The sequence below is a fragment of the Trachurus japonicus genome, unplaced genomic scaffold (genome assembly GCF_045865225.1).
Source record: "Trachurus japonicus isolate A0001 unplaced genomic scaffold, Traja_1.0 AP030797.1".
Lineage (NCBI taxonomy): Eukaryota > Metazoa > Chordata > Actinopteri > Carangiformes > Carangidae > Trachurus > Trachurus japonicus.
This window is the reverse complement of record NW_028220930.1, coordinates 1-66,395: the sequence shown is the minus strand read 5'-3', so window position 1 is coordinate 66,395 and position 66,395 is coordinate 1. Positions and strand designations below refer to the sequence as shown.

The 66,395-nt window shown below is 41.3% G+C and overlaps 2 protein-coding genes across 2 annotated transcripts; both read right to left on the bottom strand.

The window, feature by feature from the left end:
* Positions 1-27,719: 27,719 nt before the first annotated feature.
* On the bottom strand, positions 27,720-37,917 carry LOC146960000 (uncharacterized). The gene is made up of 2 exons (XM_085772715.1): positions 36,200-37,917; positions 27,720-29,790 (listed from the first exon to the last, which is right to left on the bottom strand). The coding sequence occupies exons 1-2, from the start codon at positions 37,915-37,917 to the stop codon at positions 27,720-27,722; spliced, it is 3,789 nt and encodes a 1,262-aa protein (XP_085628841.1).
* A 10,749-nt stretch (positions 37,918-48,666) lies between these two features.
* Positions 48,667-63,480, bottom strand: LOC146959999 (uncharacterized). Its single transcript, XM_085772714.1, is given in 4 exon segments — positions 48,667-50,713; positions 55,006-56,520; positions 61,578-61,623; positions 61,626-63,480. Coding segments are annotated over 4 exon segments (5,325 nt in total). The 5' UTR covers positions 63,343-63,480.
* Positions 63,481-66,395: the final 2,915 nt, after the last annotated feature.

Sequence of the window (66,395 nt, the reverse complement as noted above, 5' to 3'; positions counted from 1 at the left end):
TAGTGATGTGCAGATCGATACTGAAATATCAATACTTCCGATACCAGGTCTGTGTGCTCTAGAATCGATACTCAAATGAAAATATCGATACTTTTGATACTTCAGTCATTAGTAGTTATGCATATCATTAACAGAACACAGTGGAAAGTGACTAAACTATTCAGATCTTGTCTAAATGACACGCGGTTGGTAGGAACTACTTTTTCTTCCGCCTGCTCACAAAGTCAGTCTGTGTAGAGTCGATGGCGGAGCGGAAAGGAGTCAGGTGTGGAGCTATTTCAGTCAAGACGAAGTCTGTAATATCTGTGGGAAAATTATAAATAATATTATAAATGAATGAATTAAAAAAATATATATGTTTGTTTATCATATTCTTATTAGTGTGACTGCTGAAGCAGTCACACTATTGTTCTTCTGTTTGGCCATTTTCTTCCGCCTTTTTACGGTCTTCTTCTAGTCCTTCATACTTTGTGCTATTTCAACAATTCATATATCAAAACGTGCAGCTTTTTTTGAACTTTATCGGCATTACTTTTCTCTTTTTAACTATTTATACTTTTTAAAATATTTAACTTTTTCACAAAAAATCTCACATTCATCAAAGTCTCAACCTCTCTTCTTCACAACTCCACTGTAGTGTAGGGGTTAGGGTGGATGCTTGCCAACCCTAAGGTCACTGGTTCGAATCCAAGGGAAGAACTCTTGTTATGTTATGTTGAATTCTGCTCTCCTCCCCGCCTTCAATTGGTTACAGGTGTTTGTTATCTCCTTGATTACTCATACCAGTTTGCAGCACATCATCACATTACAATGAATGACAACAGTTTTGAAAGCAGTGTGCTCTCTGTAGCCGAGTGGCAGAGTAAAGGTTTAGTGATCATATGGTCATGGGTTCGATTCCTGCCTCAGTCTTTTCACTTCATTGCTTGACTTTTGATTCCAATTATTCAGCTGTCATTGGACAGTCTTTGATTCCTCATAGTATAAAGCTCATTGTAACTCAGGTTCTCTGTGGCCATATGGTTAGTGCTCAGCCTGAAATTCACAGACATTTTCATTCTAAGTCATTCAAGCTTGACTCTCAAGCTTTCTTGATGTTGACAGTGTGCAGATCATTAACAGACAACAGTCTCTGCAACTGTGTGTGCACTGTGGCCTAGAGGCAGAGTGGAAGTCTAATGACCATGAGGATGTGGGTTCAATTCCGACCTTGGTCAAACATTTGTATGGTGATCACTGCTTGCACTATTTGCTAATTCTGCAACAGCGTTCAGTTGCTGTCAGCAGTCACACCATTTCCATTCTTGGAAATGCTTTTTCTAGTTTAATTTATGGTTTTATTATTAGGGCCACGGGCAATCGCACCGGGCACTGGTCCCAACAGCTATGAAATAGCTGCAGGGACCAGTGCCCGGGCGAAGCCCGGGCACTACTGTTATTGTGTGGATTTTTTCTTATTAGTGTGACTGCTGAAGCAGTCACACTATTGTTCTTCTGTTTGGCCATTTTCTTCCGCCTTTTTACGGTCTTCTTCTAGTCCTTCATACTTTGTGCTATTTCAACAATTCATATATCAAAGCGTGCAGCTTCTTTTGAACTTTATCGGCATTACTTTTCTCTTTTTAACTATTTATACTTTTTCAAATATTTAACTTTTTCTGATTTTTTTCAGCTTTATAATATGTGTGTATTGCGTCTAACGAGCAGAGCCAGAGTGGTGTCAGAGTGTAGAGAGGCAAAAAAACATTCTAGAGTTTTTCTGGCTAAACTGTCAGCATGGCCACAAATTATACTCTAGACAAATTATTTTCTCCAGTTTTGTAGCCACACTTGTCTTCTGGCTAAAATTCTGGTCAAAAATGCAAAGAGACTTAGATAATAATTTAAAATATTTTTTAAATGCAGCCAGGGAGCTCTCTGCACATCATCACATTACAATGGCAACATGCTTATGTCTGTGCTCTCTGTGGCGAAATGGCAGAGTAAAGGTTTATTGATCATGAGGTCATGGGTTCGATTTCTTACTTTTTTTTTTAAGCAGAAGCCAGTGATCCTCTTATCAAAGGTTTTCTTTACCCCTCACATACTGTCTCTGTCTGTAGCCTAGTGGTTAGCTTGCTGGTCTGGAGACCTGAAGGTTGCTGGTTCAAATCTTGCCTCAACAACAATTATAGTGAATTATTTTCCCAGTCGTCCTCTGTTGACTTCTGATAACTTGCTTCATGTTGAAACTGCTGCTCTCAGCCTGAAATTCACAGAAATTTTCATTCTAAGTCATTCAAGCTTGACTCTCAAGCTTTCTTGATGTTGACAGTGTGCAGATCATTAACAGACAACAGTCTCTCCGACTGTGTGTGCACCGTGGCCTAGAGGCAGAGTGGAAGTCTAATGACCATGAGGTTATGGGTTCGATTCCGACCTTGGTCAAACATTTGTATGGTGATCACTGCTTGCACTATTTGCTAATTCTGCAACAGCGTTCAGTTGCTATCAGCAGTCACACCATTTCCATTCTTGGAAATGCTTTTTCTAGTTAGTGTGACTGCTGAAGCAGTCACACTATTGTTCTTCTGTTTGGCCATTTTCTTCCGCCTTTTTACGGTCTTCTTCTAGTCCTTCATACTTTGTGCTATTTCAACAATTCATATATCAAAACGTGCAGCTTTTTTTGAACTTTATCGGCATTACTTTTCTCTTTTTAACTATTTATACTTTTTCAAATATTTAACTTTTTCACAAAAAATCTCACATTCATCAAAGTCTCAACCTCTCTTCTTCACAACTCCACTGTAGTGTAGGGGTTAGGGTGGATGCTTGCCAACCCTAAGGTCACTGGTTCGAATCCAAGGGAAGACCTCTTGTTATGTTATGTTGAATTCTGCTCTCCTCCCCCGCCTTCAATTGGTTACAGGTGTTTGTTATCTCCTTGATTACTCATACCAGTTTGCAGAACATCATCACATTACAATGAATGACAACAGTTTTGAAAGCAGTGTGCTCTCTGTAGCCGAGTGGCAGAGTAAAGGTTTAGTGATCATATGGTCATGGGTTCGATTCCTGCCTCAGTCTTTTCACTTCATTGCTTGACTTTTGATTCCAACTAGAAAAAGCATTTCCAAGAATGGAAATGGTGTGACTGCTGATAGCAACTGAACGCTGTTGCAGAATTAGCAAATAGTGCAAGCAGTGATCACCATACAAATGTTCGACCAAGGTCGGAATTGAACCCACAACCTCATGGTCATTAGACTTCCACTCTGCCTCTAGGCCACGGTGCACACACAGTTGCAGAGACTGTTGTCTGTTAATGATCTGCACACTGTCAACATCAAGAAAGCTTGAGAGTCAAGCTTGAATGACTTAGAATGAAAATTTCTGTGAATTTCAGGCTGAGAGCAGCAGTTTCAACATGAAGCAAGTTATCAGAAGTCAACAGAGGACAACTGGGAAAATAATTCACTATAATTGTTGTTGAGGCAAGAATTGAACCAGCAACCTTCAGGTCTCCAGACCAGTAAGCTAACCACTAGGCTACAGACAGAGACAGTATGTGAGGGGTAAAGAAAACCTTTGATAAGAGGATCACTGGCTTCTGCTTAAAAAAAAAAGTAAGGAATCGAACCCATGACCTCATGATCAATAAACCTTTACTCTGCCACTTCGCCACAGAGAGCACAGACATAAGCATGTTTCAGACAGAGTTGTGGAGAATTCTCAGCATTGGGCTGAATGAGAGCAGAGAGCTCCCTGGCTGCATTTAAAGAATATTTAAAATTATTATCTAAGTCTCTTTGCATTTTTGACCAGAATTTTAGCCAGAAGACAAGTGTGGCTACAAAACTGGAGAAAATAATTTGTCTAGAGAAAAAAAAGAGAAAAGTAATGCCGATAAAGTTCAAAAAAAGCTGCACGTTTTGATATATGAATTGTTGAAATAGCACAACACCTAACACACTAACCATATGGCCACAGAGAACCTGAGTTACAATGAGCTTTATACTATGAGGAATCAAAGACTGTCCAATGACAGCTGAATAATTGGAATCAAAAGTCAAGCAATGAAGTGAAAAGACTGAGGCAGGAATCGAACCCATGACCATATGATCACTAAACCTTTACTCTGCCACTCGGCTACAGAGAGCACACTGCTTTTAAGACTGTTGTCATTCATTGTAATGTGATGATGTGCTGCAAACTGGTATGAGTAATCAAGGAGATAACAAACACCTGTAACCAATTGAAGGCGGGGGAGGAGAGCAGAATTCAACATAACATAACAAGAGTTCTTCCCTTGGATCCGAACCAGTGACCTTAGGGTTGGCAAGCATCCACCATAACCCCTACACTACAGTGGAGATGTGAAGAAGAGAGGTTGAGACTTTGATGAATGTGAGATTTTTCAATGATGCTTAAAATAAAAATAAATGAGTATACATTAGCCACACCAAGTAAGGAGAGGACTTTTTTGTGACCTGTGACTATTTTTTGGTGAATTAAAATGAATTAAAAAGCACTTAACAGCAAGTTACAAAGTTGAGCTCCTTCTCCTGCTGATGTGAAAAAAATGCATTGAGCTGAATGGGAGCAGAGAGCTCCCTGGCTGCATTTAAAAAATATTTAAAATTATTATCTAAGTCTCTTTGCATTTTTGACCAGAATTTTAGCCAGAAGACAAGTGTGGCTACAAAACTGGAGAAAATAATTTGTCTAGAGTTTAATTTGTGGCCGTGCTGACAGTTTAGCCAGAAAAACTCTAGAATGTTTTTTTGCCTCTCTCCACTCTGACACCACTCTGGCTCTGCTCGTTAGACGCAAGACGCAACACACACACATTATAAAGCTGAAAAAAATCAGAAAAAGTTAAATATTTGAAAAAGTATAAATAGTTAAAAAGAGAAAAGTAATGCCGATAAAGTTCAAAAAAAGCTGCACGTTTTGATATATGAATTGTTGAAATAGCACAAAGTATGAAGGACTAGAAGAAGACCGTAAAAAGGCGGAAGAAAATGGCCAAACAGAAGAACAATAGTGTGACTGCTTCAGCAGTCACACTAATTATTCAGCTGTCATTGGACAGTCTTTGATTCCTCATAGTATAAAGCTCATTGTAACTCAGGTTCTCTGTGGCCATATGGTTAGTGCTCAGCCTGAAATTCACAGACATTTTCATTCTAAGTCATTCAAGCTTGACTCTCAAGCTTTCTTGATGTTGACAGTGTGCAGATCATTAACAGACAACAGTCTCTGCAACTGTGTGTGCACTGTGGCCTAGAGGCAGAGTGGAAGTCTAGTGACCATGAGGATGTGGGTTCGATTCTGACCTTGGTCAAACATTTGTATGGTGATCACAGCTTGCACTATTTGCTAATTCTGCAACAGCGTTCAGTTGCTGTCAGCAGTCACACCATTTCCATTCTTGGAAATGCTTTTTCTAGTTAGTGTGACTGCTGAAGCAGTCACACTATTGTTCTTCTGTTTGGCCATTTTCTTCCGCCTTTTTACGGTCTTCTTCTAGTCCTTCATACTTTGTGCTATTTCAACAATTCATATATCAAAACGTGCAGCTTTTTTTGAACTTTATCGGCATTACTTTTCTCTTTTTAACTCTTTATACTTTTTAAAATATTTAACTTTTTCTGATTTTTTTCAGCTTTATAATGTGTGTGTGTTGCGTCTAACGAGCAGAGCTAGAGTGGTGTCAGAGTGGAGAGAGGCAAAAAAACATTCTAGAGTTTTTCTGGCTAAACTGTCAGCATGGCCACAAATTAAACTCTAGACAAATTATTTTCTCCAGTTTTGTAGCCACACTTGTCTTCTGGCTAAAATTCTGGTCAAAAATGCAAAGAGACTTAGATAATAATTTAAAATATTTTTTAAATGCAGCCAGGGAGCTCTCTGCTCTCATACAGCTCAATGCATTTTTTTCACAGCAGCAGGAGAAGGAGCTCAACTTTGTAACTTGCTGTTAAGTGCTTTTTAAATCATTTTAATTCACCAAAAAATAGTCACAGGTCACAAAAAAGTCCTCTCCTTACTTGGTGTGGCTAATTTATACTCATTTATTTTTATTTTAAGCATCATTGAAAAATCTCACATTCATGAAAGTCTCAACCTCTCTTACTCATAACTCTGTTTGTAGTCCAGTTGGTAAGGTGTCCGCTTGCCAACCCCAAGGTCACTAGTTCGAATCCAGGCTGAGCAATCTTGTTATGTTATGTTGAATTCTGCTCCCCTCCATCACCCTCAATTGGTTACAGGTGGTCGTTAAGAGACGCATTAATTGCTAGTGCCACCATTTGCAGCACATCATCAAATTACAATGGCAACATGCTTAAGTCTGTGCTCTCTGTGGCGAAGTGGCAGAGTTAAGGTTTCCTGATCATGAGGTCATGGGTTCGATTCCTGCCTCATTCATGTTGTACTTTCTGCTAGGAACTTCATTCAAATTCTGATTTGTAGACAAACTTCTAATGGCTCTTTTATGATGCTTTTATAAAGACCCACTCCCGTGAAAATCGTGTTTTTTTAGCTTTTCACATGTTCCTGTGGCATTTTTCTTGTGTTAGAGCACATATCAGCAGAAAAGGAAGTGCAAAATTGCATTTCTGAGTTTTTCTGCCTTCAAACTGCTGTGAACCAATGGCAGACTCAAACTGGCAGTTTCAGGGAGACTGGAGCTGATGTGTCACAGCTCCAGGGGAGGGCACTAGTGCTACAAGCTGCCGCCCCGTTCTTCATCTGGCTCAGAGGTGAAAGGCTTGGCAGCTCAGTGTAGCACTGTGGCCTAGAGGCAGAGTGGAAGTCTAATGACCATGAGGTTGTGGGTTCGATTCCGACTTTGGTCAAACATTTGTATGGTGATCACTGCTTGCACTATTTGCTAATTCTGCAACAGCGTTCAGTTGCTATCAGCAGTCACACCATTTCCATTCTTGGAAATGCTTTTTCTAGTTAGTGTGACTGCTGAAGCAGTCACACTATTGTTCTTCTGTTTGGCCATTTTCTTCCGCCTTTTTACGGTCTTCTTCTAGTCCTTCATACTTTGTGCTATTTCAACAATTCATATATCAAAACGTGCAGCTTTCTTTGAACTTTATCGGCATTACTTTTCTCTTTTTAACTATTTATACTTTTTCAAATATTTAACTTTTTCACAAAAAATCTCACATTCATCAAAGTCTCAACCTCTCTTCTTCACAACTCCACTGTAGTGTAGGGGGTAGGGTAACTGCCTGCCAACCCTAAGGTCACTGGTTCGAATCCAAGGGAAGAATTCTTGTTATGTTATGTTGAATTCTGCTCTCCTCCCCCGCCTTCAATTGGTTACAGGTGTTTGTTATCTCCTTGATTACTCATACCAGTTTGCAGCACATCATCACATTACAATGAATGACAACAGTCTTGAAAGCAGTGTGCTCTCTGTAGCCGAGTGGCAGAGTAAAGGTTTAGTGATCATATGGTCATGGGTTCGATACCTGCCTCAGTCATTTCACATCATTGCTTGACTTTTGATTCCAATTATTCAGCTGTCATTGGACAGTCTTTGATTCCTCATAGTATAAAGCTCATTGTAACTCAGGTTCTCTGTGGCCATATGGTTAGTGTGTTAGGTGTTGTGCTATTTCAACAATTCATATATCAAAACGTGCAGCTTCTTTTGAACTTTATCGGCATTACTTTTCTCTTTTTAACTATTTATACTTTTTAAAATATTTAACTTTTTCTGCAAATTAAACTCTAGACAAATTATTTTCTCCAGTTTTGTAGCCACACTTGTCTTCTGGCTAAAATTCTGGTCAAAAATGCAAAGAGACTTAGATAATAATTTAAAATATTTTTTAAATGCAGCCAGGGAGCTCTCTGCTCTCATTCAGCCCAATGCTGAGAGTTCTCCACAACTCTGTCTGTAGTCCAGTTGGTTACAGGTGTTTGTTAAGAGACGCATTAATTGCTTCTGCCACCGTTTGCAGCACATCATCACATTACAATGGCAACATGCTTGTGTCTGTGCTCTCTGTGGCGAAGTGGCAGAGTAAAGGTTTCTTGATCATGAGGTCATGGGTTTGATTCCTTACTTTTTTTTTTAAGCAGAAGCCAGTGATCCTCTTATCAAAGGTTTTCTTTACCCCTCACATACTGTCTCTGTCTGTAGCCTAGTGGTTAGCTTGCTGGTCTGGAGACCTGAAGGTTGCTGGTTCAAATCTTGCCTCAACAACAATTATAGTGAATTATTTTCCCAGTCGTCCTCTGTTGACTTCTGATAACTTGCTTCATGTTGAAACTGCTGCTCTCAGCCTGAAATTCACAGAAATTTTCATTCTAAGTCATTCAAGCTTGACTCTCAAGCTGTCTTGATGTTGACAGTGTGCAGATCATTAACAGACAACAGTCTCTGCAACTGTGTGTGCACCGTGGCCTAGAGGCAGAGTGGAAGTCTAATGACCATGAGGTTGTGGGTTCGATTCCAACCTTGGTCAAACATTTGTATGGTGATCACTGCTTGCACTATTTGCTAATTCTGCAACAGCGTTCAGTTGCTGTCAGCAGTCACACGCATTTCCATTCTTGGAAATGCTTTTTCTAGTTAGTGTGACTGCTGAAGCAGTCACACTATTGTTCTTCTGTTTGGCCATTTTCTTCCGCCTTTTTACGGTCTTCTTCTAGTCCTTCATACTTTGTGCTATTTCAACAATTTATATATCAAAACGTGCAGCTTTTTTTTAACTTTATCGGCATTACTTTTCTCTTTTTAACTATTTATACTTTTTCAAATATTTAACTTTTTCACAAAAAATCTCACATTCATCAAAGTCTCAACCTCTCTTCTTCACGACTCCACTGTAGTGTAGGGGGTAGGGTAACTGCCTGCCAACCATAAGGTCACTGGTTCGAATCCAAGGGAAGAACTCTTGTTATGTTATGTTGAATTCTGCTCTCCTCCCCCGCCTTCAATTGGTTACAGGTGTTTGTTATCTCCTTGATTACTCATACCAGTTTGCAGCACATCATCACATTACAATGAATGACAACAGTCTTGAAAGCAGTATGCTCTCTGTAGCCGAGTGGCAGAGTAAAGGTTTAGTGATCATATGGTCATGGGTTCGATTCCTGCCTCAGTCTTTTCACTTCATTGCTTGACTTTTGATTCCAATTATTCAGCTGTCATTGGACAGTCTTTGATTCCTCATAGTATAAAGCTCATTGTAACTCAGGTTCTCTGCACATTTACAAGCCTAATGTAACTTGAGTTCAGTGAGCTGGAGCCCAGCCCGAACTCACAAGACGGGCAGGCTTGCAGGCCTAGATGTGGTGTTGCACAGATGTGACAGTGACAGTTTCCTCATCATTAATCCTCATTATTATAGTAAATGAGGTTGCTCTTCAATATATTTCCAAATTTAAATAAAGGTTATAATAATAATTAAACCTGGGCTATCATCCTATCCTTCCTCGTTCATGTTGTGAGGACAGGACAAAGTCTCTTGGACATGAGAGGTGGGCAGGTGCTTCTCTTGCACTCCTTCACTCACCCACTCTTGATTGGCATATAAATGAATGTTAAATGAAAATAAAAACTAGTTTGGAAATAATACATACCGTACATGCAAAAATGCGAAATTTAAATAATATAGGTTAATATAAAGTATTTTCTATTCTATAGTGACTACAGCTGGCCAAAATTGGCCCCCAGCTTATCATGCCACACCTGTCATGTCTTAGATGTTATGAGTATTTCATGATACAATGTAGCCTAATAGTCTATATTGTTGTGTCTAGGGGTGTCCTCAACTCAGAATTGTGTTTATGCTGAATAGAAACTTCAAGTATTCATTGTGTGACCATGATATGATTACTTGTTTTGCAAAACATCAACAAGACATTATAACATCTGAACTGTTTATGATAGAGACGAGCTGTAAACATCATCTGAATTGTGAGATTATCTACTTTCCCAGGCTCCTTGAGTGGTGCCTCTATGACAAGGGACCGGGTGCGTGTAATCATGTGGTGCAGGAACAGATGCAGAAATTTTTCTGGTCTTCCATTTTTTTTAACAGATTGGCTATTTTACAATATACAGTCTGTCACAAAAGTTCTTCATATGGCTCAGAGTTGAAAGGCTTGGCAGCTCGGTGTAGCTGTCAAGGTATAATAGGTATAGCTCACCTGGTAGAGCAGCTTGCACTGTGAGCAAGGACTATGCTCCAGTCTGGGATCAAATCCCAGTGGAGAGTTTTACACTAAATGCGCTGAATCTGTAATTATACAATGTCCAGCTGTCAGCAACCGGGGGTTGGGGTGCGAGGAGGTGGCTGGGCGGGTGCAAAACAGTGCAGTCTCCGCCCACCCCCCAGAGGTGAATTGCTAATGTGCATGGCTAATGAGCTGGTTTTAAAATGGCCGAAAAGGGTCGGGGGAGTGAGACTTTAAGCATCATTGAAAAATCTCACATTCATCAAAGTCTCAACCTCTACTTCATTGGAAGTGTTGGAATGGCCTAGTGGATAAGGTTCCAGCCAACCAATCACAAGGTCACAGGTTCAAATCCCACCTGCACTGCAAAAACTCAAAATCTTGCCAAGTATATTTTTCTAATTTCTAGTCAAAATATCTAATCACACTTAATATAAGACAAAATCACCTAAAGAGTAAGATTTAACTGAGATAAAGTAGCTTGTTTTTAGACAGTGCATCTTGAAAATCTTGATAAGTGAAATAGTCTTGAAGACATCTTGTTTTGAGTCATATCTCAGATGAAACAAGCTTTTTTGACATTTCATAAGATTTTTAAGCTGCTGTGTTATTTGTAAAAGATGAATCGTCTTGTTTCAAGAAATAGACTTAACTTAAATTGAGACAACAGATCTGCTTTATTGGAACATGCAGGTCAACATGGGGCGGCAGTGACTAAGGCAGTAGAGCGGGTCGTCCAATAACTAGAGGGTTGGCGGTTCGAATCCCACTCTGTCCCAGTCTCTGTCATAGTGTCCTTGGGCAATACACCTTACCCAACTTGCCTCGTGTGAATGTGTATGAATGATCATGGTGGTGGTCGGAGGGGCCGTTTGGCGCACATTGGCAGCCACACTTCTGTCAGTCTGCCCCAGGGTGGCTGTGGCTACACGTAGCTTACCACTGGTGTGAATGTGTATGAATGAATAATGGTTACTGTAAAGTGCTTTGGGTGTTGGGAAAAAGCGCTATATAAATGTAATCTATTATTATTATTATTATTATTGACATGCCCAACTCATTTCCTTCACACTGTAAACCTGAATGTTTAAAGTAGTTAAATAGATTGAGTACAGTATACTAAAAGTTTTTTTTAAAAAAAGGTTCTACTAACTTAATTATGTCACGTTCATGTAACATGTTATTTCATTTTGAGTAATTTAAACTAATTATTTTTGATTAAATTAAACTATTGGTAGCCTATAATAACAACTTAATAGAATTAAGTAATTAATGATAAAGTCCTCTATGTTTCAAATAAATACAATAACAACAATAACATCTTAAATGCATTAGACATTAGTGGAAGGTGTTTTTATTTTAATCTTTGTCTTATCGGTTTAATGTAGCCTTTATTTTATTTTTACTTTTTTTTATTCTGAGTTAATCTGTGATTCAGCCTCCGAAGCAGCAGGTGGCGCTAATGCACATTTACACTGATTGCTACCGCTCTGGAAAACAACAGAAGAGGACGGTTTGAACGGAACAGCAGTTAGCAGCAACAACAAACAGCACGGAGGAGCAGTGGACTGCAGCCAGCATCACCGGACTTACTGTAAGTTTTGAATGTTAATGTTAACATACTAACATTTATTTTGAGTGCTGTCCGGCGGGTCTGTGTTATTTATGTGCTTTTTTGCCGCTCTCCCGGAAGGAAACGTTGTGCTAGCAGGGCTAAGGGGCTAACGGCTGCAGCAGAGCTAACTGTCTGCAGTCAGAGCTTTCCAACCGTTTTCTTGTCAGAAGTTTTTTTGGTTGCATCAACCCTCTGGGGTCGACGCACACGCCGACGTGTTTGCGCAAAGGTCTCACATGTTTTTGTTTATTTCGGTCATTTTACGCCGTAGAAAGCAGTTCAACTATCCGTGTGATCGGGAGACTTTCCCCTTTCAAATGCCACGTTGTTAACAGAGTTAGAGAGCCACTAAGTTAGTAGAGCACAGGGCAGGCACACTGCCTGTGTGTCTTGACTGAGTGTCTCATGTATCTTCTATAGACGCTCGTTTTAAATTCTGTATGAACACTGAGACACAGAGATTGCTGTTAACAGACCACAAATTAACTGCCTGCGTCCGTTTTAAAACAAACAACTCTGCTTCAGCATGCCAGCTGGTTTTCATGACAAAGATGAATAAATCAGAGTTCAGAGGATGATATGACATTAACTGTGTGTGCAATAATTTCAGACAACAGATATGTTTGAGGCAGAAGAAGTCCAGACTGAGAAGAACCTGCCCTGGCCTCACTAGAAAGATGATGGAGACTGTTTCCCCGGCGCCAACAGACAGTGATGTCCTTCCCACCAGTGAAGTGAGCTCATGGACCTCAGGCCTGCTCTCCAAATAGAGTTTGAGGTAATATGGATCAGCTCTCTCTTTAAAGTGTAAATTGTAATTCTTACCCATTTGTCAGCTATTTGCTGCTTTACAAATGTGCGAACTGTTTAAGTGTTGTTGCTGACTTGTCCTTGTGCTGTTATTGTATGCATGTATGCAGAGCTCCAGCGGAGTACGAATCAGAACCACATTCTGAGCTAGACTGCCATGTTCGTCGACTGATGACCTTATTCAGACAGAAGGCAGCAAAAACTGGGAAGGCAGCAGATGCTCTGGCTTTTAAACATCCATGATGAACAGGTAAATAGATTACACATTTCATAGGTTGAACCAGAAAACATTGGACAGGTTCAGTGATTCAAAGGAGCTTTTTGAATTTTGCAATTAGTCCACTTTGTTTGATATTGATATTGTGACAGTGAGACATTAAATTGAAACGAAAGACACTGAGTGTTGCTGGCACTTTCAGATGGAGCTTTCTCAGTACTGTAACTTTTGTCAGAATTTTGCTTTGTAAGTTATATGTTTGTAAACAACCCTCTACTATAGGTTCCAAATGACCAAAATGCATTATCCTGACAGAAGGATGTCTGTGTTATGTGTTACAGGAAAAAGAAAACGCCCTCTCTCCTGCTCAGTCCTGATTGTGAGTCCGTCCAACTGCCTCCTAGCGGTAGGAGATGTGGCGGTAACCTCTCCTGTGGTGACGCCTGCGACTCCCCTGAAATATCATCAGGTCATCACACAGAGTTTGATTGAGAAGTGCAGGTGTGAGTAGGGGTCTATATGCTTTGAGTGTGTGCAAAGCACAGATTTTGTACGTGTATTGAGGGGCACATTGGTCAGATGTTTGGACCTGGCCTTAACTGGCATGCTCTGCTATTTTCATATTGCAGTTCCATAAATACTGTGAGCCAAAATGTTGAGAAAAATTAAGCTGTTTCCCTTTTATGCAGTCCTCTGGGACTTTTTGCTGTTTAAATAAAAAAAAAATGGTTAAATGCAAGACTAGTTTTTATTTTGTCTGTCTTATTAGTAGTAGTTAATGTCTTGAATCTAGTAGGTGAATGTCTTGAATCTAGAACAGTATTACTTTTGTAGAGCTTACAATAAGCTAAATACACTTGAGATGATGACAGGATGGTAAATTACGGCTTATTATTGCAAAAGAGCATTGCCTAATATGAGTCAGGAATGCTAACTTCAAGACATTTTGTCTCAAAATGCCAGTTTCTAATCTTATTTCAAGTAGGTGGTGGACTTAAATCTAGAACAGAGTCACAATTATAGAACTAAAAATAAGTTAAATACACTTGAAACAAGCAGGATGACCCCCCAAAAAATGCTACTTTTGAGGGGAAAGTACTATTTTTGAGCATCACAAGCTTATTATGAGACACAAAACATCACAATACGAGTAAAATATAGCTAAAAATGAGTTTTCCCAGCTAATTTCAAGATCACTCTTATCTTATAAGGCTTAAATATAGGCTAATGTCTTATTTCAAGAAATCTTACCAAGAGAATTTTCACTTGTTCCATTGGCAGATTTTTTTGCTTATTACAAGCAAAAATATCTTGTTTTAATTTGTTTTTGCTTATTTTTGGAGAGGCCGTTTTTCCAGTGTGAGCAGTCTTGTTAGTGTCAGCCACTTTGACCTTTAACCAATACCACTTGGTCTGGTCACAAGATCAAACTTGATAATGCATATGCGCCCCCACCTATTCTCTTTACCTCTTTCAATCTTGGTTTATGTTAACATGTTTCTTGTTTATACCACTGCACTAAGACTGATTTGCACTGGAACTACAGCTTTGGGCTTGTTAACTTCAGAGTGAGACAGAGTGCAGCTCATCAACAGACAACAGTCTCTGCAACTGTGTGTGCACTGTGGCCTAGAGGCAGGGTGAAAGTCTGCTGACCATGAGGTTGTGGGTTCGATACCTACCTTGGGCAACCATTTGTATGGTGATCACTGCTTGCACTATTTGCTAATTCTGCAACAGCGTTCAGCTGCTTTCAGCAGTCACACGCATTTCCATCAGGAAACTAGAAAAAGCATTTCCAAGAATGGAAATGGTGTGACTGCTGATAGCAACTGAACGCTGTTGCAGAATTAGCAAATAGTGCAAGCAGTGATCACCATACAAATGTTTGACCAAGGTCGGAATCGAACCCACAACTTCATGGTCATTAGACTTCCACTCTGCCTCTAGGCCACGGTGCACACACAGTTGCAGAGACTGTTGTCTGTTAATGATCTGCACACTGTCAACATCAAGAAAGCTTGAGAGTCAAGCTTGAATGACTTAGAATGAAAATTTCTGTGAATTTCAGGCTGAGAGCAGCAGTTTCAACATGAAGCAAGTTATCAGAAGTCAACAGAGGACAACTGGGAAAATAATTCACTATAATTGTTGTTGAGGCAAGAATTGAACCAGCAACCTTCAGGTCTCCAGACCAGCAAGCTAACCACTAGGCTACAGACAGAGACAGTATGTGAGGGGTAAAGAAAACCTTTGATAAGAGGATCACTGGCTTCTGCTTAAAAAAAAAAGTAAGGAATCGAACCCATGACCTCATGATCAATAAACCTTTACTCTGCCACTTCGCCACAGAGAGCACAGACATAAGCATGTTTCAGACAGAGTTGTGGAGAATTCTCAGCATTGGGCTGAATGAGAGCAGAGAGCTCCCTGGCTGCATTTAAAAAATATTTAAAATTATTATCTAAGTCTCTTTGCATTTTTGACCAGAATTTTAGCCAGAAGACAAGTGTGGCTACAAAACTGGAGAAAATAATTTGTCTAGAGTTTAATTTGCAGAAAAAGTTAAATATTTTAAAAAGTATAAATAGTTAAAAAGAGAAAAGTAACGCCGATAAAGTTCAAAAAAAGCTGCACGTTTTGATATATGAATTGTTGAAATAGCACAACACCTAACACACTAACCATATGGCCACAGAGAACCTGAGTTACAATGAGCTTTATACTATGAGGAATCAAAGACTGTCCAATGACAGCTGAATAATTGGAATCAAAAGTCAAGCAATGATGTGAAATGACTGAGGCAGGAATCGAACCCGTGACCATATGATCACTAAACCTTTACTCTGCCACTCGGCTACAGAGAGCACACTGCTTTCAAGACTGTTGTCATTCATTGTAATGTGATGATGTGCTGCAAACTGGTACGAGTAATCAAGGAGATAACAAACACCTGTAACCAATTGAAGGCGGGGGAGGAGAGCAGAATTCAACATAACATAACAAGAGTTCTTCCCTTGGATTCGAACCAGTGACCTTAGGGTTGGCAGGCAGTTACCCTAACCCCTACACTACAGAGGAGTTGTCAAGAAGAGAGGTTGAGACTTTGATGAATGTGAGATTTTTCAATGATGCTTAAAACAAAAATAAATTAATATAAATTAGCCACACCAAGTAAGAAGAGGACTTTTTTGTGACCTGTGACTATTTTTTGGTGAATTAAAATGAATTAAAAAGCACTTAACAGCAAGTTACAAAGTTGAGCTCCTTCTCCTGCTGATGTGAAAAAAATGCATTGAGCTTAATGAGAGCAGAGAGCTCCCTGGCTGCATTTAAAAAATATTTAAAATTATTATCTAAGTCTCTTTGCATTTTTGACCAGAATTTTAGCCAGAAGACAAGTGTGGCTACAAAACTGGAGAAAATAATTTGTCTAGAGTTTAATTTGTGGCCATGCTGACAGTTTAGCCAGAAAAACTCTAGAATGTTTTTTTGCCTCTCTCCACTCTGACACCACTCTGGCTCTGCTCGTTAGACGCAATACACACACATTATAAAGCTGAAAAAAATCAGAAAAAGTTAAATATTTGAAAAAGTATAAATAGTTAAAAAGAGAAAAGTAATGCCGATAAAGTTCAAAAGAAGCTGCACGTTTTGATATATGAATTGTTGAAATAGCACAAAGTATGAAGGACTAGAAGAAGACCGTAAAAAGGCGGAAGAAAATGGCCAAACAGAAGAACAATAGTGTGACTGCTTCAGCAGTCACACTAATGATACTTTATCTAGTTATTATTAGTGTGACTGCTGAAGCAGTCACACTATTGTTCTTCTGTTTGGCCATTTTCTTCCGCCTTTTTACGGTCTTCTTCTAGTCCTTCATACTTTGTGCTATTTCAACAATTCATATATCAAAACGTGCAGCTTTTTTTGAACTTTATCGGCATTACTTTTCTCTTTTGAACTATTTATACTTTTTCAAATATTTAACTTTTTCACAAAAAATCTCACATTCATCAAAGTCTCAACCTCTCTTCACCACAACTCCACTGTAGTGTAGGGGGTAGGGTGGCTGCTTCGCAACCCCAAGGTCACTGGTTCGAATCCAAGGGAAGAACTCTTGTTATGTTATGTTGAATTCTGCTCTCCTCCCCCGCCTTCAATTGGTTACAGGTGTTTGTTATCTGCTTGATTACTCATACCAGTTTGCAGCACATCATCACATTACAATGAATGACAACAGTCTTGAAAGCAGTGTGCTCTCTGTAGCCGAGTGGCAGAGTAAAGGTTTAGTGATCATATGGTCATGGGTTCGATTCCTGCCTCAGTCATTTCATATCATTGCTTGACTTTTGATTCCAATTATTCAGCTGTCATTGGACAGTCTTTGATTCCTCATAGTATAAAGCTCATTGTAACTCAGGTTCTCTGTGGCCATATGGTTAGTGTGTTAGGTGTTGTGCTATTTCAACAATTCATATATCAAAACGTGCAGCTTTTTTTGAACTTTATCGGCATTACTTTTCTCTTTTTAACTATTTATACTTTTTCAAATATTTAACTTTTTCTGCAAATTAAACTCTAGACAAATTATTTTCTCCAGTTTTGTAGCCACACTTGTCTTCTGGCTAAAATTCTGGTCAAAAATGCAAAGAGACTTAGATAATAATTTTAAATATTTTTTAAATGCAGCCAGGGAGCTCTCTGCTCTCATTCAGCCCAATGCTGAGAGTTCTCCACAACTCTGTCTGTAGTCCAGTTGGTAAAGTGACCGCTTGCCAACCCCAAGGTCGCTAGTTTGAATCCAGGCTGAGCAATCTTGTTATGTGATGTTGAATTCTGCTCCCCTCCCCCACCCTCAATTGGTTACAGGTGTTCGTTAAGAGACGCATTAATTGCTTCTGCCACCGTTTGCAGCACATCATCACATTACAATGGCAACATGCTTATGTCTGTGCTCTCTGTGGCGAAGTGGCAGAGTAAAGGTTTATTGATCATGAGGTCATGGGTTCGATTCCTTACTTTTTTTTTAAGCAGAAGCCAGTGATCCTCTTATCAAAGGTTTTCTTTACCCCTCACATACTGTCTCTGTCTGTAGCCTAGTGGTTAGCTTGCTGGTCTGGAGACCTGAAGGTTGCTGGTTCAAATCTTGCCTCAACAACAATTATAGTGAATTTTTTTCCCAGTCGTCCTCTGTTGACTTCTGATAACTTGCTTCATGTTGAAACTGCTGCTCTCAGCCTGAAATTCACAGAAATTTTCATTCTAAGTCATTCAAGCTTGACTCTCAAGCTTTCTTGATGTTGACAGTGTGCAGATCATTAACAGACAACAGTCTCTGCAACTGTGTGTGCACTGTGGCCTAGAGGCAGAGTAGAAGTCTAATGACCATGAGGTTGTGGGTTCGATTCCGACCTTGGTCAAATATTTGTATGGTGATCACTGCTTGCACTATTTGCTAATTCTGCAACAGCGTTCAGTTGCTATCAGCAGTCACACCATTTCCATTCTTGGAAATGCTTTTTCTAGTTAGTGTGACTGCTGAAGCAGTCACACTATTGTTCTTCTGTTTGGCCATTTTCTTCCGCCTTTTTACGGTCTTCTTCTAGTCCTTCATACTTTGTGCTATTTCAACAATTCATATATCAAAACGTGCAGCTTTTTTTGAACTTTATCGGCATTACTTTTCTCTTTTTAAAGGGATAGTTCACCCTAGAATGATATTTCGCTCATTATCTACTCACCCTCATGTTGACTAAGGGCTGGAAGAAGTTTCAGATTCCTCCGTGGCTTCTCTGAGTTACAGGGGGTCTCGGCATAGCAGTGCATGTCCATATAACGGTTGCAAAGGGACACCGGAGCTCTTCGTAAAAAAACACACACAAAAAAACATCCAAATACCTCCATGCTGCTCGTATGTAATGTCCGTCTTGTGCTGAAGCCCCAAATTGCGTAATTGTCCCGAAAAAAATTAAATAAGTCTATATTTTAAGCTTGTTTGTAGCGGAAGCTTCTCGAAGCTCCTCTTCCTGGTCCGTCCAAATCTCGCGTGATTTGCGCCGGCGTCAGCATGCGTCAGTGCGGTTACTGCGAATCACGCGAGATTTGGACGGACCAGGAAGAGGAGCTTCGAGAAGCTTCCGCTACAAACAAGCTTAAAATATAGACTTATTTAATTTTTTTCGGGACAATTACGCAATTTGGGGCTTCAGCACAAGACGGACATTACATGCGAGCATCATGGAGGTATTTGGATGTTTTTTTGTGTGTGTTTTTTTACGAAGAGCTCCGGTGTCCCTTTGCAACCGTTATATGGACATGCACTGCTATGCCGAGACCCCCTGTAACTCAGAGAAGGGACGGAGGACTCTGACACTTCTTTCAGCCCTTAGTCAACATGAGGGTGAGTAGATAATGAGCGAAATATCATTCTAGGGTGAACTATCCCTTTAACTATTTATACTTTTTCAAATATTTAACTTTTTCACAAAAAATCTCACATTCATTAAAGTCTCAACCTCTCTTCTACACAACTCCACTGTAGTGTAGGGGGTAGGGTAACTGCCTGCCAACCCTAAGGTCACTGGTTCGAATCCAAGGGAAGAACTCTTGTTATGTTATGTTGAATTCTGCTCTCCTCCCCCGCCTTCAATTGGTTACAGGTGTTTGTTATCTTCTTGATTACTCATACCAGTTTGCAGCACATCATCACATTAGAATGAATGACAACAGTCTTGAAAGCAGTGTGCTCTCTGTAGCCGAGTGGCAGAGTAAAGGTTTAGTGACCATATGGTCATGGGTTCAATTCCTGCCTCAGTCTTTTCACTTCATTGCTTGACTTTTGATTCCAATTATTCAGCTGTCATTGGACAGTCTTTGATTCCTCATAGTATAAAGCTCATTGTAACTCAGGTTCTCTGCACATTTACAAGCCTAATGTAACTTGAGTTCAGTGAGCTGGAGCCCAGCCCGAACTCACAAGACGGGCAGGCTTGCAGGCCTAGATGTGGTGTTGCACAGATGTGACAGTGACAGTTTCCTCATCATTAATCCTCATTATTATAGTAAATGAGGTTGCTCTTCAATATATTTCCAAATTTAAATAAAGGTTATAATAATAATTAAACCTGGGCTATCATCCTATCCTTCCTCGTTCATGTTGTGAGGACAGGACAAAGTCTCTTGGACATGAGAGGTGGGCAGGTGCTTCTCTTGCACTCCTTCACTCACCCACTCTTGATTGGCATATAAATGAATGTTAAATGAAAATAAAAACTAGTTTGGAAATAATACATACCGTACATGCAAAAATGCGAAATTTAAATAATATAGGTTAATATAAAGTATTTTCTATTCTATAGTGACTACAGCTGGCCAAAATTGGCCCCCAGTTTATCATGCCACACCTGTCATGTCTTAGATGTTATGAGTATTTCATGATACAATGTAGCCTAATAGTCTATATTGTTGTGTCTAGGGGTGTCCTCAACTCAGAATTGTGTTTATGCTGAATAGAAACTTCAAGTATTCATTGTGTGACCATGATATGATTACTTGTTTTGCAAAACATCAACAAGACATTATAACATCTGAACTGTTTATGATAGAGACGAGCTGTAAACATCATCTGAATTGTGAGATTATCTACTTTCCCAGGCTCCTTGAGTGGTGCCTCTATGACAAGGGACCGGGTGCGTGTAATCATGTGGTGCAGGAACAGATGCAGAAATTTTTCTGGTCTTCCATTTTTTTTAACAGATTGGCTATTTTACAATATACAGTCTGTCACAAAAGTTCTTCATATGGCTCAGAGTTGAAAGGCTTGGCAGCTCGGTGTAGCTGTCAAGGTTTAATAGGTATAGCTCACCTGGTAGAGCAGCTTGCACTGTGAGCAAGGACTATGCTCCAGTCTGGGATCAAATCCCAGTGGAGAGTTTTACACTAAATGCGCTGAATCTGTAATTATACAATGTCCAGCTGTCAGCAACCGGGGGGTGGGGTGCGAGGAGGTGGCTGGGCGGGTGCAAAACAGTGCAGTCTCCGCCCACCCCCCAGAGGTGAATTGCTAATGTGCATGGCTAATGAGCTGGTTTTAAAATGGCCGAAAAGGGTCGGGGGAGTGAGACTTTAAGCATCATTGAAAAATCTCACATTCATCAAAGTCTCAACCTCTACTTCATTGGAAGTGTTGGAATGGCCTAGTGGATAAGGTTCCTGCCAACCAATCACAAGGTCACAGGTTCAAATCCCACCTGAGCAGTCTTGTTAGTGTCAGCCACTTTGAACTTTAACCAATACCACTTGGTCTGGTCACAAGATCAAACTTGATAATGCATATGCGCCCCCACCTATTCTCTTTACCTCTTTCAATCTTGGTTTATGTTAACATGTTTCTTGTTTATACCACTGCACTAAGATTGATTTGCACTGGAACTACAGCTTTGGGCTCGTTAACTTCAGAGTGAGACAGAGTGCAGTTCATCAACAGACAACAGTCTCTGCAACTGTGTATACACTGGCCTAGAGGCAGAGTGAAAGTCTGCTGATCATGAGGTTGTGGGTTCGATACCTACCTTGGGCAACCATTTGTATGGTGATCACTGCTTGCACTATTTGCTAATTCTGCAACAGCGTTCAGCTGCTTTCAGCAGTCACACGCATTTCCATCAGGAAATGATACTTTATCTAGTTATTTTTCCACTTCCGGACGATTTTCGATTCGCTACTAGTCCTGCAACTCGAAGAGTTGCAGGACAAATTATATATCAAAACGTGCGGTTTGATCGGGATCGGGGTGCTATTACTTTTCTCAACTGTTTACGAATTTTTCGCGACGTAGTCGCGAAAAACTGCGCAAAAATTTTGCATGTAAGTCAATGGGACGGGCGAAAAAAAAAGAGCGAAAAAGACCAATCATTGGAGTTTAACAAAAGTCTACTGCTCAGGCATACTTTCACCTAGAGACTCCATTTAAACTTTAAACAGTAGACACAAGTCTTGTGTATTGTCGCATTACTCCACGTTTTGATAGGTCATATAGTTTTTGATCAATCCCTGATCAATGACCATGATCATTTTTGGAGAAATTATGAGTTTATAATGGGTGTGTATTGGACAGAATGTTCGTGTCAGAGTGCGTGACATCATCGGTTAGAGTGGGAGAGAGTGAAGAAACATTCTGTATTTTTTCTGGATAAACTGTCAGCACGGCCACAATTTACACTCTACAGACATAATTTTTTCAGAATTTGTAAGACAAACTTGTTATCTCTCATGTCATGTGCTCAAAATATCAGAGAGACTTACAGAATTGACAGAATCAGCCTCTGAGTGCAGCCACGTCTGTCTCTGCTCCTCATTGAGTCCAATACAAATATTTTCTGAGAGGAGCAGAACGGCCTGATGTTTTAAAACTGCCAGCGTCGCCAAAATATTTACTGTAGAAACACCAAATCGTACCGAAATTTTCAGTAAGTCCTTAGAGCAACGTTGATCTGTGTTTTGTTCTGATAGGAGTTACCGTTTTGTCATGCTAAGCCTAATTGTGAGACCGGTTTAGAGGCAAAAAATGGCTGTTTTTCTCCACGTTTCTGTCTGTCTCAGCCTGCGGGGGCCCCTATCGCCGTGGTAACCTCTTTGATCCTCAGGCCAGAGCTCGTTAACTTCATAAACAATCCACCTGGCGCTCGTTTAAATGTTTATAAACACAGACACAGCTAAATCAGACTGACACAGGATGCAGCTACTAACTAACTATGTGTCAAGTCAGTCACACACACACACACAGACTCTAGAGCCAGCTTCATGTGATTACAGTCACACACACACACACACACACACACACACACACACACACACACACACACACACACACACCTTCATGTGATTAAAACACAGTTAACGTGCAACAGAATTTAAACTTAAACCATGATTTAATCTGGTTTTAAAGTTAAACCTTGTTGGTGACACACACACACACACACACACACACACACACACACACACACACACACACACACACACACACAGTTAACCTAATGTGGTTACAGCTCCTCCATATCAGTGCTTATAGAAAGATGATCATGTGTCTGTCTGATCAGCTCTGTCTTGCGCTTAAGATCGTGGGTTTGATTCCCATGTTGACAGAGATGGCAAAATCGGCAGTAGCCCCGCGGCCCATTCAAAATTTCCCGAGAGGAAATTTTCTAGTTTTACTTATGTTCTTTTTTTAGTGTTTGAAACACTATTTTCGGCTATATTCTAAACGAGGCCCTTCCTCAATATAGTTCAGAGTTTAAAATAAATACGTTACTCTGAAGTCTTGCATCCTTAGGAAGCTATGACTTAAAATTACAGTACTTTTTTTTATTTTATTAGATTTACCAGGCACATTAGGTGCATTTGCACAAAGTATCGGTATCGGATCGGTATCGCCGATACCAGCCTGAATTTTACTCAGTATCGGATCGGAAAGGAAATTTGTGGTATCGAACATCACTACTTACAGGATGTCACCATCTTGAGTTTTTGGAGCGAGAAGAAACCATATTTAGACGAGAGGGCAGAGCCGAGGAGGAGCGAGCGGCGTGTTGGACCCATCTGTGTCTCTGAGGCTGCTACACTGAACGACACAAAACTGACCGCTTCCGGCTCATCGATGTGCTGAGCAATTACACTGCTGACATCGTTAGCATCTACAACTTGAGGTAAATGTTATAGTTAACCGTTAAAGTTGTCTCAAAAGCTAATGTGTCGACGTTTGGAACTACATATAGCCTAGATCGCATGTGTAAGCTAATGTAAAATGTACACTGATGGACAGTTGCTGGAGCTTTAACCTGTCAACCACACTGTTGCACTACACTCACTCTGCTTAGCTAATTCTTCCAGGTTTTTAAAATGATGTTGCACTGGAAATTCAGCTAATATAGTACAATCCTGTTTTGTCACAGTGAGGCTCGCCTTTACGTCCTCCACAGCTTTAAAGGTACAGTATGTAAGAAATCTAAAGCAACTGGCTGTAAAATCCTCCTAATAATGTCACAGAGACTCAGGAATAATGTTCATATAACATGATGAACTCACCAACAACAATAGTACAGCCAGAGTATTCGCATTAAAAATCTTTTTTTGCAGACTAATCATGTTTATGTTTTGAATTTACGTGTTTACATGTTGCGCCACCTAGCCCTCTCTCCTAGTCACGGCGGCGTCAGTGGCATTTCAGCCTCTGGTCTGGTCCACTGAGCTGCCGCTACGGCTGGGAGAAAAAATGAGATCGCTGTGTTTTGAATTTGACTGCAGTAACCGTTTTTGGCCACATTCTTACATATGGCACCTTTAAATATGTTTCCAGTGCTGTAAATTACATTAAGTTATTTATTAAGATTTGCTTTGCTTTTTAATGGGCCATATCTGGTATGAATTTTAACAGTAACAGGAACACCGCCACTCACTGTAATCAATTATGAATTCAGGAAAAACTTCCAAGACTATTTCTAAGTTTGCTTTAATTACCCACAAGAAAAATACAAATGTTGAATGTTGCCATCCTTGAAAATTACAATAAATCCATCCAGAGGTGAACAATAGAGTTAGTGCTTTTCTGATGTTTCTTGTCAACTAATCAAATTTTATGATACAGAATAAACAAAAATTCACCAAAGTGAATTGATCATGAGGTTATGGTAAATCAAAGAAATACAATTTGATCACAGTAAGTTTCTTTATTAATAACTTTTCAGTGATAACAATCATGTACTAAAAATAAAACTTATGTATCAACTGGAATATGGTGTTTAATGTGAACAGAGAATATTAAACATTTGGTTTGTTCTCTCATCAGAGGAGGCTGAACAGGAGGTGGTTTTCTGGTTCCATCATCATCAGGGTTGCCAACTTCCTGAAGTGAAAATAAAGGACAGGGGGCATTGGCCGGGGGGTGTCGGCGGATAATCATTATTAATAATTATATTAATAATTTTATTATAGCTCTACATACAACAACCCCAGAAGAGGGTCTTCAATGTTTTTATTTTTTGTTTTGTTTTTTAGTACATTTTTGGGGCTTTTTATTGCCTTTAATCAATAGCACAGTCGAGAGAGAGCTTTGCTGTGGTTCAACTTCTCTATATGCTTTCAGATTAGCTTTCATGTCACTGCTAACCTATCTTTCAACCAGATCTGGGTTTAATAAAATCAATATGATAATACATGCCGTATCAGCATGTGGAGATTCCTGGCGAACAATTCCTCTGTGGTTGTCTCCTGACCCAGGCTGTTTAACCTCAGTGATTCCTCTGTGACTATTGGAGACATTTTGTTGGCATACGTGCAGTTGGCTGTGTATAAATTGTTTCACATGTTTTCCTGTGTTTATTTCCCCGTTCTTTTCTATACCTCTGTGATCGTTTTGTTTCTTTTTTGCCCTCAAACTTGTCTGGGTAGTGTCATACGTCAGCTATGTCTCTGAAAGTGGCATTGCAGCTATCTTGGCCACACTGACAGCGCTTTCTGTTGGTCAAGAGATCCGCATTCTCATAGTGCGACCAAGCAACATAACTGTGTGTCATTGGTCAATGAGAGGCTCATTCCAGACAGGCAGAGTCGGCAGTGCCAGGTAGAATTGCGTAATAAAAATAGCCCAACAAGGATTTTCAAAAATACGGAACAAAATGCTTTGTCAGTTCAATAAGGGACACGTCTTTTAGTTTCCAAATACGGGACATAGTTTGTTGCTATGTTCCTGTTTACAAAGAGGAAAAGAGAGAATAGTGTATTAGCAAAGACAGTTAAGCAGCATAGTTAGAGTATCTTTAGCAGTTTGTGAATGTAGGCAAGATTCAACTTAAAGAAAAGACAGTTAGTATTAGGAGATGATGACATCTTCCGTCATTTTGAGCTTAGCCTACTGCCGCTGACTGCTTCTACTGTAATTCTACACCAACGCGTTCATTGCGTTACAATTATGTAAAAGTACCTGAATTTTTTTAGTACCTGCTTGGCCGAGGTTCCAAAATGGGAGAAGAGGTACTAAAATGTGATGTGTAAACACTGCAGACCAATGATTGATTAGAGAGTCACGGGTCATCTCAAGGGGAGCAGCCAAACAAAAGTTTTGTTAAATAAAATTCCGCATCCACACGAGCAGTGTAATAAAAAAATACTCCATACACACGCAACCGTAAATTCTCCTTCGCTGCTCGTCCAGGCGCCTCTGTGGATGCGCAACTGCACATGACAACCAAATACAGCTGACAGCTTGCTAATAAACAACACCAACTTTGTCACATCCATTTAAGCTAGCTAACATTAACTCTGGTTAGCCTACACGGCTCTTGAATGCTGCTCTGGTGGACGTAATTTATTTGTGGCGGGCTGCCACGAATAAATGAACGTATGGGAAACACTGCTGTGGGCCTGAGTTTGGTGTGTCTGGTTCAGTGTGAACACAACAGTCGCATTCTGGTGCGCACTGAAACAACTGCAGTCGGATGCTGGTGTGGTCCTTTTGTTGTGCCCAGTTATCTGGGCAGTGCAGCCGCATGTGTCTCCATTGTTCAAGTTGAGTGTTGCTTCTCTGAGTTATTTTCACATCGGGACTCATGTAAATGTGACTAAATTGTTGTGACCGACAATCGCGTCACATCTGACGCTCTCTGTCCACACTGAATCTGTTGAATATACGTCTGTTGTCATGGAAACACATCAGCTGTGCGCATCACACTGGTAACTACTCGGTTAAAGATCCATGGCGCTGTCAACGCAAGCGTCTGGCTCTAAACTGTGTATCATTTTCGCATACTGTGGACCAAGGTTGAACATCAGTAGCCTATGTGTGTAAACACCCTTAAAACTGAAAACAAGACACCTACTATGTCGCAGGCAAATTAAAATTTTAAAATGTGGTATGTTACCATGTCACCTTGCGGACTACTAGGGTTCGCTCACGGACCACTTGTGGTCCGCGGACCAAGCTTTGAGAAAGGCTGCCCTACTGGCTGCTATAGTCATTGTTGAACCCATCAAAATTTCTTAAATTATTTCAAGGTTAGGTCTGGAGTTTTGTGCCCAAAAATAAACATTATACTTGTACAAATGACATCCGTGACTGTGTCTGAGGCGCCCCCTCCCCCTGCATGTATTTTGGTCTTTTGCTCTGTTTTTTATGTGGACGTTTCTGGGTGGAGAGCGAGAGAGTCGCGAGAGAGTCTCCAGCCAATGACGGAGCTCAGGTGAAGCTACGTGCAGCAGAGTAGGAGGGCTCAGGGCTGCTAGCCGCACTAGCTGTCTCTGATGCTGCCGAGTCTCTCTCTCTCAGCAGCAGCAGTCAGGACCACAAAGAAAAATAAATACAGTCTGGAGCCGCAGACCGATTCCCGACCGTCACCGACACTGGTAACAAGTATTAGGGCCGTTGTAGTGAGCTAAGCATAAGCATTCTCCATATTCAACCTTTAGCTGAAAAAATACTAATAATAAAGTACTTTTTTTTTAAACATTTTTTTTTATTGATAGTGGTTGTCTATTGAGAAAAAAGCCACTTGAGGGAAGTCGTTTCCAACTCATGATGGTGTGTCAAAAATGAGGTCCTCCATTGATTAACTGATGAACCACCCATGCCCACAGGTGTGCAGGTAACCCATAGCAACCATAGTGCCCCACCACTGACACACCCACATTCATTCACACAGACACACACAGAGATCCAAATTGGCTGCAACATTGGTTATAGAAAGAAAGAAAGAAAGAAGACAGATAGAAAGAAGACAGAAAGATAGAAAGAAGACAGAAATATAGAAAGAAGACAGAAAGAAAGAAAGAAAGAAAGAAAGAAAGAAAGAAAGAAAGAAAGAAAGAAGATAAACTCCTTTTCCAGACCGTTCAGAGCATCCATTGCTCCGTGCAGAGCCACTTGTTCTCCTTGAGCCTGAGCTCACTGTCACTGGTGTGCTTGACTTGAGTGTCTGCCTCTGCCAGATGTTGTTTTTGAAGTTTGGATAAGCTGGTCTGAGTTGTCTGTAAGGCCACGGTCAGTTTCTGCCGCTCCTCCAGTAACTCTGCCTGCCTTCTCAGAGCTTCCATGAGCTCCACTCGGTACTTCATGCAAGTGGTCTTGACCTGTTTAAGAGTAGAGAAGCTTTGATCGTCTCTCTGTTGGAAATCTGAATGTCGTGCCCTTTCCTGTTTTAGGGCTTCTTCAAGTTCAGCTTGTTTTGTTTTGCTCTCTGAGAGTTGAACTCTAAGAGAGTTGAACTCTGTCAGCTGCTGTTGCTGAAGAGTGGATACGCTGTTCTGAGATTTCTGGAGGGCTACAGCCAGGCTTTGCCGTTCTTCTAGTGTCTGTATCTGTTTGTTCAAAGCTTCTTCAAACTTGATCCGGTAATGATCACACATGGTCCTTTCTCTTGCAAGAGAGGCAGCCATTTCATTGTCTCTCAGCAGCAACTCAGAGTTTTGTGTCTTTTCTTTTGTCAGAGCATCCTCAAGTTCGGCCAGTCTTGTCTTGCCCTCTGACTGTTGTGCTTTAAGGTCAGTTACCATGTACCTGAGTTTAGAAATGATGGCCTGACTTTTTTGGTTTATCCTCATTTCTTCATGGATTTCTCTGTCGTATTTTGTTTCCATAGCCATTAATTTAGCCTTGATATCTGCATTCTTGATCTTAAGTGACTGCATGTCGTACTTCCTGGCCTCTGAGGACGAGAACTCTTCATTTGACTTTTTTCTCTCTTTACAAGCCTGAGCTTTCTCCTTCTTGACTGCCTCCTCGGAACAGGTGCAAGTTTCTCTGGCTTCCTCAAGCTGCTTCTGAGCAAGTTGTCTCTCATTTAGAGCATCTTCAAGTTCACATTGAAGCCTCTTGTTCTCAGAAGCCAACTGTTGGTTTTCGTTGCTGCAAGTTTGTCTTTCTTCCTTGAGCTGCTTCTGAGCAAGCTGTTTCTCATTCAGAGCATCTTCAAGTTCACATTGAAGCCTCTTGTTCTCAGAGGCCAGTTGTTGGTTTTCATTGCTGCAAGTTTGTCTTCTGTCCTGGAGCTGCTTTTGAGCAAGCTGTTTCTCGTTCAGAGCATCTTCGAGTTCATGTTGAAGCCTCTTGTTCTCAGAAGCCAGTTGTTGGTTTTCATTGCTGCAAGTTTGTCTTTTGTCATGGAGCTGCTTTTCAGCAAGCTGTTTCTCATTCAGAGCATCTTCAAGTTGATATTGAAGCCTCTTGTTCTCAGAAGCCAGTCGTTGGGTTTCCTGAGTCAGATGGTCCAGCTGCTCTGCTTCCTTCTGCTGCTGGGAGACAGCAGCCTCATACTTTCCCCGGAGTTCACAGTTTTTTGTTTGTTCCTCCTTGAGGTTTGAGGCACACTGGTCAAGTTCAGCCTGCAGTGAGGAAACAGTGGTGTCTTTGGCTTCGATATCACTTTGAAGATTCTGAATCCTGGATTGCAGAGATTGAATTTCATTGTCTTTTTCAACACTTGACTTCTGTTGGGTCATGAGTTGCTCCTCTAGGAAGTCGATGTTGGCGATATGCATTGCATCGCGCTCTTTCATTTCATTTTTGTAATGACGAGGTACTTTCTCCAGGTCATGTTTGAGTTTCTCGATCACCTTTTTGTCCTCTTTATGATCAGCTTTCATTTTATTAATTTCATGTTCAAGCTTTTCATTTCTCCGTTTGTACTTTGTCTTTGAACTTTTAAGACTAGTTACTTCTTTCTTCAGGAGCTCAATTTCAGTATGAAGAGCTGCTGTTTTGTCTTTTTCTGCCTTAAAAGCCTTTTCAGCCGCATCTTTTTCTTTTTGCTCCTCCTCTAGGGCTTGCTTTTGTTTAGCTTGCTCTCTTTTGATCAGCTCCAAATCCTCTTTAGGAGCCACTGTGGCTTGTCTTTCTCCCACATCCTTCTCTTCCTGACTAATGTTGGAGAAGGAGTTACTTGCAAGACTTTGAGAGTCTCGTCTACTGTCAGAGCGGGATTCCCTTGCGAGAGTTTGAGAGTCCACAACCTCCCAAGAAGAAAGTTGCTTTGATTTGTTGTTGTTGCTGACTTTTGTTTCCTCCTCTTCCTCCAGCTCTTCTGGAAGGCTAAGGATTATGTTTAGATGTTGAAAAACACTGTCTTTCTCCTCTTCCATCTCTTCTACAATCTCTTTTTCAATGACTTTGCCCGCAGCGGGAGTTTTCTTTTTGAGGAACCGAGACCTCGTACCCTGGTTTTCACTGGCTTGTCTGTCCTCTTTTTTCTTGTCTTCTTGAGGACAATCAAATCGCACTGATTTCTTGAGTTTGGGTCTTATCTTAAAGTCATTAACATTTTTCTCAGAGTCGCTCAGGGCAACTTCAATTGACATGGACAAATTGCTTGAAGAGATACTCCAAGATTCCATTTTCTTATCTGAAAAAATGGCTTTGCCTTTCAGAAAATTTGTCTTGAATTTAGCTGGGATAAACAGTTGCTTTTGGTAGACCAACTGTTTTACAACACGTATCTTCTATTAATCAGTAACAGTAATAGTAACAGTGTGTGTTCAAAAGCTACTATTGCACCTACCAAAGTGATATCACAATTTATACATGTGACTTCACAGATCTGATGTCATAGATATCAAAGCTCTTTCAAAAGTGACATCACATTTACTCATAGATATATATACGTAGATGCCGCATTCGGGCTTGTTTGGAATGTCTCACGGCCGCCATCTTGAGGAGTAGTTCCTCCTGACAAGCAATCAACAGTCAGAGGGTTTGACAGCTGTGAATCTGGCAAAATGCCAAACTTTAGTGCCGCGTACAGATCATCCCATGAAAGAAACGCCAAAACGAAGAGACATGGAATAACTTTTCTCAAGTAATAGGTTGTTTTATATTATATAACTGTTATGAACTTGTTGAATTTGATGTAGGTGAGTTATCTGACATAAATGAAACTAACGTAACGTATCATAGGGTGGATATGTGTTACATTTAGTGCATATACCGGTAGTTAATATATTAATAGTTTGTTATTTTGTTGCCTGTATGTGTAGGCTAGGCTTATCAGCTGTTTCCCCCGGCTGTGAGTTTGTGGTTGCCATGGTGATGAGGCCGGCGAGTGAGTGTAAACCACTGTAGGCTACCTATATAATTTGTGCTAGGCCATATTAAATCCGTTTCATGGCACTTACATTAACCCTAACTGCTAACGTGAGCTATATAGCTGAATTGTAGTGATTATATTAAAACAAACGGCTTGAAAATCGGTTGAAAATTCAGTCTGCCTCTGTAGATACAGTAAGTAAAAGTTAGACACCTCCTCCTCAAGATGGCGGCTGCGGCGACAATCCGTTCCAATGGGCAGCAGCGTCAGAGGCGGCATCTACGTTTATATATCTATGGCTGTGTTCGAAATCACCCCCTATCACGGATGTAGTGCACTATATAGTGTGTTCGCCATTTTGTAGTGTTGTTCGAATTCTCCGCAATTAATTTAATCCACTATGTAGTGGATGACAAAACACCCACAATGCACCGCAACATTGAGTGAACAAGCGATGTACACTACTTTCTACTCCCGTATCCCACAATGCAATGCGGTCGTGTTTTGCCAGAGAAGAAGAGGAAGCTAATTAGCATGTTAGCTACGATTTATTTAGGCAATTTACCAAAAAAACTCCTCAGACATATTTGCCTTCGCTCCGTTTGCCTCGCCTGAGGAGCAGGAGTTGGGCAGCAGCATCCGAACATTAACAGGCAACATTAAATCAATCTAATTAAGAAACTGTAGTAGAATATGTAGTAAATACGATCTGACGAGCTAAGCTAATAGCCACAGAGCCGCTAACGGCTCACGGTCGGGACACAAAACAGTAGTTTACCAAACCAAACTTCCGATATTTCAACAGTTTATTGTCCGAGTAACACAACCACACAGAATCACATCCTAAAATGTTCCCGCAAGGGTCTGGTTTTTCTTATTTTATTTTTTATGTGTCCGGTTTGTTTCATACATCCATGGTTTGTTTACATGATTCTCGGCGCGTCTGCTTCCGTCACAGCAACACCTGGCGCATCAGCTGACGCAACCACGTCCAGAAAATTACTGTCTAGTGTCCGAATTCTCCTCCCGTCGTTCCCTACATCGTGTACATGATGTAGTCCACTATATCATATACATGATGTAGTGGATAGGGAGTGAGTGAGTGAGTGGATGATTTCGAACACAGCCTATGACATTTACTAATGTGACATCACCATGCTTTGACGTCTGGTTACCTTAGTTACATGATCACAATGACAGATGTGACATCACAAAATGTTTCGATCTCATTCTACTGGCAATGAAATTCCAAATTCCATTTTAAAGGGCCTGTCCACCCAAATTCCAAAGATAAATTCTTTGAGGCACACAGCAATGATTATTGTTCTACTTTGAGTTGGCCAAGCAGATTTTTTTTTTTTTAAGTATATTTTTGGGGCGTCTTATTGCCTTTATTCGATAGCACAGTCGAGAGAGAGACAGGAAATGGGGGAGGCAGAGAGGGGGAATGACATGAAGGAAAGGGCTGCCCGATCCAAGATTCGAACCGGGGCCGCCTGCGGTGAGGACTGTAGCCTCTACCAAGTGAGCTAAATGCTGCCCCGGCCGAGTAGATTAAATAGAAACTTTTTGTACAGTCAGGGTGATTTGCCTTTGTACTTTTTAATACTCTAGGGTTATTGAGGTTTGACAATATGAAGGCCTTGGTGTGCACATAAAAAAAGCCTCTCCCATCATTTCCCATACACCTCAAGTGAATTTTTTTTTTTACTATATATATATGTGTGTGATTGTGATTTGTGAAACCTGTAATGTTAAAAGATCAGTAGTGCAGCTTATACAGTTATTTTCATATACTTGTGTGCACACGAATCCATGTGTAGGCTGCCATGTTTTTTTTCTGTTCTATTTTCATACATTTCTTGTGAGTTGAATTGTTATGATGGCTGAACTTTTACTTTTGTTTTCACGCTCGTTAGGCACATGTATTGTGCTTTCATGCAGCCTCATTGTCATCCACCATGTACACATAAAAAAAAACTAACTAACTCATGCTGCTCATCTGTCTCGTCATTGAAAAACTTAGCTCCACTCTGCTATCTAGTGGGCACTTACATAATTGCACCATCAAAGGTTTGTGTTTACGTTTGTGTTTTTATAAATGTGATTTTTTTTTTTTTTTTACTTTACTTTACTTTTAATTATAAACCCCAGATATTGTTGCCAGGCTGATACTGCTAATGGGAACCCTTAAAGCTAATATCCAGGCACTAATGTGCATTTTCTGCTTGTTTATACTTTCCACCCATGAATACAGAAATGATGTGTTCTTGTGATCTTCCATTTTTTTTTTTTTTTCAGAGGAATATTTGAAAAACCATTATGAATTTTAGCTTCACTTATGCTGTGACCTCTCTTCACTATTCCTTTCTGTGAACAGACACTCCTGCTTTTTTTTAAAAGATTTATATGAGCCATCTCTGTCACAGACCAGCTAACGAGCTATCAGACGTGTAGTAGCGTAACGTATACCGTGACATTGGCGGTTATTATTATTTTTTCTTCTAAATGTTGGCAGGCCGTAAAGTATAGACTCGTCGTAAACATTTTTACTTTGACTTTGTTAGGCCTTGTCCACACGAACACGAGTATTTTTGAAACCAAAATTTTGTTAAATAAAATTCCACATCCACACGAGCAGTGTAATAAAAAATACTCCATTCACACGCAACCGTAAATTCTCCTTCGCTGCTCGTCCAGGCGCCTCTGTGGATGAGCAACTGCACATGACAACCAAATACAGCTGACAGCTTGCTAAAAGAACACCGGGGACAGCTCTCCATTTCGACACCCCGCTGTTCCGAAATACCCCCACTTCGAAACACCGCTGTTCCGACACCCCCTCCTCCCCCCGCAGCTGTCCAATGTCCAAGGTGCTGAACCGCGTGATGTTGTTTACACTCTGTGTTGTGTCTGTGAAACGTGCGCTGCTCAGGGACTGGGCAGATATGTCCCACTTGCTTTCTCCCCGACTCCGTTGTTAGAGATCTCCCACACAGTAAAAGAAATACACCCCCACCTGCGCCGCTCGAGCGCGGCCGGACCCGGCTTGAGCTCACAGGGGCGCGAGGCTGCTGTAGCCGCCGCTCGTGCTGACAGCTGACTGAGGGAGATGCTTTGGTTGGGCTTAGGCAATGAAGAAAGGAGTTGGTTAAGTTTAGTAAAAAGACCAGGTAGAGGCTAGACAGGCTAGAAGCAGAATGAACATTATGTCATTAATATGAAGTATTTGCTTGTTTTGCAGGTAATTATGCACATGATCCGTTTGACCCCAAAAAGGAAAAAAGGATCAATGCGCACTGCGCGCTGGGTGTTTCCCCCAATAGCCTTTTCGGAGTAGCGGGGTCTTTAGAAAAAATAGAAAACCCCGCTATTACGATGAATGGAAGTCTATTGTCGGAAAGGCGGGGCTTCGGAAAGGCGGGGTGTAACCAAGAACACCAACTTTGTCACGTCCATTTAAGCTAGCTAACATTAACTCTGGTTATTACGGCTCTTGAATGCTGCTCTGGTCAATCGCTGCGTTGTATGGTCTGTTATTTCTGTAATGACCGTCGTCAAGTATAACAGACCGTTGCTAGGGACGCCGCTCTGATCAGAGGAGCACAGAAAAGAAAACGCGATTGGACCGTATGAGTTTCGCTTTTACCGTGCACTGCTGTCATGCATGCGCGTTTCTGTGTGTGTGTGTACGCCAATAAAGGAGAAAGAGCGCTATGCAGAGATCAGTGAGCAGAACGATATTGCGTTGGTCGAGCGAAAAGCCGAAAAATCTATTTGTGGTGGACGTAATTTATTTGTGGCGGGCTGCCACGATTAAATGAACATATGGGAAACACTGCCGTGGGCCTGAGTTTGGTGTGTTTGGTTCAGTGTGAAGACAACAGTTGCATTCTGGTGCGCACTGAAACAACTGCAGTCGGATGCTGGTGTGGTCCTTTTGTTGTGCCCAGTTATCTGGGCAGTGCAGCCGCATGTGTCTCCATTGTTCAAGTTGAGTGTTGCTTCTCTGAGTTATTTTCACATCGGGTCTCATGTAAATGTGACTAAATTGTTGCGACCGACAATCGCGTCACATCTGACACTCTCTGTCCACACTGAATCTGTTGAATATGTGCGTCTGTTGTCATGGAAACACATCAGCTGTGCGCATCACACTGGAGACGTAACGTAACTACTCGGTTAAAGATCCATGGCGCTGTCAACGCAAGCGTCCGGCTCTAAACCGTGTATCATTTTCGCATGTGCTGTGGACCAAGGTTGAACATGTGTAAACACCCTTAAAACTGAAAACAAGACACGTACTGTGCTGTATGTCGCAGGTTTTTTTTTTAAAATTTTAAAACGTGATATGTTACCACATGTCACCTTGCGGACTACCAGGGGTCGCTCAGGGGTCCACGGACCACACTTTGAGAAAGGCTGCCCTACTGGCTGCTACAAGGTATGTTGAACCCATCAAAATTTCTTAAATTATTTCAAGGTTGGGTCTGGAGTTTTGTGCCCAAAAATAAACATTAGATTTGTACAAATGAAATCCGTGACTGTGTCTGCAGCGCCCCCTCCCCCTGCCTGTATTTTGGTCTTTTGCTCTGTTTTGTTATGCATGTGGACGTTTCTGGGTGGAGAGCGAGAGAGTCGCAAGAGAGTCGGTGTTTTGTCTCCAGCCAATGACGGAGCTCAGGTGAAGCTACGTGCAGCAGAGTAGGAGGGCTCAGGGCTGCTAGCTGCACTAGCTGTCTCAGCAGCAGCAGTCAGGACCGCAAAGAAAAATAAATACAGTCTGGAGCCGCAGACCGATTCCCGACTGTCACCGACACTGGTAACAAGTATTAGGGCCGTTGTAGTGAGCTAAGCATAAGCATTCTCCATATTCAACCTTTAGCTGAAAAAATACTAATAATAAAGTACTTTTTTTAAAAACTTTTTTTATTGATAGTGGTTGTCTATTGACAAAAAAGCCACTTGAGGGAAGTCGTTTCCAACTCATGATGGTGTGTCAAAAATGAGGTCCTCCATTGATTAACTGATTAACCACCAATGCCCACAGGTGTGCAGGTAACCCATAGCAACCATAGTGCCCCACCACTGACACACCCACATTCAGACACACACACATCTTGGCTGCAACATTGGTTATAGAAAGAAAGAAAGATAGAAAGATAGATAGAAAGAAAGAAGACAGAAAGATAGAAAGAAGACAGAAAGAAAGATAGAAAGAAGACAGAAAGAAAGAAAGAAGATAAACTCCTTTTCCAGACCATTCAGAGCATCCATTGCTCCGTGCAGAGCCACTTGTTCTCCTTGAGCCTGAGCTCCCTGTCACTGATGTGCTTGACTTGAGTGTCTGCCTCTGCCAGATGTTGTTTTTGAAGTTTGGATAAGCTGGTCTGAGTTGTCTGTAAGGCCACGGTCAGTTTCTGCCGCTCCTCCAGTAACTCTGCCTGCCTTCTCAGAGCTTCCATGAGCTCCACTCGGTACTTCATGCAAGTGGTCTTGACCTGTTTAAGAGTAGAGAAGCTTTGATCGTCTCTCTGTTGGAAATCTGAATGTCGTGTCCTTTCCTGTTTTAGGGCTTCTTCAAGTTCAGCTTGTTTTGTTTTGCTCTCTGAGAGTTGAACTCTAAGAGGGTTGAACTCTGTCAGCTGCTGTTGCTGAAGAGTGGATAAGCTGTACTGAGCTTTCTGGAGGGCTACAGCCAGGCTTTGCCGTTCTTCTAGTGTCTGTATCTGTTTGTTCAAAGCTCCTTCAAACTTGATCCGGTAATGATCACACATGGTCCTTTCTCTTGCAAGAGAGGCAGCCGTTTCATTGTCTCTCAGCAGCAACTCAGAGTTTTGTGTCTTTTCTTTTGTCAGGGCATCCTCAAGTTCGGCCAGTCTTGTCTTGCTCTCTGACTGTTGTGCTTTAAGGTCAGTTACCATGTACCTGAGTTTAGAAATGATGGCCTGACTTTTTTGGTTTATCCTCATTTCTTCATGGATTTCTCTGTCGTATTTTGTTTCCATAGCCATTAATTTAGCCTTGATATCTGCATTCTTGATCTTAAGTGACTGCATGTCGTACATCCTGGCCTCTGAGGACGAGAACTCTTCATTTGACTTTTTTCTCTCTTTACAAGCCTGAGCTTTCTCCTTCTTGACTGCCTCCTCGGAACAGGTGCAAGTTTCTCTGGCTTCCTCAAGCTGCTTCTGAGCAAGTTGTCTCTCATTTAGAGCATCTTCAAGTTCACATTGAAGCCTCTTGTTCTCAGAAGCCAACTGTTGGTTTTCGTTGCTGCAAGTTTGTCTTTCTTCCTTGAGCTGCTTCTGAGCAAGCTGTTTCTCATTCAGAGCATCTTCAAGTTCACATTGAAGCCTCTTGTTCTCAGAGGCCAGTTGTTGGTTTTCATTGCTGCAAGTTTGTCTTCTGTCCTGGAGCTGCTTTTGAGCAAGCTGTTTCTCGTTCAGAGCATCTTCGAGTTCATGTTGAAGCCTCTTGTTCTCAGAAGCCAGTTGTTGGTTTTCATTGCTGCAAGTTTGTCTTTTGTCATGGAGCTGCTTTTCAGCAAGCTGTTTCTCATTCAGAGCATCTTCAAGTTGATATTGAAGCCTCTTGTTCTCAGAAGCCAATTGTTTGGTTTCCTGATTCAGATGGTCCAGCTGCTCTGCTTCCTTCTGCTGCTGGGAGACAGCAGCCTCATACTTTGCCCGGAGTTCACAGTTTTTTGTTTGTTCCTCCTTGAGGTTTGAGGCACACTGGTCAAGTTCAGCCTGCAGTGAGGAAACAGTGGTGTCTTTGGCTTCGATATCACTTTGAAGATTCTGAATCCTGGATTGCAGAGATTGAATTTCATTGTCTTTTTCAACACTTGACTTCTGTTGGGTCATGAGTTGCTCCTCTAGGAAGTCGATGTTGGCGATATGCATTGCATCGCGCTCCTTCATTTCATTTTTGTAATGACGAGGTACTTTCTCCAGGTCATGTTTGAGTTTCTCGAACACCTTTTTGTCCTCTTTATGATCAGCTTTCATTTTATTAATTTCATGTTCAAGCTTTTCATTTCTCCGTTTGTACTTTGTCTTTGAACTTTTAAGACTAGTTACTTCTTTCTTCAGGAGCTCAATTTCAGTATGAAGAGTTGCTGTTTTGTCTTTTTCTGCCTTAAAAGCCTTTTCAGCCGCATCTTTTTCTTTTTGCTTCTCCTCTAGGGCTTGCTTTTGTTTAGCTTGCTCTCTTTTGATCAGCTCCAAATCCTCTTTAGGAGCCACTGTGGCTTGTCTTTCTCCCACATCCTTCTCTTCCTGACTAATGTTGGAGAAGGAGTTACTTGCAAGACTTTGAGAGTCTCGTCTACTGTCAGAGCGGGATTCCCTTGCGAGAGTTTGAGAGTCCACAACCTCCTCCCAAGAAGAAAGTTGCTTTGATTTGTTGTTGTTGCTGACTTTTGTTTCCTCCTCTTCCTCCAGCTCTTCTGGAAGGCTAAGGATTATGTTTAGATGTTGAAAAACACTGTCTTTCTCCTCTTCCATCTCTTCTACAATCTCTTTTTCAATGACTTTGCCCGCAGCGGGAGTTTTCTTTTTGAGGAACCGAGACCTTGTACCCTGGTTTTCACTGGCTTGTCTGTCCTCTTTTTTCTTGTCTTCTTGAGGACAATCAAATCTCACTGATTTCTTGAGTTTGGGTCTTATCTTAAAGTCATTAACATTTTTCTCAGAGTCGCTCAGGGCAACTTCAATTGACATGGACAAATTGCTTGAAGAGATACTCCAAGATTCCATTTTCTTATCTGAAAAAATGGCTTTGCCTTTCAGAAAATTTGTCTTGAATTTAGCCGGGATAAACAGTTGCTTTTGGTAGACCAACTGTTTTACAACACGTATCTTCTATTAATCAGTAACAGTAATAGTAACAGTGTGTGTTCAAAAGCTACTATTGCACCTACCAAAGTGATATCACAATTTATACATGTGACTTCACAGATCTGATGTCATAGATATCAAAGCTCTTTCAAAAGTGACATCACATTTACTAATGTGACATCACCATGCTTTGACGTCTGGTTACTTTAGTTACATGAACACAATGACAGATGTGACATCACAAAATGTTTCGATCTCATTCTACTGGCAATGAAATTCCAAATTCCATTTTAAAGGGCCTGTCCACCCAAATTCCAAAGATAAATTCTTTGAGGCACACAGCAATGATTATTGTCCTACTTTGAGTTGGCCAAGCAGATTTTTTTTTTTTTAAGTATATTTTTGGGGCGTTTTATTGCCTTTATTCGATAGCACAGTCGAGAGAGAGACAGGAAATGGGGGAGGCAGAGAGGGGGAATGACATGAAGGAAAGGGCTGCCCGATCCAAGATTCGAACCGGGGCCGCCTGCGGTGAGGACTGTAGCCTCTACCAAGTGAGCTAAATGCTGCCCCGGCCGAGTAGATTAAATAGAAACTTTTTGTACAGTCAGGGTGATTTGCCTTTGTACTTTTTAATACTCTAGGGTTATTGAGGTTTGACAATATGAAGGCCTTGGTGTGCACATAAAAAAAGCCTCTCCCATCATTTCCCATACACCTCAAGTGAATTTTTTTTTTTACTATATATGTATGTGTGTGATTGTGATTGTGATTTGTGAAACCTATAATGTTAAAAGATCAGTAGTGCAGCTTATACAGTTATTTTCATATACTTGTGTGCACACGAATCCATGTGTAGGCTGCCATGTTTTTTTTTCTGTTCTATTTTCATACATTTCTTGTGAGTTGAATTGCTATGATGGCTGAACTTTTACTTTTGTTTTCACGCTTGTTAGGCACATGTATTGTGCTTTCATGCAGCCTCATTGTCATCCACCATGTACACATAAAAAAAAACTACCGTAACTAACTCATGCTGCTCATCTGTCTCGTCATTGAAAAACTTAGCTCCACTCTGCTATCTAGTGGGCACTTACATAATTGCACCATCAAAGGTTTGTGTTTAGGTTTGTGTTTTTATAAATGTGATTTTTTTTTTTTTTTTTTTTTACTTTACTTTACTTTTAATTATAAACCCCAGATATTGTTGCCAGGCTGATACTGCTAATGGGAACCCTTAAAGCTAATATCCAGGCACTAATGTGCATTTTCTGCTTGTTTATACTTTCCACCCATGAATACAGAAATGATGTGTTCTTGTGATCTTCCTTTTTTTTTTTTTTTTCAGAGGAATATTTGAAAAACCATTATGAATTTTAGCTTCACTTATGCTGTGACCTCTCTTCACTATTCCTTTCTGTGAACAGACACTCCTGCTTTTTTTTTAAAGATTTATATGAGCCATCTCTGTCACAGACCAGCTAACGAGCTATCAGACGTGTAGTAGCGTAACGTATACCGTGACATTGGCGGTTATTATTATTTTTTCTTCTAAATGTTGGCAGGCCGTAAAGTATAGACTCGTCGTAAACATTTTTACTTTGACTTTGTTAGGCCTTGTCCACACGAACACGAGTATTTTTGAAACCAAAGTTTTGTTAAATAAAATTCCGCATCCACACGAGCAGTGTAATAAAAAATACTCCATTCACACGCAACCGTAAATTCTCCTTCGCTGCTCGTCCAGGCGCCTCTGTGGATGAGCAACTGCACATGACAACCAAATACAGCTGACAGCTTGCTAATAAACAACACCAACTTTGTCACGTCCATTTAAGCTAGCTAACATTAACTCTGGTTAGCCTACACGGCTCTTGAATGCTGCTCTGGTCAATCGCTGCGTTGTATGGTCAGTTATTTCTGTAATGACCGTCGTCAAGTATAACAGACCGTTGCTAGGGACGCCGCTCTGATCAGAGGAGCACAGAAAAGAAAACGCGATTGGACCGTATGAGTTTCGCTTTTACCGTGCACTGCTGTCATGCATGCGCGTTTCTGTGTGTGTGTGTACGCCAATAAAGGAGAAAGAGCGCTATGCAGAGATCAGTGAACAGAACGATATTGCGTTGGTCGAGCGAAAAGCCGAAAAATCTATTTGTGGTGGACGTAATTTATTTGTGGCGGGCTGCCACGAATAAATGAACATATGGGAAACACTGCCGTGGGCCTGAGTTTGGTGTGTTTGGTTCAGTGTGAAGACAACAGTTGCATTCTGGTGCGCACTGAAACAACTGCAGTCGGATGCTGGTGTGGTCCTTTTGTTGTGCCCAGTTATCTGGGCAGTGCAGCCGCATGTGTCTCCATTGTTCAAGTTGAGTGTTGCTTCTCTGAGTTATTTTCACATCGGGTCTCATGTAAATGTGACTAAATTGTTGCGTCACATCTGACACTCTCTGTCCACACTGAATCTGTTGAATATGTACGTCTGTTGTCATGGAAACACATCAGCTGTGCGCATCACACTGGAGACATAACGTAACTACTCGGTTAAAGATCCATGGCGCTGTCAACGCAAGCGTCCGGCTCTAAACCGTGTATCATTTTCGCATGTGCTGTGGACCAAGGTTGAACATCAGCATGTGTGTAAACACCCTTAAAACTGAAAACAAGACACGTACTGTGCTGTATGTCGCAGGTTTTTTTTTTTTAATTTTAAAACGTGATATGTTACCATATGTCACCTTGCGGACTACCAGGGGTCGCTCAGGGGTCCGCGGACCACACTTTGAGAAAGGCTGCCCTACTGGCTGCTACGATGTTGAACCCATCAAAATTTCTTAAATTATTTCAAGGTTGGGTCTGGAGTTTTGTGCCCAAAAATAAACATTAGACTTGTACAAATGAAATCCGTGACTGTGTCTGCAGCACCCTCTCCCCCTGCAACACAGTCTCACCCCTTTGCGTCAAACGGTTGACGCTTGGTCAAGGCCCCTTACGTCAATATACTGACGTGGAGGGGGTACCCTCGAGGTCGTTTCTCGACGAATAGGGCCACTCATAGACTTGAATGCAAATCCCTCATCGTCGGATTTTGACGAAGGGGGGCGGGACCGTTTCTCCCTCACTCCCAGTGCGTCAACAGCCTGACGAACGGTCACTGTCCCTCATCGTCACATGCCTGACTCATTAGGTGCCCGTTTTTCGTCAGGTTTTGACGCGCTCGGCTTTCAGTTGATTCCAATGCAGTTCCCTTCGCGGCGATATGTGACGCTCAGAGCAAGTGATCCAGCCGACCGGCTGCGGCACTGACGGACGCTGTGAGCAGAGAATAACTTTTTTTTTTAACTTTTTTTTTTTTTTTTACTTTTCCTTAAATCTTTATTGAACCTGATGCTGCTGTGTCTGACGTAGCTTTCGGCAAGGACGTCCTTTCGGTTATTTATTTATTTATTTATTTATTTATTTAGTGATCATGGTGTTTAGTGCAGAATAATCAATCAATAAATAAATAAATAAATTACGTCCTTGTCGGAAGCTGCGTCAGACCAGGAGGGGGGGGGTTGTGGATTCTACAGGTGAAGACCACTTCCGCGTTCAAAAAGCTGCTCTGTTTAATCAATATTCTGAAGAAAGATCTGATTATTAGCCATAACGCTGTAACCATCCAAGGAAGACTGTGTAACAATATTATGTGCTTCTGCTGAGTCCAAAAGCCCTTTGTAATATCAACTTTATTTTAAGAAAACACGCTTTGTTTCCAATGTCATATCACGGAGAAGCACTACATTACCCATAATCCTCATATTTATCAGCAACGTGTCTGATTGGTTGAGCTTGCTGTTACCAGCAAATGAAAAAATAAAACAAATTGAGCTTATATTATTTTCTTAGTAACTAAAAGGTCTTAACATCTTTTTTGTTTTCAACATTGAATAAAAAAAGGGTGCTATATTGTTAAAATTCAACAATAAAGTGCATAAAAGTTGGCTTGACTTCTTTCTTTTTTTTCATAATTTTCACCAGCATCTTTCTGGTCCACATCACATCATATTTATTGTAATTTTTAATTCAATGAGTGACATTTTATTTTTTATCTGAAAAACATTATTATGAATTCAAGGGTCAGAGGTCACTGATTAGTGTTAAATTTAACCTTTTTGACCCTGTTTCCTTGAATAAATCACTAAGACTTTGATGCGGGAAGCTGAGATTTTGATTTGATTTTGTTCAGAGCACTAGGGACAAAGTTTCTGTAGAATTTCAGACCTGTCGGACGTCCAGAAGGGTCACAGCTGACTGTCCAGGCTCGTTTCTCGGCCTTCAAAGCCTAGATTTAGAAGCCTTTTGTCTAATAATGTCTACATCCTTGGGGTTATAAGGCTGAAAGTTTCATGCATTTGTCCGGGGCCTAAGGCCATCCACCATGTGCAATTTCAAACCCGTGCGACCTTCACAAGTGTCAAAGGTCACTGATTTGTGACCTTTTTGACCCCGTTTCCTTGAATGAAACACCAAGACTTTGATGTGGGAAGCTGAGATTTTGATAGGTTGTCCAGAATGTCTAGTAGATTGTGTGTGCAAAAGATTCAGAGCTCTGTGACATTCAGAAGGGTCACAAATAGCCAAAAAGCAATGCTCCTTTCTCTGACCTCATATTAAAGGAGAAATGCCATTCTTTAATAGCTTCCAGGTGCTTTGGCCTATCAGGCTGAATTTTTAGCTAAAGGAGCTGGTGTACGATCAGGAAGTAGGGGAGCAGTGCATAAAGCCAATTGGTAAGTGTCAAAGGTCACAGGGGTCAAACATCAAAGTGAATCCAGCCATTCCTGCTTTTTCTCAACAAAACATACACGCTTTAAGTTATCATCATGAAATATTAATAGGTTGTATATCAGAGAGTCCTCTATCAGAATATTTTGGTCCCGTTGCTCTAGGGGCCCCAGGGGGCCCGGGGGGCCACTTGGCTTTCCCATGCTCCCACAGAGTTGGGTCTCGGGGTGATGGATAAGGGCCTCACCATGAGTCCACAGGCCAAGTTTCAAGTGATTTGGTCGGTTTCTATGGAAACGGCGGCCTCAAGGATACAGAGGAATGCGACTGTTTGAAGCCCCGCCTCTCGAAAAGTAATGGCTCAATCAGGACCAAACACACATCTACGCGTTCGTCTTGGGCCCCCGAACCATATATTACGAAATCAGAACTGTACGACTTTTGGAAATGTGTTTTGTCTATTTCGGCTTTTCTGACTAAGAGGGTCTCTCAAGCTTTAAGTCTGACAGACTCTGAGTCTGAAAAGCCGAAATAGACAAAACACATTTCCAAAAGTCGTACAGTTCTGATTTCGTAATATATGGTTCGGGGGCCCAAGACGAACGCGTAGATGTGTGTTTGGTCCTGATTGAGCCATTACTTTTCGAGAGGCGGGGCTTCAAACAGTCGCATTCCTCTGTATCCTTGAGGCCGCCGTTTCCATAGAAACCGACCAAATCACTTGAAACTTGGCCTGTGGACTCATGGTGAGGCCCTTATCCATCACCCCGAGACCCAACTCTGTGGGAGCATGGGAAAGCCAAGTGGCCCCCCGGGGCCCCTAGAGCAACGGGACCAAAATATTCTGATAGAGGACTCTCTGATATACAACCTATTAATATTTCATGATGATAACTTAAAGCGTGTATGTTTTGTTGAGAAAAAGCAGGAATGGCTGGATTCACTTTGATGTTTGACCCCTGTGACCTTTGACACTTACCAATTGGCTTTATGCACTGCTCCCCTACTTCCTGATCGTACACCAGCTCCTTTAGCTAAAAATTCAGCCTGATAGGCCAAAGCACCTGGAAGCTATTAAAGAATTGCATTTCTCCTTTAATATGAGGTCAGAGAAAGGAGCATTGCTTTTTGGCTATTTGTGACCCTTCTGAATGTCACAGAGCTCTGAATCTTTTGCACACACAATCTACTAGACATTCTGGACAACCTATCAAAATCTCAGCTTCCCGCATCAAAGTCTTGGTGTTTCATTCAAGGAAACGGGGTCAAAAAGGTCACAAATCAGTGACCTTTGACACTTGTGAAGGTCGCACGGGTTTGAAATTGCACATGGTGGATGGCCTTAGGCCCCGGACAAATGCATGAAACTTTCACCCTTATAACCCCAAGGATGTAGACGTTATTAGACAAAAGGCTTCTAAATCTAGGCTTTGAAGGCCGAGAAACGAGCCTGGACAGTCAGCTGTGACCCTTCTGGACGTCCGACAGGTCTGAAATTCTACAGAAACTTTGTTCCTAGTGCTCTGAACAAAATCAAATCAAAATCTCAGCTTCCCGCATCAAAGTCTTAGTGATTTATTCAAGGAAACAGGGTCAAAAAGGTTAAATTTAACACTAATCAGTGACCTCTGACCCTTGAATTCATAATAATGTTTTTCAGATAAAAAATAAAATGTCACTCATTGAATTAAAAATTACAATAAATATGATGTGATGTGGACCAGAAAGATGCTGGTGAAAATTATGAAAAAAAAGAAAGAAGTCAAGCCAACTTTTATGCACTTTATTGTTGAATTTTAACAATATAGCACCCTTTTTTTATTCAATGTTGAAAACAAAAAAGATGTTAAGACCTTTTAGTTACTAAGAAAATAATATAAGCTCAATTTGTTTTATTTTTTCATTTGCTGGTAACAGCAAGCTCAACCAATCAGACACGTTGCTGATAAATATGAGGATTATGGGTAATGTAGTGCTTCTCCGTGATATGACATTGGAAACAAAGCGTGTTTTCTTAAAATAAAGTTGATATTACAAAGGGCTTTTGGACTCAGCAGAAGCACATAATATTGTTACACAGTCTTCCTTGGATGGTTACAGCGTTATGGCTAATAATCAGATCTTTCTTCAGAATATTGATTAAACAGAGCAGCTTTTTGAACGCGGAAGTGGTCTTCACCTGTAGAATCCACAACCCCCCCCCCTCCTGGTCTGACGCAGCTTCCGACAAGGACGTAATTTATTTATTTATTTATTGATTGATTATTCTGCACTAAACACCATGATCACTAAATAAATAAATAAATAAATAACCGAAAGGACGTCCTTGCCGAAAGCTACGTCAGACACAGCAGCATCAGGTTCAATAAAGATTTAAGGAAAAGTTAAAAAAAAAAAAAAAAAAAGTTATTCTCTGCTCACAGCGTCCGTCAGTGCCGCAGCCGGTCGGCTGGATCACTTGCTCTGAGCGTCACATATCGCCGCGAAGGGAACTGCATTGGAATCAACTGAAAGCCGAGCGCGTCAAAACCTGACGAAAAACGGGCACCTAATCAGGGTTTCCGCGGGGTTGTAAAAGGTATTAAAAGGTAGTAAATGAAATTAGCAAAAATTAAGGCCATTAAAAAGTATTAAAAAGTAATAAATGTCATCTGACGAGGTATTAAATTTTCGAAGCACTATCCAACTATGAGTTTGTTCCCATTTGTGTTAAGTGCAGGCCTAAAAATCCTGTGAATTTATTTAGCCTATATTGTATAAATTATATGTGCAAGTAGGACCAGAGCGATATCAATGATGTGACGTCGGTCAGTGTGCGTTCGCGGTAAAACTATTTGCGCTTCAGTCTAAAACCGTGCCGCCTGGGTGGTTTTGGCTGCTAGTTAAAACATGTGTGCATGGGGGACCGTTCAGATCTATTGTCATTAGTTTTAATATAGATGCGCAACATGCGCGATCACAATGTGTAAGTGTTGGGTCAGACCAAGATTCTCCCTCGGTGTCTCTCCTACTGTTTCCCACGGAGCTCTGCCCCGTTTGAAAGGTGAAGGAAGCCCATGTGAAAAGACGTCAGGTCAGTAAAATGTTGAACAGGCTGATAATCACGTGAAAGTGAAGCAACCTCATTCATAGTTCGCTCTGATTATACAATATCCAATGTAGACGCGCGACATGCACGCTCACAACCGAAAGCACTACCGTAGCTGCGCGCATTCGATGCGATGGCGACGCGCTTGTTTTTTCGTGCACGAGTATCAGCTGTGCGCTGCAGACGTGCACGGTTCCCTATGTTGCTGTGTCAGGCAGGTGTTTCCCACAGAGCTCTGTCCAATTTAAATAAACACAAAGGTTTCCAAAGTGCTGTACAGACAAACGTAATCACAGAAGGGTTAAAATGAAGTTAAGGCGAGCTGTCAAGATGTATGCAGTAATTAATTATTTCACTGTACCTATCACTCCTATTATTTCCAATTCACAGGTGCATTAGAATATCATGGTTAACTTAAGTTTATCAAGGCATATGTCAGTATTTCAATTCAAAAAGTGAAACTAACACAAAGAATGAAACATTTCATGTCTTTATTTATTCTATTTATTTTAATTGTACTAATTATGACTAACGTTAAATGAAGACCTATAATTCAGTATCCCCAAAAATCTAAATATTACAAAGGACCAATTAAAAAAAAAAAAAAGCATTTTTAATAGGCTACAGAAATGTTGGCTTTACTTCTGGAAATGGACTTTGCCATGATATTATAATGTATTGAGATGCACCTGTATACTGTATAATTTGTTAATGCTGAGTGTCACCGCCCTAAGCACACCCCCCTAACAGGTAACAGGTACTTGATTTGAATTGTGAGCATTTGCCTACTACACTTAGTCACTCAGAAAGTTAAGTAAGAAAATTACAGTAATCTGTTACTTTTTAATTAGTTACCCCCAACACTGAAGTTCGAAAAGTTGCCACTACAGTTGCAGCTCGAAGTCGTGTTGGTATTAAAAAATATTGTGACGGTATTAAAAAAGGTATTAAAAGGTATTAAATTCAACTTAAGAATTTCTGTATAAACCCTGCTAATGAGTCAGGCATGTGACGATGAGGGACAGTGACCGTTCGTCAGGCTGTTGACGCACTGGGAGTGAGGGAGAAACGGTCCCGCCCCCCTTCGTCAAAATCCGACGATGAGGGATTTGCATTCAAGTCTATGAGTGGCCCTATTCGTCGAGAAACGACCTCGAGGGTACCCCCTCCACGTCAGTATATTGACGTAAGGGGCCTTGACCAAGCGTCAACCGTTTGACGCAAAGGGGTGAGACTGTGTTGCCCCCTGCCTGTATTTTGGTCTTTCGCTCTGTTTTGTTATGCATGTGGACGTTTCTGGGTGGAGAGCGAGAGAGTCGCAAGAGAGTCGGTGTTTTGTCTCCAGCCAATGACGGAGCTCAGGTGAAGCTACGTGCAGCAGAGTAGGAGGGCTCAGGGCTGCTAGCCGCACTAGCTGTCTCTGATGCTGCCGAGTCTCTCTCTCTCAGCAGCAGCAGTCAGGACCGCAAAGAAAAAGAAATACAGTCTGGAGCCGCAGACCGATTCCCGACCGTCACCGACACAAGTATTAGGGCCGTTGTAGTGAGCTAAGTATAAGCATTCTCCATATTCAACCTTTAGCTGAAAAAATACTAATAATAAAGTACTTTTTTTAAAAACTTTTTTTTATTGATAGTGGTTGTCTATTGACAAAAAAGCCACTTGAGGGAAGTCGTTTCCAACTCATGATGGTGTGTCAAAAATGAGGTCCTCCATTGATTAACTGATTAACCACCCATGCCCACAGGTGTGCAGGTAACCCATAGCAACCATAGTGCCCCACCACTGACACACCCACATTCAGACACACACACAGCTTGGCTGCAACATTGGTTATAGAAAGAAAGAAAGAAAGAAAGAAAGAAAGAAAGAAAGAAAGAAAGAAAGAAGACAGAAAGATAGAAAGAAGACAGAAAGAAAGAAAGATAGAAAGAAGACAGAAAGAAAGAAAGATAGAAAGAAGACAGAAAGAAAGAAAGAAAGAAAGAAAGAAAGAAAGAAAGAAAGAAAGAAAGAAAGAAAGAAAGAAAGAAAGAAGATAAACTCCTTTTCCAGACCGTTCAGAGCATCCATTGCTCCGTGCAGAGCCACTTGTCACTGATGTGCTTGACTTGAGTGTCTGCCTCTGCCAGATGTTGTTTTTGAAGTTTGGATAAGCTGGTCTGAGTTGTCTGTAAGGCCACGGTCAGTTTCTGCCGCTCCTCCAGTAACTCTGCCTGCCTTCTCAGAGCTTCCATGAGCTCCACTCGGTACTTCATGCAAGTGGTCTTGACCTGTTTAAGAGTAGAGAAGCTTTGATCGTCTCTCTGTTGGAAATCTGAATGTCGTGCCCTTTCCTGTTTTAGGGCTTCTTCAAGTTCAGCTTGTTTTGTTTTGCTCTCTGAGAGTTGAACTCTAAGAGGGTTGAACTCTGTCAGCTGCTGTTGCTGAAGAGTGGATAAGCTGTTCTGAGATTTCTGGAGGGCTACAGCCAGGCTTTGCCGTTCTTCTAGTGTCTGTATCTGTTTGTTCAAAGCTTCTTCAAACTTGATCCGGTAATGATCACACATGGTCCTTTCTCTTGCAAGGGAGGCAGCCGTTTCATTGTCTCTCAGCAGCAACTCAGAGTTTTGTGTCTTTTCTTTTGTCAGGGCATCCTCAAGTTCGGCCAGTCTTGTCTTGCCCTCTGACTGTTGTGCTTTAAGGTCAGTTACCATGTACCTGAGTTTAGCAATGCTGGCCTGACTTTTTTGGTTTATCCTCATTTCTTCATGGATTTCTCTATCGTATTTTGTTTCCATAGCCATTAATTTAGCCTTGATATCTGCATTCTTGATCTTAAGTGACTGCATGTCGTACATCCTGGCCTCTGAGGACGAGAACTCTTCATTTGACTTTTTTCTCTCTTTACAAGCCTGAGCTTTCTCCTTCTTGACTGCCTCCTCGGAACAGGTGCAAGTTTCTCTGGCTTCCTCAAGCTGCTTCTGAGCAAGTTGTCTCTCATTTAGAGCATCTTCAAGTTCACATTGAAGCCTCTTGTTCTCAGAAGCCAACTGTTGGTTTTCGTTGCTGCAAGTTTGTCTTTCTTCCTTGAGCTGCTTCTGAGCAAGCTGTTTCTCATTCAGAGCATCTTCAAGTTCACATTGAAGCCTCTTGTTCTCAGAGGCCAGTTGTTGGTTTTCATTGCTGCAAGTTTGTCTTCTGTCCTGGAGCTGCTTTTGAGCAAGCTGTTTCTCATTCAGAGCATCTTCGAGTTCATGTTGAAGCCTCTTGTTCTCAGAAGCCAGTTGTTGGTTTTCATTGCTGCAAGTTTGTCTTTTGTCATGGAGCTGCTTTTCAGCAAGCTGTTTCTCATTCAGAGCATCTTCAAGTTGATATTGAAGCCTCTTGTTCTCAGAAGCCAGTCGTTGGGTTTCCTGAGTCAGATGGTCCAGCTGCTCTGCTTCCTTCTGCTGCTGGGAGACAGCAGCCTCATACTTTGCCCGGAGTTCACAGTTTTTTGTTTGTTCCTCCTTGAGGTTTGAGGCACACTGGTCAAGTTCAGCCTGCAGTGAGGAAACAGTGGTGTCTTTGGCTTCGATATCACTTTGAAGATTCTGAATCCTGGATTGCAGAGATTGAATTTCATTGTCTTTTTCAACACTTGACTTCTGTTGGGTCATGAGTTGCTCCTCTAGGAAGTCGATGTTGGCGATATGCATTGCATCGCGCTCTTTCATTTCATTTTTGTAATGACGAGGTACTTTCTCCAGGTCATGTTTGAGTTTCTCGATCACCTTTTTGTCCTCTTTATGATCAGCTTTCATTTTATTAATTTCATGTTCAAGCTTTTCATTTCTCCGTTTGTACTTTGTCTTTGAACTTTTAAGACTAGTTACTTCTTTCTTCAGGAGCTCAATTTCAGTATGAAGAGTTGCTGTTTTGTCTTTTTCTGCCTTAAAAGCCTTTTCAGCCGCATCTTTTTCTTTTTGCTCCTCCTCTAGGGCTTGCTTTTGTTTAGCTTGCTCTCTTTTGATCAGCTCCAAATCCTCTTTAGGAGCCACTGTGGCTTGTCTTTCTCCCACATCCTTCTCTTCCTGACTAATGTTGGAGAAGGAGTTACTTGCAAGACTTTGAGAGTCTCGTCTACTGTCAGAGCGGGATTCCCTTGCGAGAGTTTGAGAGTCTACAACCTCCCAAGAAGAAAGTTGCTTTGATTTGTTGTTGTTGCTGACTTTTGTTTCCTCCTCTTCCTCCAGCTCTTCTGGAAGGCTAAGGATTATGTTTAGATGTTGAAAAACACTGTCTTTCTCCTCTTCCATCTCTTCTACAATCTCTTTTTCAATGACTTTGCCCACAGCGGGAGTTTTCTTTTTGAGGAACCGAGACCTTGTACCCTGGTTTTCACTGGCTTGTCTGTCCTCTTTTTTCTTGTCTTCTTGAGGACAATCAAATCTCACTGATTTCTTGAGTTTGGGTCTTATCTTAAAGTCATTAACATTTTTCTCAGAGTCGCTCAGGGCAACTTCAATTGACATGGACAAATTGCTTGAAGAGATACTCCAAGATTCCATTTTCTTATCTGAAAAAATGGCTTTGCCTTTCAGAAAATTGGTCTTGAATTTAGCTGGGATAAACAGTTGCTTTTGGTAGACCGACTGTTTTACAACACGTATCTTCTATTAATCAGTAACAGTAATAGTAACAGTGTGTGTTCAAAAGCTACTATTGCACCTACCAAAGTGATATCACAATTTATACATGTGACTTCACAGATCTGATGTCATAGATATCAAAGCTCTTTCAAAAGTGACATCACATTTACTAATGTGACATCACCATGCTTTGACGTCTGGTTACCTTAGTTACATGATCACAATGACAGATGTGACATCACAAAATGTTTCGATCTCATTCTACTGGCAATGAAATTCCAAATTCCATTTTAAAGGGCCTGTCCACCCAAATTCCAAAGATAAATTCTTTGAGGCACACAGCAATGATTATTGTTCTACTTTGAGTTGGCCAAGCAGATTTTTTTTTTTTTAAAGTATATTTTTGGGGCGTTTTATTGCCTTTATTCGATAGCACAGTCGAGAGAGAGACAGGAAATGGGGGAGGCAGAGAGGGGGAATGACATGAAGGAAAGGGCTGCCCGATCCAAGATTCGAACCGGGGCCGCCTGCGGTGAGGACTGTAGCCTCTACCAAGTGAGCTAAATGCTGCCCCGGCCGAGTAGATTAAATAGAAACTTTTTGTACAGTCAGGGTGATTTGCCTTTGTACTTTTTAATACTCTAGGGTTATTGAGGTTTGACAATATGAAGGCCTTGGTGTGCACATAAAAAAAGCCTCTCCCATCATTTCCCATACACCTCAAGTGAATTTTTTTTTTACTATATATATATATGTGTGTGATTGTGATTTGTGAAACCTGTAATGTTAAAAGATCAGTAGTGCAGCTTATACAGTTATTTTCATATACTTGTGTGCACACGAATCCATGTGTAGGCTGCCATGTTTTTTTTCTGTTCTATTTTCATACATTTCTTGTGAGTTGAATTGTTATGATGGCTGAACTTTTACTTTTGTTTTCACGCTCGTTAGGCACATGTATTGTGCTTTCATGCAGCCTCATTGTCATCCACCATGTACACATAAAAAAAAACTAACTAACTCATGCTGCTCATCTGTCTCGTCATTGAAAAACTTAGCTCCACTCTGCTATCTAGTGGGCACTTACATAATTGCACCATCAAAGGTTTGTGTTTACGTTTGTGTTTTTATAAATGTGATTTTTTTTTTTTTTTTTTTACTTTACTTTACTTTTAATTATAAACCCCAGATATTGTTGCCAGGCTGATACTGCTAATGGGAACCCTTAAAGCTAATATCCAGGCACTAATGTGCATTTTCTGCTTGTTTATACTTTCCACCCATGAATACAGAAATGATGTGTTCTTGTGATCTTCCATTTTTTTTTTTTTTTCAGAGGAATATTTGAAAAACCATTATGAATTTTAGCTTCACTTATGCTGTGACCTCTCTTCACTATTCCTTTCTGTGAACAGACACTCCTGCTTTTTTTAAAAAGATTTATATGAGCCATCTCTGTCACAGACCAGCTAACGAGCTATCAGACGTGTAGTAGCGTAACGTATACCGTGACATTGGCGGTTATTATTATTTTTTCTTCTAAATGTTGGCAGGCCGTAAAGTATAGACTCGTCGTAAACATTTTTACTTTGACTTTGTTAGGCCTTGTCCACACGAACACGAGTATTTTTGAAACCAAAGTTTTGTTAAATAAAATTCCGCATCCACACGAGCAGTGTAATAAAAAATACTCCATACGTACGCAACCGTAAATTCTCCTTCGCTGCTCGTCCAGGCGCCTCTGTGGATGAGCAACTGCACATGACAACCAAATACAGCTGACAGCTTGCTAATAAACAACACCAACTTTGTCACGTCCATTTAAGCTAGCTAACATTAACTCTGGTTATTACGGCTCTTGAATGCTGCTCTGGTCAATCGCTGCATTGTATGGTCTGTTATTTCTGTAATGACCGTCGTCAAGTATAACAGACCGTTGCTAGGGACGCCGCTCTGATCAGAGGAGCACAGAAAAGAAAACGTGATTGGACCGTATGAGTTTCGCTTTTACCGTGCACTGCTGTCATGCATGCGCCTTTCTGTGTGTGTGTGTGTGTGTGTGTGTGTGTGTGTACGCCAATAAAGGAGAAAGAGCGCTATGCGGAGATCAGTGAACAGAACGATATTGTGTTGGTCGAGCGAAAAGCCGAAAAATCTATTTGTGGTGGACGTAATTTATTTGTGGCGGGCTGCCACGAATAAATGAACGTATGGGAAACACTGCCGTGGGCCTGAGTTTGGTGTGTCTGGTTCAGTGTGAACACAACAGTCGCATTCTGGTGCACACTGAAACAACTGCAGTCGGATGCTGGTGTGGTCCTTTTGTTGTGCCCAGTTATCTGGGCAGTGCAGCCGCATGTGTCTCCATTGTTCAAGTTGAGTGTTATTTTCACATCAGGACTCATGTAAATGTGACAAAATTGTTGCGACCGACAATCGCGTCACATCTGACGCTCTCTGTCCACACTGAATCTGTTGAATATACGTCTGTTGTCATGGAAACACATCAGCTGTGCGCATCACACTGGTAACTACTCGGTTAAAGATCCATGGCGCTGTCAACGCAAGCGTCCGGCTCAACCGTGTATCATTTTCGCATGTGCTGTGGACCAAGGTTGAACATGTGTAAACACCCTTAAAACTGAAAACAAGACACGTACTGTGCTGTATGTTGCAGGTTTTTTTTTTTTAATTTTAAAACGTGATATGTTACCATGTCACCTTGCGGACTACCAGGGGTCGCTCAGGGGTCCGCGGACCACACTTTGAGAAAGGCTGCCCTACTGGCTGCTACGAGGTATCATTGTTGAACCCATCAAAATTTCTTAAATTATTTCAAGGTTGGGTCTGGAGTTTTGTGCCCAAAAATAAACATTAGACTTGTACAAATGAAATCCGTGACTGTGTCTGCAGCGCCCCCTCCCCCTGCCTGTATTTTGGTCTTTTGCTCTGTTTTGTTATGCATGTGGACGTTTCTGGGTGGAGTGCGAGAGAGTCGCAAGAGAGTCGGTGTTTTGTCTCCAGCCAATGACGGAGCTCAGGTGAAGCTACGTGCAGCAGAGTAGGAGGGCTCAGGGCTGCTAGCCGCACTAGCTGTCTCTGATGCTGCCGAGTCTCTCTCTCTCAGCAGCAGCAGTCAGGGCCGCAAAGAAAAAGAAATAAAGTCTGGAGCCGCAGACCGATTCCCGACCGTCACCGACACTGGTAACAAGTATTAGGGCCGTTGTTGTGAGCTAAGTATAAGCATTCTCCATATTCAACCTTTAGCTGAAAAAATACTAATAATAAAGTACTTTTTTTTAAAACTTTTTTTTATTTATAGTGGTTGTCTATTGACAAAAAAGCCACTTGAGGGAAGTCGTTTCCAACTCATGATGGTGTGTCAAAAATGAGGTCCTCCATTGATTAACTGATGAACCACCCATGCCCACAGGTGTGCAGGTAACCCATAGCAACCATAGTGCCCCACCACTGACACACCCACATTCATTCACACAGACACACACAGAGATCCAAATTGGCTGCAACATTGGTTATAGAAAGAAAGAAAGAAAGAAAGAAAGAAAGAAAGAAAGAAATAAGACAGAAAGATAGAAAGAAGACAGAAAGAAAGAAGACGGAAAGATAGAAAGAAAGATAGAAAGAAGACAGAAAGATAGAAAGAAGACAGAAAGAAAGAAAGAAAGAAAGAAAGAAAGAAAGAAAGAAAGAAAGAAAGAAAGAAAGAAAGAAGATAAACTCCTTTTCCAGACCGTTCAGAGCATCCATTGCTCCGTGCAGAGCCACTTGTTCTCCTTGAGCCTGAGCTCCCTGTCACTGATGTGCTTGACTTGAGTGTCTGCCTCTGCCAGATGTTGTTTTTGAAGGTTGGATAAGCTGGTCTGAGTTGTCTGTAAGGCCACGGTCAGTTTCTGCCGCTCCTCCAGTAACTCTGCCTGCCTTCTCAGAGCTTCCATGAGCTCCACTCGGTACTTCATGCAAGTGGTCTTGACCTGTTTAAGAGTAGAGAAGCTTTGATCGTCTCTCTGTTGGAAATCTGAATGTCGTGTCCTTTCCTGTTTTAGGGCTTCTTCAAGTTCAGCTTGTTTTGTTTTGCTCTCTGAGAGTTGAACTCTAAGAGGGTTGAACTCTGTCAGCTGTTGTTGCTGAAGAGTGGATAAGCTGTCCTGAGATTTCTGGAGGGCTACAGCCAGGCTTTGCCGTTCTTCTAGTGTCTGTATCTGTTTGTTCAAAGCTTCTTCAAACTTGATCCGGTAATGATCACACATGGTCCTTTCTCTTGCAAGAGAGGCAGCCGTTTCATTGTCTCTCAGCAGCAACTCAGAGTTTTGTGTCTTTTCTTTTGTCAGGGCATCCTCAAGTTCGGCCAGTCTTGTCTTGCCCTCTGACTGTTGTGCTTTAAGGTCAGTTACCATGTACCTGAGTTTAGAAATGATGGCCTGACTTTTTTGGTTTATCCTCATTTCTTCATGGATTTCTCTGTCGTATTTTGTTTCCATAGCCATTAATTTAGCCTTGATATCTGCATTCTTGATCTTAAGTGACTGCATGTCGTACATCCTGGCCTCTGAGGACAAGAACTCTTCATTTGACTTTTTTCTCTCTTTACAAGCCTGAGCTTTCTCCTTCTTGACTGCCTCCTCGGAACAGGTGCAAGTTTCTCTGGCTTCCTCAAGCTGCTTCTGAGCAAGTTGTCTCTCATTTAGAGCATCTTCAAGTTCACATTGAAGCCTCTTGTTCTCAGAAGCCAACTGTTGGTTTTCGTTGCTGCAAGTTTGTCTTTCTTCCTTGAGCTGCTTCTGAGCAAGCTGTTTCTCATTCAGAGCATCTTCAAGTTCACATTGAAGCCTCTTGTTCTCAGAGGCCAGTTGTTGGTTTTCATTGCTGCAAGTTTGTCTTCTGTCCTGGAGCTGTTTTTGAGCAAGCTGTTTCTCGTTCAGAGCATCTTCGAGTTCATGTTGAAGCCTCTTGTTCTCAGAAGCCAGTTGTTGGTTTTCATTGCTGCAAGTTTGTCTTTTGTCATGGAGCTGCTTTTCAGCAAGCTGTTTCTCATTCAGAGCATCTTCAAGTTGATATTGAAGCCTCTTGTTCTCAGAAACCAGTCGTTGGGTTTCCTGAGTCAGATGGTCCAGCTGCTCTGCTTCCTTCTGCTGCTGGGAGACAGCAGCCTCATACTTTCCCCGGAGTTCACAGTTTTTTGTTTGTTCCTCCTTGAGGTTTGAGGCACACTGGTCAAGTTCAGCCTGCAGTGAGGAAACAGTGGTGTCTTTGGCTTCGATATCACTTTGAAGATTCTGAATCCTGGATTGCAGAGATTGAATTTCATTACAATGAACAGAAGTCAAGTGTTGAAAAAGACAAGTCTTTTTCAACACTTGACTTCTGTTGGGTCATGAGTTGCTCCTCTAGGAAGTCGATGTTGGCGATATGCATTGCATCGCGCTCTTTCATGTCATTTTTGTAATGACGAGGTACTTTCTCCAGGTCATGTTTGAGTTTCTCGATCACCTTTTTGTCCTCTTTATGATCAGCTTTCATTTTATTAATTTCATGTTCAAGCTTTTCATTTCTCCGTTTGTACTTTGTCTTTGAACTTTTAAGACTAGTTACCTCTTTCTTCAGGAGCTCAATTTCAGTATGAAGAGTTGCTGTTTTGTCTTTTTCTGCCTTAAAAGCCTTTTCAGCCGCATCTTTTTCTTTTTGCTCCTCCTCTAGGGCTTGCTTTTGTTTAGCTTGCTCTCTTTTGATCAGCTCCAAATCCTCTTTAGGAGCCACTGTGGCTTGTCTTTCTCCCACATCCTTCTCTTCCTGACTAATGTTGGAGAAGGACTTACTTGCAAGACTTTGAGAGTCTCGTCTACTGTCAGAGCGGGATTCCCTTGCGAGAGTTTGAGAGTCCACAACCTCCCAAGAAGAAAGTTGCTTTGATTTGTTGTTGTTGCTGACTTTTGTTTCCTCCTCTTCCTCCAGCTCTTCTGGAAGGCTAAGGATTATGTTTAGATGTTGAAAAACACTGTCTTTCTCCTCTTCCATCTCTTCTACAATCTCTTTTTCAATGACTTTGCCCTCAGCGGGAGTTTTCTTTTTGAGGAACCGAGACCTCGTACCCTGGTTTTCACTGGCTTGTCTGTCCTCTTTTTTCTTGTCTTCTTGAGGACAATCAAATCGCACTGATTTCTTGAGTTTGGGTCTTATCTTAAAGTCATTAACATTTTTCTCAGAGTCGCTCAGGGCAACTTCAATTGACATGGACAAATTGCTTGAAGAGATACTCCAAGATTCCATTTTCTTATCTGAAAAAATGGCTTTGCCTTTCAGAAAATTGGTCTTGAATTTAGCTGGGATAAACAGTTGCTTTTGGTAGACCAACTGTTTTACAACACGTATCTTCTATTAATCAGTAACAGTAATAGTAACAGTGTGTGTTCAAAAGCTACTATTGCACCTACCAAAGTGATATCACAATTTATACATGTGACTTCACAGATCTGATGTCATAGATATCAAAGCTCTTTCAAAAGTGACATCACATTTACTAATGTGACATCACCATGCTTTGACGTCTGGTTACCTTAGTTACATGATCACAATGACAGATGTGACATCACAAAATGTTTCGATCTCATTCTACTGGCAATGAAATTCCAAATTCCATTTTAAAGGGCCTGTCCACCCAAATTCCAAAGATAAATTCTTTGAGGCACACAGCAATGATTATTGTTCTACTTTGAGTTGGCCAAGCAGATTTTTTTTTTTTTAAGTATATTTTTGGGGCGTCTTATTGCCTTTATTCGATAGCACAGTCGAGAGAGAGACAGGAAATGGGGGAGGCAGAGAGGGGGAATGACATGAAGGAAAGGGCTGCCCGATCCAAGATTCGAACCGGGGCCGCCTGCGGTGAGGACTGTAGCCTCTACCAAGTGAGCTAAATGCTGCCCCGGCCGAGTAGATTAAATAGAAACTTTTTGTACAGTCAGGGTGATTTGCCTTTGTACTTTTTAATACTCTAGGGTTATTGAGGTTTGACAATATGAAGGCCTTGGTGTGCACATAAAAAAAGCCTCTCCCATCATTTCCCATACACCTCAAGTGAATTTTTTTTTTACTATATATATATATGTGTGATTGTGATTGTGATTTGTGAAACCTGTAATGTTAAAAGATCAGTAGTGCAGCTTATACAGTTATTTTCATATACTTGTGTGCACACGAATCCATGTGTAGGCTGCCATGTTTTTTTTCTGTTCTATTTTCATACATTTCTTGTGAGTTGAATTGTTATGATGGCTGAACTTTTACTTTTGTTTTCACGCTTGTTAGGCACATACATTGTGCTTTCATGCAGCCTCATTGTCATCCACCATGTACACATAAAAAAAAACTAACTAACTCATGCTGCTCATCTGTCTCGTCATTGAAAAACTTAGCTCCACTCTGCTATCTAGTGGGCACTTACATAATTGCACCATCAAAGGTTTGTGTTTAGGTTTGTGTTTTTATAAATGTGATTTTTTTTTTATTTTTACTTTACTTTACTTTTAATTATAAACCCCAGATATTGTTGCCAGGCTGATACTGCTAATGGGAACCCTTAAAGCTAATATCCAGGCACAAATGTGCATTTTCTGCTTGTTTATACTTTCCACCCATGAATACAGAAATGATGTGTTCTTGTGATCTTCCTTTTTTTTTATTTCAGAGGAATATTTGAAAAACCATTATGAATTTTAGCTTCACTTATGCTGTGACCTCTCTGTTCACTATTCCTTTCTGTGAACAGACACTCCTGCTTTTTTTTTAAAGATTTATATGAGCCATCTCTGTCCCAGACCAGCTAACGAGCTATCAGACGTGTAGTAGCGTAACGTATACCGTGACATTGGCGGTTATTATTATTTTTTCTTCTAAATGTTGGCAGGCCGTAAAGTATAGACTCGTCGTAAACATTTTTACTTTGACTTTGTTAGGCCTTGTCCACACGAACACGAGTATTTTTGAAACCAAAGTTTTGTTAAATAAAATTCCGCATCCACACGAGCAGTGTAATAAAAAATACTCCATTCACACGCAACCGTAAATTCTCCTTCGCTGCTCGTCCAGGCGCCTCTGTGGATGAGCAACTGCACATGACAACCAAATACAGCTGACAGCTTGCTAATAAACAACACCAACTTTGTCACGTCCATTTAAGCTAGCTAACATTAACTCTGGTTATTACGGCTCTTGAATGCTGCTCTGGTCAATCGCTGCGTTGTATGGTCTGTTATTTATGTAATGACCGTCGTCAAGTATAACAGACCGTTGCTAGGGACGCCGCTCTGATCAGAGGAGCACAGAAAAGAAAACGCGATTGGACCGTATGAGTTTCGCTTTTACCGTGCACTGCTGTCATGCATGCGCGTTTCTGTGTGTGTGTGTACGCCAGTAACGGAGAAAGAGCGCTATGCAGAGATCAGTGAACAGAACGATATTGCGTTGGTCGAGCGAAAAGCCGAAAAATCTATTTGTGGTGGACGTAATTTATTTGTGGCGGGCTGCCACGATTAAATGAACATATGGGAAACACTGCCGTGGGCCTGAGTTTGGTGTGTTTGGTTCAGTGTGAAGACAACAGTCGCATTCTGGTGCGCACTGAAACAACTGCAGTCGGATGCTGGTGTGGTCCTTTTGTTGTGCCCAGTTATCTGGGCAGTGCAGCCGCATGTGTCTCCATTGTTCAAGTTGAGTGTTGCTTCTCTGAGTTATTTTCACATCGGGTCTCATGTAAATGTGACTAAATTGTTGCGTCACATCTGACACTCTCTGTCCACACTGAATCTGTTGAATATGTACGTCTGTTGTCATGGAAACACATCAGCTGTGCGCATCACACTGGAGACATAACGTAACTACTCGGTTAAAGATCCATGGCGCTGTCAACGCAAGCGTCCGGCTCTAAACCGTGTATCATTTTCGCATGTGCTGTGGACCAAGGTTGAACATCAGCATGTGTGTAAACACCCTTAAAACTGAAAACAAGACACGTACTGTGCTGTATGTCGCAGGTTTTTTTTTTTTAATTTTAAAACGTGATATGTTACCATATGTCACCTTGCGGACTACCAGGGGTCGCTCAGGGGTCCGCGGACCACACTTTGAGAAAGGCTGCCCTACTGGCTGCTACGAGGTATCATTGTTGAATCCATCAAAATTTCTTAAATTATTTCAAGGTTGGGTCTGGAGTTTTGTGCCCAAAAATAAGCATTAGACTTGTACAAATGAAATCCGTGACTGTGTCTGCAGCGCCCCCTCCCCCTGCCTGTATTTTGGTCTTTTGCTCTGTTTTGTTATGCATGTGGACGTTTCTGGGTGGAGAGCGAGAGAGTCGCAAGAGAGTCGGTGTTTTGTCTCCAGCCAATGACGGAGCTTAGGTGAAGCTACGTGCAGCAGAGTAGGAGGGCTCAGGGCTGCTAGCCGCACTAGCTGTCTCTGATGCTGCCGAGTCTCTCTTGGGTCGTTCAGACCAAAAGCGTCAAAAGACGCTCTTGACGCTTTTCCGCGACGCTGGCGTTTTGACGCGCGTCAAAGAAGTTGACGTCGGTTGTGGTTGGTCATCCATTTAAAGGGGCCGCGACATCTACACTCTGATTGGTTGCCGCTGCTCCGCATCATCGCTCATTAGCATAAAGTTCAGGAGATTTCAACTTTCTCCTGACGCTCTCGCCGCCAAAATGCGACGCCAACGCCTTTGACGCTCTTCAACGCTCCTCGATGCTGGTTCTCATTGAAAATGAATGACTTCCGGCCACCGCGACGCTCTCGACGCTTTCGGTCTGAACGCACAGTCTCTCTCAGCAGCAGCAGTCAGGGCCGCAAAGAAAAAGAAATAAAGTCTGGAGCCGCAGACCGATTCCCGACCGTCACCGACACTGGTAACAAGTATTAGGGCCGTTGTAGTGAGCTAAGTATAAGCATTCTCCATATTCAACCTTTAGCTGAAAAAATACTAATAATAAAGTACTTTTTTTAAAAACTTTTTTTTATTGATAGTGGTTGTCTATTGACAAAAAAGCCACTTGAGGGAAGTCGTTTCCAACTCATGATGGTGTGTCAAAAATGAGGTCCTCCATTGATTAACTGATGAACCACCCATGCCCACAGGTGTGCAGGTAACCCATAGCAACCATAGTGCCCCACCACTGACACACCCACATTCAGACACACACACAGCTTGGCTGCAACATTGGTTATAGAAAGAAAGAAAGAAAGAAAGAAAGAAAGAAAGAAGACAGAAAGAAAGAAGACAGAAAGATAGAAAGAAAGATAGAAAGAAGACAGAAAGAAAGAAAGAAAGAAAGAAAGAAAGAAAGAAGATAAACTCCTTTTCCAGACCGTTCAGAGCATCCATTGCTCCGTGCAGAGCCACTTGTTCTCCTTGAGCCTGAGCTCCCTGTCACTGGTGTGCTTGACTTGAGTGTCTGCCTCTGCCAGATGTTGTTTTTGAAGTTTGGATAAGCTGGTCTGAGTTGTCTGTAAGGCCACGGTCAGTTTCTGCCGCTCCTCCAGTAACTCTGCCTGCCTTCTCAGAGCTTCCATGAGCTCCACTCGGTACTTCATGCAAGTGGTCTTGACCTGTTTAAGAGTAGAGAAGCTTTGATCGTCTCTCTGTTGGAAATCTGAATGTCGTGCCCTTTCCTGTTTTAGGGCTTCTTCAAGTTCAGCTTGTTTTGTTTTGCTCTCTGAGAGTTGAACTCTAAGAGAGTTGAACTCTGTCAGCTGCTGTTGCTGAAGAGTGGATAAGCTGTTCTGAGATTTCTGGAGGGCTACAGCCAGGCTTTGCCGTTCTTCTAGTGTCTGTATCTGTTTGTTCAAAGCTCCTTCAAACTTGATCCGGTAATGATCACACATGGTCCTTTCTCTTGCAAGAGAGGCAGCCGTTTCATTGTCTCTCAGCAGCAACTCAGAGTTTTGTGTCTTTTCTTTTGTCAGGGCATCCTCAAGTTCGGCCAGTCTTGTCTTGCTCTCTGACTGTTGTGCTTTAAGGTCAGTTACCATGTACCTGAGTTTAGCAATGATGGCCTGACTTTTTTGGTTTATCCTCATTTCTTCATGGATTTCTCTGTCGTATTTTGTTTCCATAGCCATTAATTTAGCCTTGATATCTGCATTCTTGATCTTAAGTGACTGCATGTCGTACATCCTGGCCTCTGAGGACGAGAACTCTTCATTTGACTTTTTTCTCTCTTTACAAGCCTGAGCTTTCTCCTTCTTGACTGCCTCCTCGGAACAGGTGCAAGTTTCTCTGGCTTCCTCAAGCTGCTTCTGAGCAAGTTGTCTCTCATTTAGAGCATCTTCAAGTTCACATTGAAGCCTCTTGTTCTCAGAGGCCAGTTGTTGGTTTTCATTGCTGCAAGTTTGTCTTTCTTCCTTGAGCTGCTTCTGAGCAAGCTGTTTCTCATTCAGAGCATCTTCAAGTTCACATTGAAACCTCTTGTTCTCAGAGGCCAGTTGTTGGTTTTCATTGCTGCAAGTTTGTCTTCTGTCCTGGAGCTGCTTTTGAGCAAGCTGTTTCTCGTTCAGAGCATCTTCAAGTTCATGTTGAAGCCTCTTGTTCTCAGAAGCCAGTTGTTGGTTTTCATTGCTGCAAGTTTGTCTTTTGTCATGGAGCTGCTTTTCAGCAAGCTGTTTCTCATTCAGAGCATCTTCAAGTTGATATTGAAGCCTCTTGTTCTCAGAAGCCAGTCGTTGGGTTTCCTGAGTCAGATGGTCCAGCTGCTCTGCTTCCTTCTGCTGCTGGGAGACAGCAGCCTCATACTTTCCCCGGAGTTCACAGTTTTTTGTTTGTTCCTCCTTGAGGTTTGAGGCACACTGGTCAAGTTCAGCCTGCAGTGAGGAAACAGTGGTGTCTTTGGCTTCGATATCACTTTGAAGATTCTGAATCTTGGACTGTAGAGATTGAATTTCATTGTCTTTTTCAACACTTGACTTCTGTTGGGTCATGAGTTGCTCCTCTAGGAAGTCGATGTTGGCGATATGCATTGCATCGCGCTCTTTCATTTCATTTTTGTAATGACGAGGTACTTTCTCCAGGTCATGTTTGAGTTTCTCGATCACCTTTTTGTCCTCTTTATGATCAGCTTTCATTTTATTAATTTCATGTTCAAGCTTTTCATTTCTCCGTTTGTACTTTGTCTTTGAACTTTTAAGACTAGTTACTTCTTTCTTCAGGAGCTCAATTTCAGTATGAAGAGTTGCTGTTTTGTCTTTTTCTGCCTTAAAAGCCTTTTCAGCCGCATCTTTTTCTTTTTGCTCCTCCTCTAGGGCTTGCTTTTGTTTAGCTTGCTCTCTTTTGATCAGCTCCAAATCCTCTTTAGGAGCCACTGTGGCTTGGCTTTCCCCCACATCCTTCTCTTCCTGACTAATGTTGGAGAAGGAGTTACTTGCAAGACTTTGAGAGTCTCGTCTACTGTCAGAGCGGGATTCCCTTGCGAGAGTTTGAGAGTCCACAACCTCCCAAGAAGAAAGTTGCTTTGATTTGTTGTTGTTGCTGACTTTTGTTTCCTCCTCTTCCTCCATCTCGTCTGGAAGGCTAACGAGTATGTTTAGATGTTGAAAAACACTGTCTTTCTCCTCTTCCATCTCTTCTACAATCTCTTTTTCAATGACTTTGCCCGCAGCGGGAGTTTTCTTTTTGAGGAACCGAGACCTTGTACCCTGGTTTTCACTGGCTTGTCTGTCCTCTTTTTTCTTGTCTTCTTGAGGACAATCAAATCTCACTGATTTCTTGAGTTTGGGTCTTATCTTAAAGTCATTAACATTTTTCTCAGAGTCGCTCAGGGCAACTTCAATTGACATGGACAAATTGCTTGAAGAGATACTCCAAGATTCCATTTTCTTATCTGGAAAAAATGGCTTTGCCTTTCGAAAAATTTGTCTTGAATTTATCCGGGATAAACAGTTGCTTTTGGTAGACCAACTGTTTTACAACACGTATCTTCTATTAATCAGTAACAGTAATAGTAACAGTGTGTGTTCAAAAGCTACTATTGCACCTACCAAAGTGATATCACAATTTATACATGTGACTTCACAGATCTGATGTCATAGATATCAAAGCTCTTTCAAAAGTGACATCACATTTACTAATGTGACATCACCATGCTTTGACGTCTGGTTACCTTAGTTACATGATCACAATGACAGATGTGACATCACAAAATGTTTCGATCTCATTCTACTGGCAATGAAATTCCAAATTCCATTTTAAAGGGCCTGTCCACCCAAATTCCAAAGATAAATTCTTTGAGGCACACAGCAATGATTATTGTCCTACTTTGAGTTGGCCAAGCAGATTTTTTTTTTTTAAGTATATTTTTGGGGCGTTTTATTGCCTTTATTCGATAGCACAGTCGAGAGAGAGACAGGAAATGGGGGAGGCAGAGAGGGGGAATGACATGAAGGAAAGGGCTGCCCGATCCAAGATTCGAACCGGGGCCGCCTGCGGTGAGGACTGTAGCCTCTACCAAGTGAGCTAAATGCTGCCCCGGCCGAGTAGATTAAATAGAAACTTTTTGTACAGTCAGGGTGATTTGCCTTTGTACTAGGGTTATTGAGGTTTTGACAATATGAAGGCCTTGGTGTGTCACATAAAAAAGCCTCTCCCATCATTTCCCATACACCTCAATTAATATTTTTTTTTTACTATATATAGTAAAATAGTGTGATTGGTGATTGTGATTTGTGAAACCCGTGTAATGTTAAAAGATCAGTGAAGTGCTGCTTATAGCAGTTTATTTTCATATACTTGTGTGCACAAAGCAGACGAAATCCAAATTGTGTAGGCTGCCATGTTTTTTTCTGTTCTATTTTCATACATTTCTTGTGAGTTGAAATTGTTATGATGGCTGGAACTTTTATACTTTTGTTTTTCACAACGCTTGTTTAGGCAGGGGTGCGCTGCCTATGTTCCCGTCAGCCCTATGGTTTTTTCCCATCAGCCCGTATGTTCCCTCTGGACTCCTCTCTCACCTATCAGGACTACTGTCTATCTGGGCCTGTCTAGCCTCTACCCCTGTCTTTTTTTACCTAAACTTTAACCAACTCATCTTTCTTCATATGCCCCTAAACCCAACCAATGGTGGGACCAAAGGGCAAGGGCCTAATTTTCAGTGACAACAAAGAGTTAGAAATGAGGGAACATAGGGCTGAGGGAACGGCTGTGGGAACATAGGGAAAGGACTCCCCGTTAGGCAGCATGTATTGTTGCTTTACATGCAGCCTCATTGTCCCATCCACACCATGTTACACATAAAAAAAAAACTAACTAACTCATGCTGCTCATAACTGTCTCGGGTCATTGAAAAACTTAGCTCCACTCTGCTATCTAGTGGGCCACTTCACATAATTGTCAACCATCAAAGGTTTGTGTTTTAGGTTTGTGTTTTTTATAAATGTGATTTTTTTTTTTTTTTTTTTTTTTTTAAACTTTACTTTACTTTTATAATTATAAACCCCAGATAGTGATTGCCCAAGGCTGATACTGCTAAATGGGAAACCCTTAAAGCTAAGTTTATCCCCAGAGGCACTAATGTGCAATTTATCTCTGCTTGTTAATTATACTTTCCACCCATGAATACAGAAATGATGTGTTCATTGTGATCTTCCTTTTTTTTTATTTCAGAGGAATATTTTGAAAAACCATTATGTATTTTTAGCTTCACTTTAATCTGCTGTGACCTCTCTGTTTCACTATTCCCTTTCTCTGTGAACAGACACTCCTGCATTTTTTGTTTTAAGAAAAGATTTTATATGAGCCAATCTCTGTCCCAGACCAGCTAACGAGCTATCAGACGTGTAGGTAAGCGTAACGTATAACCGTGACATTGGCGGGTTTTAATTATTATTTTTTTTCTTTTTTTCCTTCTAAATGTTGGCAGGCCGTAAAGTTTGAGAACTCCGTCGTAAACATTTTTACTTTTGACTTTGGTTAGGCCTTGTCCACTACGAACTCAAGTATTTTTGAAACCAAAGTTTTGTTAAATAAAATTCCGCATTCCACACGAGCAGTGTAAATAAAAAATACTCCATTTCAAAACTACGCGAACCGTAAATTCTCCTCTCGCTGCTCGTCCAGGCGCCTCTGTGGATGAGCAACTGCACATGACAAACCAAATACAAAGCTGACAGCTTGCTAATAA

Coding starts and splice junctions, on each gene's coding strand:
- LOC146960000 (XM_085772715.1), bottom strand. CDS start 37,917: ATGAAAGCTGATCATAAAGAGGACAAAAAGGTGTTCGAGAAACTCAAA. Junction 29,791..36,199: donor CTCAGGCTCAAGGAGAACAA/GTGGCTCTGCAC, acceptor CCGCTCTGACAG/TAGACGAGACTCTCAAAGTC.